At 46.5% G+C, this 70763-nt stretch overlaps 3 protein-coding genes across 4 annotated transcripts in view; 2 read left to right on the top strand and 1 right to left on the bottom strand.

The window, feature by feature from the left end:
• Positions 1 to 1268, top strand: part of Hdhd5 (haloacid dehalogenase like hydrolase domain containing 5) — a 19652-nt gene extending 18384 nt beyond the window's left edge. Inside the window, exons 7-8 of the mRNA XM_026413878.2 lie at positions 1 to 184; positions 367 to 1268. The exon at positions 1 to 184 is cut by the window's left edge and continues 5 nt beyond it. Coding sequence (XP_026269663.1) covers positions 1 to 184; positions 367 to 700 — 518 coding nt within the window. The 3' untranslated portion in view covers positions 701 to 1268. The remainder of the gene's footprint in view (positions 185 to 366) is intronic.
• An 18558-nt stretch (positions 1269 to 19826) lies between these two features.
• On the top strand, positions 19827 to 21584 carry Tmem121b (transmembrane protein 121B). Its single transcript, XM_026413854.1, has one exon. The coding sequence runs from the start codon at positions 19827 to 19829 to the stop codon at positions 21582 to 21584; it is 1758 nt and encodes a 585-aa protein (XP_026269639.1).
• A 10250-nt stretch (positions 21585 to 31834) lies between these two features.
• Positions 31835 to 55766, bottom strand: Il17ra (interleukin 17 receptor A). 2 transcript variants are annotated; one of them, XM_077798746.1, is made up of 13 exons: positions 55563 to 55766; positions 45545 to 45569; positions 44697 to 44843; positions 43812 to 43924; positions 41965 to 42091; positions 39463 to 39510; positions 39190 to 39353; positions 38279 to 38362; positions 37700 to 37784; positions 36952 to 36963; positions 36658 to 36759; positions 34480 to 34521; positions 31835 to 33693 (listed from the first exon to the last, which is right to left on the bottom strand). In XM_077798746.1, exons 1-13 carry the CDS (start codon positions 55698 to 55700, stop codon positions 32198 to 32200), a joined length of 2583 nt encoding a protein of 860 aa, XP_077654872.1. In that variant the 5' UTR covers positions 55701 to 55766; the 3' UTR covers positions 31835 to 32197. The 2 variants fall into 2 exon arrangements, with proteins under 2 accessions (XP_077654872.1, XP_077654873.1); XM_077798747.1 differs by lacking the exon at positions 36658 to 36759.
• Between the last annotated feature and the right edge of the window lie 14997 nt (positions 55767 to 70763).

The following is a 70763-nucleotide window of genomic DNA, read 5'->3' as shown; positions in this document are numbered from 1 at the left end:
GCCATGGTACCTTTCTACTTTGCCTGGAAACCATCTACCAGAAAGTGACAGGCAAGGAACTGAGGTACGAGGGTCTGATGGGCAAGCCCAGCATCCTCACTTACCAGTATGCGGAAGACCTGATCAGGCAGCAGGCGGAGAGGCGGGGCTGGGCTGCCCCCATCCAGAAGCTCTATGCTGTAGGGTAAGCTCCACATCGCCGCCTCATCCCTTTCACAATTTTCCCTCTTCTTTTTCTCTGCTCTCGTCGCCCTTGTTTCCCTGTATCTGAGTCACACTTGGACCCGCAAAGTTGTTGTCCACCTTGAGACGCTGAACTTGCGTTTTCTTCTCTTTTCCTTTTCTGGTTTGGCTGCCCCCTGCCAGAGATAACCCTATGTCTGATGTCTACGGTGCCAACTTGTTCCACCAGTACCTACAGATGGAGAAGCGGGGCAGGGCAGAGGAACTAGTGGCTGGTGGCCTGTGGAAGCAGCGACCCTCAGCAACCCAGAGCTGCGCCTCCATCCTGGTGTGCACTGGAGTGTACAGTCCCCAGAACCCAGGGTCCATGGGGCCCGCCCACGGAGGAGCGGAGCCTCCGTTCCACGGGCACCGGGACTTCAGCTTCAGCCCGGGGCTCATGGAGGCATCTCATGTGGTGAACGATGTGAACGAGGCTGTGCAGCTGGTTTTCCACCAGGAAGGCTGGACTTTGTAGTGATGGGTGTTCATCAGAGGCAAGGGGGAGGGAGGGAGGGAGGGAGCTTGGGCCACAGGTGAATCCTGTTCGCTGGGTTCTGGTCAGGTCACTGGGTGTCAAGTCATGGCCTGGTCCTCTTGCCACTTTGCCTGCTGCTGGGATGTAACTGGTCATGGGGGTGCAGTCAGTGTGCATGAGCCCTGGGTTCCTTCTCAAGCACTACAAAAACAAAACAATAACAATGAGAAGACGACAGTGACTTATTTTTCCTGCTGGGCAGTAGCCACAGAAATGTACCAGGGGAGCATTTCATGTAGAACCATGGAGGTTTCTGAGCCCAATTCCCACGTGCCTCTCCTGGCAATCTGACCTCTGAATGCTCCTTTTACCTCTGTGCCTCACTTTCCTCCTCTTTTTAGCAGGAACTTCTGAAAAATGGGAGGCAGTGTGGAATAATGTGGAAGTTTCTGCAGAGCCTTCGCTCTCACTGAAGGAACCACTGTGTTTCAGCGAGGTGTGTGACTAACACATTCTAGTTTTTACTGTACTTTAGTTTATTGCCCAGAGACTTGGGGGCTTTTTTTTTTTTTTTAATTAAAGTCATCCTAATAAATATTCATTATACCAACTCTTGTGACGCTCTGTCTGGAATGGGCTGAAGTCCTGTGGGGAATGGGGAGTGGGTGAGTGGCATACACTAGTCCCTCTGAAGGCAGCGAGATCTGTGGCATTTCACTTCATAACACGCTCTGGTCTCCTTTCCTACCTCTGTTCTTCTTCCCACCCGCAAACCCACACCCAGCCTGGGCTGTGAAGCCTGAGTCTGTCTAGGAATGAGCTCTGCCTGGCTTTGGCATATGGTTAGCACGTTCCTTGGCATGGAAAAGAAGAGGGATCTTGTTTATGGTCTGTTCTAAAGAAGGGAATTTTCCTGTGGAGATTCCCCAGAGCATGTGTTTCTTCTTATAGTTCTTTATTTAGGAGTTCGTGTCTCCCGTGGACCTCAGGCCTCAAACTTGTGCTCTTCCTGCCTCAGCCTCCTGAACTGCTGGAATTACAGACATGCACCACCATGCCTGGACTAGAATTTAATGGACTATTAGAAAATGGCGGAAACTATAATAGGAGTTGGGACCTATTTGGAGGAAATAACTGGGTGCCCCCTGAGGGTATATCCTGTCCCTGGCTCCTGCATCTCGCTGTCTCTTACTTTGTTTCCCAGATGCCATGCAACTCTGTTCCAGCATGTGTTGCCTGCCATGTTGTTCTGTCTCCCCAAAGGCCCATACTAGTCAGGGACTGAAACATCAGAAACTATAAGCAAAAATAAATCTGACCTCTCAATTGATTTTCTTAGGTATTTTCTCCCAGTGATGGAAACTGACTAACATACCCCTGATCAGGGTAGTGGAACCCCAGCTCCTTCCTCTTCTCCCATTTCCAAGCAATGAGATGAACAGATTTTGCTCTGCCAAGTGCTTCTGCCATGTTGTACTATCCAAAAGAGTGGGGCCATGCTACCATGGACCAAATCCACAACCGTGATCCAAAATAAGCCTTTTTCTTGACAAGTTTATATATATCAGCTATTTGCCACTACCCAGCCTGGCCTTTCCTTCTTCCTTAAGACACTCTTGGCTATCTCTGACTGACTTCTTGACACCTTTGATGACCTCATAATTGTTTGGAGGTGAGGGAGCAAAGATTGAGAGAGGATAGTCGTGGAATAGAATCGAAAGTGGGCATCCTGAGAGCTGAACCAAGAGCACATTTCATGCTCACTCCATGTCGTACCATCACTTACCACCGTCCCCACCCGTAGTCCTAGCGCCTTGCCCCTGGATTGTTGTGACCTTCTTGTTTCATCTCCTTCCTCTGTCTCTCTCCCTCCCCTCTATTCACTGGTATCCATACCTCAGTCACATTATAAACTAGTTCTGTTCTCTGGTCAAATCCCTCCCGTGACTCCCTGTGTCACTGAGTAAAAGCCCCAAATTTCTTACCATGGCACAAATGCCTCTCCTGTTGCTCCATCTTGGATCTCACTAACTATTTCCCCCTCCATCACTTTATGCCTGAACAATGGCCCCCTTGCTGTTCCATGCAATCTGTTCTCTCAGGGCCTCTGTACCTGCAGTTCCCATCCACACCTGGTTCACTGCATCTCTTCCTTGTTTTCTTTTTTTTTTTTTAAATTTTTTTTTTTAAAATATTTATTTTCCATTTCTCGGCAGACACAACATCGTTGTTTGTATGTGGTGCTGAGGATCGAACCCGGGCCGCACGCATGCCAGGCGAGCGCGCTACCACTTGAGCCACATCCCCAGCCCCTTCCTTGTTTTCTTGGTAGCCCTGAGGATTGAACCCAGAGGCACTCTATCTGAGTTACATCCCTAGCTCTTTTAATTTTATTTTTGAGACAGGGCTAAATTGCTGAATCTGGCCTCAAACTTGTGGTCCTCCTGCCTCAGCCTCCTGAGTTACTAAGGAATTACGGATGTGTGCTACTGTGCTTGGCCCTTTTTTTCCTTCTTTTTTTTTTTAATTTTAATATTTATTTTTTAGTTGTAGTTGAACACAATACCTTTATTTTATTTATTTTTATGTGGTGCTAAGAATTGAATCAGGGCCTTTTAGGTGCTAGGCAAGTGCTCTACCACTGAGCCACAACCTCAGCCCTCCCCATCACTTCTTAAAGATCTGGTGGATAGATCACCTCATCTATCTCTGAGAGTTCTTCTAAAGAATAGTATCCTGGGCTGGTGCTCAGCAGTGGAGTGCTCACCTCGCATGTGTGCGGCCCTGGGTTTGATCCTCAGCACCACATAAAAATAAATAAATAAATAATGTATTTCATCCAACTACAACAACAACAAAATATTAAAAAACGAAACAAAAACGAGGGTGGGGCTGGGGTGTGGCTCAGAAGAAGAGTGCTCACCTAGCATGCATGAGGTACTGGGTTCGATCCTCAGTACCACATAAATATAAAGATATTGTGTCCACCTATAACTAAAAAAAAATATTAAAAAAAAATAGTATCCTGTATCCCCCACCTTATCCTGCTCAATTTTCTTCATGGTAATTATCACCCCATGGCCTATATGTACTTGCTTATTCTATGTCTTCTACTAAAATAGAGATACCAGGGACTTGGTCTGTACTGACTCACTGTGATATCCCTCATACCTAATACCTGGCATTTGGCAGGATTCAGTAAATTGTGTTGAATAGATGGCCCCTTATACAGTCCTTACAAATATACCTTTCTTTTTTCCTTCTCCCTTGGTGAATATGGCAAAAGGGAAAAGACTGCTGGGCGTGGTGGCGCACACCTGTAATCCCAGCGGCTTGGGAGGCTGAGACAGGAGGATCATGAGTTCAAAACCAGCTTCAGCAACTGAGCAAGGCACTAAGCAACTCAGTGAGACCCTGTCTCTAAATAAAATACAAAGTAATGCTGGGGATATGGCTCAGTGGTTGGGTGCCCCTGAGTTCAATATCTAGTACCAAAAACAACAACAACAACAACAACAAAAAACGGAAAAGACTTAGACCTGGAATGGAATCTCTGTTCTGCTCTTTCTGCTCTGCTCTTTAGCTGTATGATCTTGCACAATCTCCTCCTTTTTTTTTTTTTTTTTTTTTTTTTTGTACCAGGCATTAAACCGAGGGCCACTGAATCAGTGAACCTCATCCCCAGCCCTTTTTATGTTTTGTTTTGAGACAGGGTCTCACTAAGTTGCTTAGGTTCTCCCTAAGTTGCTGAGGCTGGCTTTGAACTCGCAATCCTCCTGCCTCAGCCTCCAGAGTCCTCCTTCTCTTCTTTAAGCTTTCATTTGTAGAGTTGGCATTGGCAGTGTCTGTCATAGGACTGTATGAGAAGTTAACCAGCTATTTTAAGTACAGTTTTCATCAATCAGGCTATTTTTTTTTTAGGCAATAGGAAATTTAGGGGGTAGGTATTTCAGGGCTGGGAGAATAGCTCAAGGGTGTTCCCAGGGACTCAGGGTCTTGTCCTACCATCTTGTGTCTGTTTCCTGAGGTCAAGATGGCACATGTTATAGTTTGGATCTGAAATGTCCCCCAGAGTCTTAGGTGTTGAGGGCCTGGTCTCCAGCCTGCAGTGCCATGGGGAGGCGGTGGAGCCTCCTGGGAGGGGGGTGTGCCCTTGAAGGGGGATATTGGGACCCACTTTGAGGTAAGCAGTTCCATTGCCTTGTATCGTATTGTATTGCCATAATGTATTGCCCCACCACGGTCCCAAAGCAACGGGAACAAGGGAACTTGGACTGAAACCTCTGAAGCCCTGAGCTCAAATAAACTGCTTACCTCAGGTATTTCATCACAGCAACAGGAAGCTGACACAGTAGGATTCTGCTTTTTGGTTTTTTGGTTTGTTTGTTTTGTTTTGGAGGAGGGGGGTCCTGGGGATAGGACCCAGGGCCTTGCACATGCTAGGCAAGTGCCCTACCACTGAACTACATCCCCAGCCCCCAGGACGATTCTACTTTGAAGCCTTGTCTGTGTCCCAGAAAGGAAGGAGGAAAGAGCAAAGAGAGCACGTGGAACTTGACTCCTTTTTAAGAACTTTGTCAGAAGTTGCCCCCTGTCCCCCAGAAATTCCAGTTCTGCCTGGGTGGCTACAGTGTAGTCACACAGGCACCATGAGCTGCAAGGAGGCAGGGATAGAGCACAATGCTGCTCAAACAGAATTAGGGTCTTTATTTTTTTGGAGGGGAGAGGTACCAGGGATGCTCTACCACTGAGCTCTATCACCTTTAAGTTTTATATATTTTTATTTTGAGACAAGTTCTTGCTAAGTTGATGAGGCTGGCCTTAATACTTGAGAACCTTCTGTCTCAGTCTCCCGAGTCCTTAGGATTATAGGCATGTGCCACCATGCTCAGCTTGTTTTTATTCTTTCTTTAATGTCTGTTGTATTCCAGGCAATCACTGGACCACTGAGCTACATTCCCAACCCTAGGATTCTGTTTGTAAGGAAGGATGGCAAGATGGATACTGAGTAGGTACCTAGCAGCACCAGCTACAGCACCTGGTTCTCCAGGTAGCACTTACCTGTGATTATTTAAAGTGCTCTGAGGACATGGGTCAAGTTCTGGCCTTCCAAAGCACCTTGTTTAACTGAGCTGCTGGGTTAGGTAATAGTGTTGCTAGCTGACATTTCCATAGCAGTTAACATTTTTCAAAGAAGTTTAAGACTGGTATCATTCATCCATACTGTGCTGGAGCTTCACCAACCCTTGGTGGAGAGAAATAATTCTTATCTATTCCAATTATATAAATGAAGCACAAAGGCAGGGACCACTCATTCTTTCATTTCAAAAACAGTGAAGGTCTAGGGCTGGGGATATAGCTCAGTGGCAGAGTGCTTGCCTAGCATGTGTGAGGCCCTGGGTCGCTCTATTCCAAGCACTGCAAAAAATAAAGCAAAACAAAACAAAACATTGAAGGTTTATAAGGTTGGGGCTGGGGATGTGGCTCAAGTGGTAGCGTGCTCGCCTGGCATGTGTGCGGCCTGGGTTCGATCCTCAGCACCACATACAAAGATGTTGTGTCCGCTGAAAAACTAATAAACAAATAAAATTCTCTTTAAAAAAAATAAACAAAGTGCCAGGCACTCTAAGTGCCATAGCTACGACCAATCACTGGCAGCAGCACCCACCCTTGAGTGGTGACAGCCAAAGTCATAGTATATGTAGGAAACCAGTCTAAAGGTGAGTCTCCTAATCCTGAGATTAGCGTTCTGTCCGAGACACTGCTCCAGATATTCCTTCCACTGCCTAGCCACCCCCTACCCTTCTCCAAGCGTTGCTTCATGTTCTAGAGAAACTGCTAATGTGGATACAGACCCGTGAAGCTCTCTTTGAGTCTCACAGGTCACGTTTACCAAATGGAATGGCCGCTGAGTGTGGGAGAGCTGGAAAATGAAGTCTGGCCCTGTGCAGAGAGACAAGAGCCCTTAGTTCAGATGGAGTGACAGAATGACAGCATCTCTGTGTCTGTCTACCTCTGGCTCAGGCCCTTTGGCTGGGTGTCAATTTGGTTCTTTGGTCGTTTCTCCCCCTTTCTTTGGGTTTCCTAAAGATGTCCCAGGCTATTCCGGCTTGAGCACAGAACAGCTTGTGCACTGCAACCTGATTGGTGGAACTCTATGGGAGAGGGCAGGGCCACAACCCAGCTCTAGTTCCAATCCTGTCCCTTAGGGACTTTGTCTAAACTGGAACCTAAACTCAGGACCAGCTGTCTTTTTGTTCAGTCTCAATCTAATGAAATGTCACTTTTTGTGTTTTGATGGAGCCAAGTGAATAAAAAATAAAGTCTATCTCAATTTGAATAGGACATAGTCCATATTTTAATTAATCCCCCCCCCCTTTTAAAAAATAATATGAAGATTTGGGCTAGGCATGGTGGTACATGCCTGTAATCCCAGTGGCTTGGGAGGCTGAGGGAGGAGGATTGTGAGTTCAAAGCCAGCCTCAGTAACTTAGTGAGGCCCTAAGCAACTCAGTGAGATCCTGTGTCTAAATAAAATATAAAAAAGGGCTGGGGATGTGGTTAAGCACCCCTAGGTTCAACCCCCAGATACCCCCTCCCCCAAAAAAATAAAGTATGGAAGATTGAACTCAGGATGCTCTACTACTGAACCCCCCAGCCCAATTTTTAATTTTCTAAAAATTTTGAGAAAGGGTCTCAGTTGTTCAGGTTGGCCTCAAACTTGCAGTCCTCCTGCATCAGCCTCTTGAGTAGCTGGGGCTACAGACATGTACCACCAGACCCAGCTCCATATTTTTATTTTTAATCTAATTAATTTATTTTCAAACCCAGCATGCTAGGCAAGTGCTCTACCACTGAGTTATATCCCCATTCTGAGCCCGTATTTTTAATAAAATTATTAACCTGGGACAGTTATAGTGAACTGATAGGATTCCCTTAGGTCTCTTCAGTCATTACCTTGAATTCTGACCACTGCGCCTGTTCCTGGGCCCTTCCTCTGCTGGCAGCCCTCCTGAACTCCCGAGGACGCCTCCTCTAGGCTGCCTGAGGCAGGTGCAGGGAGCACGTTGGTAATCAGGACACCCTGCAGAGCTAGGGTTGCTGTAGCAACGGGATGCTGCCTTGAGGGCGGAATTTTAAAATATCTCCGCGATCATGTTTTTTTAACATCATTCTGTCACTTCCCCAGTGTTTTGTGGTGCCACTGAGGTAGGCCATGCTGGGACGCCTGTTTTTCTGCCTGGGCTCTTGGCAGCTTCTGGGGGCTGGAGGTGGGAAGATGTGGAAACTCACAGAGCCTCAGCTTTTGTTTCCTGGATCCTCCAGCTCGTGATTCTAAAGCCTTGTGTCATTTTCTCTTTGGGGGGAGGGAAAGAATAAGGGCCTTCACTTGAAACTCTACCTCCTCCCGCTCTGAGCGTAGCCTGCCGCCTGCCTGGCATTCCTGGGACCCGGCTCCTTCTTCCCTTCTTGTCTCCTGCTTCCTTTGTGTATTCTGACTTCCTCTTTTTAACAAATGATGGTTAACAGCTGCCAAGGCTTCATATAAGACTCTGGCCTTGCCCTCTCAGAGTGCAAACATTTTTATGAAGTTACAGCAATTAAGACCATGTCCCATTGACGGAGGGAGAAACAAACCAATAGAGCAAAACAGAGCACTTAGAAACAGATCATGTATGAAAAATGGGACTTCACAGAATAATTCTGTGTGTGCTTGTGTGGCGCTGGGGATCAAACCCAGCCAAGTGCTCTGCCACTAAATTAATCTTCAATTCCTGCTCATTTTGTAGTGTGACTTGGGCCAGGTGACTACTCTTGGCCTTTCCTCTGCTAGTGGTGACTTGGATCCAAGCCCTTTCCATTTTGTCATGTTGTCATCTTCCACACATGGCTTTCAAGGTCCCTGAGGAAGAGAGAGTGGATGACCACGAAGGGTTTTTTGGCCAGAACAGGTGGTAGTGTACATCACTTGTGTCCATATTCACTGACTGGGTACATGATTCTAATGCAACTACAAAGAGGATGGAAAATATGTTCCTCCTCTGTGTGTAGGGAGAGGACATGGGATTAGACCGTCTCATCCACTCTCTGGCCTTATTTCTATTTGGTAGGATAAAGAAATTCCACCTTGCTAAGTTTTTATTTAAAATTCCTGAATAGCTAACTAGTGTTAGTCGTTCCTCTGTATTTCTTGAATTGTTCATAAATGTTTTTCTTTTCTTTTGCTACCCTGGGTTGAACAAAGGGGTGCTTAACCACTGGGCCACATCCCCAGCCCTTTTTTGTATTTTATTTAGAGACAGGAACTCACTGAGTTGCTTAGGGCCTTGCTAAATTGCTGAGGGTGGCTTTGAACTTGTGATCCTCCTGCCTAAGGCTCCTGAGTCTCTGGGATCACATGCATGTGCCAAAGAACCCAGCTGTTTTTATTTTTCAATCTGTTAATATAGTAAATTACATTAACAGATTCCGCCCCCCCCTTAACTCTTATTCTAATCCTTGGAATAAATGCAAATTGCTATTGGGTATGGGTGGCGAATTCCTGTAATCCCAGAAATTTGGGAGGCTGAGGCAGAGGGATTACAAATTTAAGGCTAGCCTGGGCAATTTAGTGAGAACTTTATCTCAAAATTCAAAATGGCTGTAACTCAGTATGGTAGAACACCCCTGGCTTTAATCCCCAGTGCTACCCCCCCCAATTGGTCATTACATGTTTTTGGCTGCTACTGGTTAGTATTTTATTTAGGATCTCTTTGTGTTCATAAGGGAGATCTATGTCTTAATCCATTAAGGCAATTATAACAATACTACCTTAGGTAGCTTTTATAAAGAAACAAACCTTTTTAATTTTTTTTTTAGTTGTTGATGTACTTTTATTTTATTGTATTGTATTTTTATTTATATGGTGCTGAAGATGGAACCCAGTACCTCACACATGCTAGGCAAAAACATTCTGCCACTGAGCCACAACCCCAGCCCCTGGACTTTTTTTTTTTTTTTAAACCATGTTTCTGGAGATTGGGAAATCCAAGACCAAGGCACTGGCAAACTTGATGTCTGGAGAGGAGCTGCTTCCTGGTTCCTGGCCTGCTTGATATGGAAAGGTCTGCTCTGTTCTCTGGATCCTTGCACTCTGGACCTGTAATGGGAGTGGGAGCTCTGAGGATCTCAGAATGGCCTTCAGGATCATTTGTCCATTGCTTTGGAGATTAGGTCCTGGATTCTGTGGAGATGTGCAGTTGTGACTGTGCACTGGGGATTAAAGCCAGGGGCTCACTATTTTAGAGGTCTTAATCCATGGAAGGAAGGCTAGCTCCATTCATTGGGGTTCCAGGTGAGGCATGGTGGTTGAAGAGTATGGCAGTATGGCAGAGAGAAGCAGCTCACATGATGATCAGAAAGCAGAGAGAGAGAGAGAGAGAGAGAGAGAGAGAGAGAGAGAGAGACACTTCCTCTTTGGATACAAAATATATACCCCATAGCCACTCCCCCCCAATGAACTACTTCCTCTAGCCACACCCCACCTGCCTCTAGTTACTCAGTTAATCCCATAGGGGATTATCACTGATTAGGTTAAGGCTATAACCCAAACATTTCTCCTTCAAACCTTGTGTTTCTCACATGTGAGCTTGTGGGGGACACCACATCTAAACCATAACAATCACTGTGACAGAATACCTGAGAAAACCAATTTACAAAGGAAAAGCTTTCGGAGGCTTCAATCTGTGGTCACTTGGCCCTTTTGCTTTGTTTTTGTTTTATGTATTTTTGGTTTTTGGTATCAGGGATTGAACCCAGGGGTGCTTAACCACTGAGCCACATCCCCAGCCCTTTTATTTTTTTTATTTTGTGATAGGTTCTTGCTAAATTGCTTAGGGCCTCACCAAATTGCTGAGGCTGGCTTTGAACTTTTGATCCTCCTGCCTCAGCCTCCTGAACAGCTGGGATTACAGACGTGTACCACTGTTGTTTTGGGCCTGTGATGGGCCAATACATGGTGGAAATGCATGTCAGAGGAAAACTATTCATTTCATGGTAGCCAGGAAGCAAAGAGGAAACAAGAAGGGGTCAGAGCCCCAATTCCCCTTCAGGGGCACACTTCTTCCACTAGGCCTACCTTCCTAAAGGTACTACCACCTCCCAAGAGTGCCACAGGCTGGTGAACACGCCTTCAACACATGGGGGATACATCAGATCCAAGTGACATCCTTGATCTCTGTATCAAGGAAACTTGTTTACACCCTTAGTGTTCTCTCCCAGTCTTTCGCATTCTTTTAAATATAGATTGGCTAATAATTTTCCAAATCTTTCTTTGAGTTCCTTTTTGTTTAACAGTTCCATCATTTTTTTTTTTTTTTTTTTTTTTTTTTTAATGTGTGTGTGTGTGTGGTGCTGGGGAATTGAAGCTATGTAGGCTGTGCATGCAAGGCAGGCACTCTACCAAGTGAGTTATATCCCCAGCCCCCAGTTCCATCTTTTTTTTTTTTTTTTTTTTTTAAGAGAGAGTGAGAGAGGAGAGAGAGAGAGAGAGAGAGAGAGAGAGAGAGAGAGAGAGAGAATTTTTAAATATTTATTATTTTTTAGTTCTCGGCGGACACAACAACTTTGTTGGTATGTGGTGCTGAGGATTGAACCCGGGCCGCACGCATGCCAGGCGAGCGCGCTACACTTGAGCCACATCCCCAGCCCAAGCCACATCCCCAGCCCCCAGTTCCATCTTTTTAAAAAGATATTTTTGTTATACTGTACTGAGGATTGAACCCAAGGCCTCACAAATGATAGGCAAGTGCTTTTCCATTCAGCTGTATCTCCAGCCCAACAATTCCATCTTTAAGTTAAATAGTCAAGGAGAGTTAGGCCACTCTTTCAACACTTTGCTTAAAGATTTCCTCACCCAAATAATCTATTTTAATTGTTTAAAATTTCACTGTCAAGCTGGGTATAGTGGTGCATACCTGTAATCCTAGCTACTTAGAAGGGTGAGGCTAGCCTGGGCAACTTTTTAAAAAATTTTTTAATTTTTTTAGTTGTAGTTGGACACAATACCTTTATTTTTATGTGGGGCTGAGGATTGAACCCAGGGCCTCGCACATGCTAGGTGAGCGCTTAACCACTGAGCCACAACCACAGCCTCTAGCCTGGGCAACTTAATGAGACCCTGTCTCAAAATAAGAAGGGATGAAGATGTTGCTCAGTGATAGAACATTTGTCTAGCATTTGTAAGACCCTGGCTTCAATCCCTAGCAACATACATATAAACTAACTCTCTCTTTTTCTCTCTCCCTTCTGCAAAAGACTAGGAAATGAACACAATACAGTTGTGTTTTTTGTCACTTTATAACAAGGATGACCTTCCCTTCCCTCATTTATTTTTCTTTCTTTCTTTTTTTTTTTTTTTTTGTATTGAGGATTGAACCCAGAGGCCCTCAACCACTGAGTCACATCTCCAGATCTTTTGTGTGTATGTGTGTGGTGCTGGGGATTGAACCCAGGGCCTTGTGCATGTAAGGCAAGCACTCTACCAACTGAGCTATATCCCCAGGCCTCCAGACCTTTTTATGTTTTATTTAGACACAGGATCTCACTAAGTTGCTTAGGGCCTCTGAGGCTGGCTTTGAACTTGAGATCCTCCTGCCTCAGCCTCTGGAGCTGCTGGTATTACAGGCATGTGCCACTGTGCCTGGCCCTTCCCTCATTTTCAGTACATGTTCCTTATTTCCATGTGCAACCTCTTCGGAATGGCCTTTACTTACACATTCTTTTTAGGATTACTTGGATATTCCCTAAGACAAGTGCAGTTTCTCTAACACTTCCTTTCTTTCTGAGCCCAAACCAGAATTCTTAGCACCATACGTTTTACATCCACCTCAAAACTCTTCCAGCTTCTACTCAAGACTCAATTCTAGAGCTGCTTCTACATGTTTTTCCCTTTAGTATTTGTTATAGTAGCAACTCAACTTCTTGGTATTGATTTTTCTTTCTTTCTCTCTCTCTCTCTCTCTCTGTCTCTCTCTCTCTCTCTCTCTCTCTCTCTCTCTCTCTCTCTCTCTCTGTGTTGCTAGGAATTGAACCTAGGGTCTCTTGCATGTTAGGAAAGTACACCAAGCTATACTGCCAATCCCTTCTGGTACCAGCTTCTGTCTTGGTCTGTTGAGGCTGCTGTACAGGACACCATAGGCTGGCTGTCTTAAAACAACAGAATCTTACTTTCACAGTCTGGAGGCTGGGAAGTCCCTTATCAAGGTACTTGCAGACTTAGAGTCTGGTGAGGGCCTGCTTCCTCACTCAGAGATGGTTTCATACAGTTAAAGGGGCAAGCACTCTTCCTGGAGTCTTTTAGAAGGCCCCAAATCTCATTCGAGAGATCTCTTACCTCAAGACCCAATATCACCTCCAAATGCCCCACCTTCAAATACCATCTCACTGGGAATTCAGTGTCAACATGAATTTTAGGGAGATGTAAACATATACGAGTAGCAGCCTATGTAGTTTAGTTTTTTTTTAAATTGTCTGATTTTATTGATTATATTATCCTCATAGACTAAATGACAAGGGTTGGGAGGGTAGCTTAGTTGTAGCGTGGTTACCCAGCATGATAAAGGTCTTGGGTTCCAATCCAGCATTGCAGAAATAGAGATAACTCACAGCCTTGTCTATTTCTGAACAATTTAGGGGTGGGATCATCAGTTCTTTCAGTATTGGTAGAATAAACAAAAGCATCTAGACCTGGAAAATTTTTAGCAAAGACTTTAAATTACCAATTCAGTTTCTTAAATAATTTAATGTATTAAGATTTTTTACTTTTCTTCAGACAGTTTAGATATTTAGTCATATTTTCTGAGGAAATTTTTCATATTCTGTAAGTTTTCAAATACATCAGTGTAACATTTTTTATTTTGTAATTTGAAAAAAAACCTCACGGGGGCAGTGGTCCTGTAATCCCAGTGACCCTGGAGGTTGAGGCAGGAAGATGGCAAGTTCAAGACAAACCCCAACAACTTAGTGAGGCCCTAAGCAACTATCTCAAAATAAAATATAAAATATAAAAAGGGATGGGGATGTGGTTCACTGATTCAGTGCCCCTAAGTTCAATAACTAGTACAAAAAAAATCAGTATTATCATATCTGTCATTTAATAGGACATATATTGTGAATGCTGATTATTTAACTTTTGTGTGTGTGTGCATGTGTGAGTGCATGTATACATATGTGGTGTGTGTGTGTGTGTGTGTGTGTGTGTGTTGGGGAATGAACTCAGGGTCTTGCATTGCTAAGATACACTATCACTAAGCTATATTCCCAACTCAGTTTTAGCTTTCTACCACACATTGTGTTCTGACTTCTGTTATTTCTGCTGAGAAATCTGCTGTCCACATAATTGTTTTTTTACTTTGTAGTTACTCTTATGATCTTTTTCTTGTCTAAGTGTTCTATGGTTTTACATCAAAGTATCTAGGAGCATATTTATTTTGATTTATGCTATTTAGGATTTATTGTGATTTCCTAAAATTGTGGATTGAAGAAGTTCTTTTCCAATTTTGGAAAATTCTCAGCCAAATTTTCTTTACTTTCTTCTCATTATTTTTATTTTCTTCCTCTGGAACTTCTATTACACATATTTTGAGTGACTTTTGGACAAGAATCTCCCATGTTTTTTGCCTCTCTTTTGTGATATTTTTAATTTCTAGCTCTCTGTACTTTATTCCAGAGAATATCTTCAGATATTTTATTACAGTTATTAACTATTCAGTTGTGTCTAATATACTGTTTAACCGACACATTAAACTTTTTTCAGTTACTGTATACTTGACATATACTTCAAATTTGAAGGTGTGTGTGTGTGTGTGTGTGTGTGTGTGTGTGTGTTTGTTTGACACCCCAGGTAGATTAAAAATTTTTTTTTTATCTTCTTTTCTTAATATATCAGTAGTGGGGTTAAACCCAGGGCCTGGCTTATCCTAAGCAAGCACTCTACTACTGATACACCCCCAGCCCTTTTTATTTTTATTTTGAGACAGGGTCTCACTGGCCTTTAACTTGGGCTCCTCCTGCTTCAGTCTCCTGAGTAGCTGGGATTACAGGTGTGTGCTGCTATACCCAGTTTGCTATGTTGTTTTTGACAATTTCATAGGACATAAATTGCTGCACAGTCTGATCCACTCATATTGGGCCACTTTGATGAGGCTGACCCAGGAAGGTTCTTTTAGCTGTTTCATGATTCTCTTGGTTAAACTTCTAGCTGGTCTTCCTTTTCCTTTTCACTTGCGTTGCCATCAGGGAGTATCAATCCTCTAAAGTACTCAAAGACAAGATCTCAATTGTTTTTAACAGTGCCCATAGGCTTGTATCCCCCCACCCCCATACTCTTTTCCAGATGAAGTCAGTTCCCTTAGGTGGAGCTGCAGAACTTTTTTTTTTTTTTTTTGGCATTGGGATTGAACTCAGGGGCACTTAACCACCGAGGCACATACCCAGCTTTTTTTTTTTTTTTTTTGTATTTTATTTAGAGACAGGGTCTCCAGAGTTGCTTAGAGCCTTGGTAAATTGCTGAGGCTGGCTTTGAACTTGTGAGCTTCCTGTCTCAGCCTCCCGTGCTGCTGGGATTACAAGTGTGTGCCACCGTGTCTGGATAGAACTCTCTTTTTTTATACTTGCCTCTACTCCTGGATAGGAACTTGGCACCATTGCTCTGAAGTCAGGAACAGTGGCTATTTTTCTTGGGGTGATACATCTTCTCTGTGAGTGGAAGTTGCTGGGAAAAAGGCATGGTAGCCCTTGATCTTCTCAAATAGCCTCTGGCTGCATGGAATCTCTGCCCATCAGTAAGCTAGTCTGAATGATTTAGCCTAGTACTGAGGAACTACTGTGCCGGACTCTATAAATAGGGATTGGGTAGGGAGGAAACCTAGTTTGGTGCAGTGTCGCACTCCTGTAATCCCAGCGGCTCAAGAGCCTGAGGCAGGAGGATCCCAAGTTCAAAGCCAGCCTCAACAAAAGTGAGGTGCTAAGCAACTCAGGAGACCCTGTCTCTAAATAAGATATAAAATAGGGCTGGGGTGTAGCACAGTGGTCAAGTGCCTGGTCAATCCCTGGTCCCACCCCAGACTCCCCCAAAAGAGAGGGAACCTAATGGCCTTTTCTGCTGTTCTTTCTAGAATAGTTTCTGCAACAGGCAGCAGAGGGTGGAGCATGAGAAATGCTGGTAGTCAGCACCTCAGTGGAGGAAACTGGTGTTTTAGACTAGGAGCCCAAGGAGAGGGAGCCCTTCTTGACCACACCTTTCAGAATAGAGCTTCTGTCACAGTAAGCTGAAGGAAGGGGGGAGCAAGTTGAACCTCATGTGGCCAGACATGCTCTTATTTACTGAAATTTACTGAAGTTTTACTGACCTTGCACTTCTAGGAGGACAAGAATATTATGTGACTAAAGAAGCCCTATTTAGTGCCCAACACTTAACAGATACTTAGGGAAATGGTTTTGGATTGATACCTGCTTAGTTTGTTCCTGTCCCCTGGATGCCTATGAGCTGCTGCCATTTGGGTTTGTGAGAAGGAGAGTTATAGCTGGTGAAAGCACTGAGTTGAGTCACAAGTCTGCATCTAAGCCTAATTCTGCCCTTAACTAGCTGTGTGATTTGGAGTGAGTTGCTTTACCTCTCTGACTCTAGGCTTCCAGGTATTGAATGTAAGCCATCTAGCATCAGCCCTACGTGTTTACAAGGTGTTCAGGGACTGTGTCTTTCCTTTTCTAGATCATTATGGGATGTTTATATTTACTTTAGGTATGAGAATGACTTTTTGTCTTCTGGCCTCTTATCTCTGTCACATCTTTTTTTTTTTGTGTGTGTGTGTGTGTGTACGTGTGTATGTATGTGTGTAGCACTGGACATTGAATACAGGGTTATTCTATCACTGAGATACATATCTTTTTTTTTTTTTTTTTTTTTTTTGAGACAGGGTCTTGCAAAGTTGCCTTCAATTTATAATCCTCCTGCCTTAGCCTTCCAAGTTGCTGGGATTACAAGGACCTGTCACTGCACCCAGCTACTTTTTTATTTCCCTGCCAGTATTGAGGATTGAACACAGGGGATTTCTACTATTGAACTACATCCTCAGCTGTTTTTATTTTGGAATGGTATTGCTAAAGTGCCCAGGCTGGTCTTGAACTTCAAATCCTCCCACTTCAGCTGCCCAAGTAGTTGGGATTATAGGTGTGTGCCACCACGCCAAGCTATCTCTGTCATATCCTTATTATACCTTTGCTAATCCCTTTCCAGGCTGAAGCAAAGGCTGTGTGTGTGTGGGGTGGGGGTGGGGGTGGAGGAGGGATACAGAAGAGGCTGGAAACAGCCCGGTGTAAAGAGGTGCTCCCGCCAGTATTCCAGCCACCAACTTATTCCATAGAGTGATAGAGTACACTCTGCCTCTCATGGTGATTATTGTTCTTGTTTTTAGGGCCTATAGGCTAAATGAAATTGGGCTAGAGAATCTCTTACAGAAAATTAATCTTCCTGATTGACAGATCACTTCCTAGAAATCCATAGAATAACTTCACAGGACAGTTGAAATTCAAGTAACCAGGGAGGAAATCTGTCCTCACAAAGGTACCTGTGAGGGGAGGGCCAGGAGTGTGTGTGAGTGGGCTGGGGTGGGGGCAGGATCTCCTGTGTTCTCTCAGGAGTCCAAGTTCTTTGCTTCATCAGCTGCTTTTGCTTCTTCAATTGCTTCATTGACTTGGGCCAGTCTTGGGCCAGCTTCCATGTTAGCTGTTGGCCTGTATTTTCCCTAGGGGAGACTCAAAGACTGGCTATAATCACTCCCATTAGCAGTTGGCAGCTCCCCAATCCACTTCTTTACCTGGACTGGCTTAACCCTGACGTCTGCCAGACCTGTAGTGTTGCACACACCAGTGGAGCCTGCATCTGTTAAGCTCTTGTTCCCCACCTTGCCCCATGTCTAACCCTCCCACATATTAGCACTGGCTAGAATAGCTGAATCTCACACCCTAGCAGCTTTGCTTCTTGGCACTGATGGAAGTGTAGAGATGTGTGGGAGCAGAACTCTGAATGTGGCTTTGGGAAGGAATCCAATGCAGATAGTAGCCACTGGTGGCCCTGCTATGGGTAAACGCTCCTTAGGTGGCTGATGTGAACTGACCAGAATTATGGTACCACAAGCTGCCTTTAACTGAGTGCATGCTCTGAACCATACCCAGGGCCAAGCCACTACACACATGATCTCTCAATACTTACAACAACCGATTTAAGGTAAGTTTTACCAATAAACTGAGGCTTAGGTGAAATGATCAGGCTAACTTCACTCAGACTGTTAAGTGGCAGAGTTGGAGCACCAGCTCCAATCCACCTCCTCTCATCCTTACACCTGCTCTGCCTTGTGTGATTGAACACGGAACTTTTCAAACGTTGCCTGTGCCAAGGAGAAAGAGAAACGGTGCAGGTCATGAGGTCTAAATCCCAACTCTGCTATGGATTAGTTGTGCAGGCTGGAGAAAGCAGGGTTGGTTGAAACTGACCCTTATCCAAGAGGCAGATTTAGGGATGCAGGCTGGGCAAGTAACCACTGTAGTCCCACGGCATCACTTCCCTGGTGCTATGTGGGGTTACCAAGATGAGCCCAGCCACCACAGCTTTAAAATAATGAAATCAGGGTGGGGAGCTTGCAGCCTGAAGGATGTGGAGGAGGAGGAAGATTCAGGCAAGCTTCCTGCCTAGCTTCAATGAGGGCTGGGAATGGGATTATATAGGAGTCCCAAATCTTTCTTGAGCCCCAAATGTTCTAGTCATAGAAATTTCTAGTCATAGAAAGCTCCTATTCCCCTAAAGGGCCCTACCTTCTTTCTTGCCAAGTGTCTGCCTGGATATCCAGTCCTTGCCATGGACTGAGGCCCATGTGGGTGAGTCAGTATGAACTCTGAGCTTGTTGGTGCAGGGTGGCTGACATAGTCCATTCACTGTTCCTTCTGTGCTTTGGCAGGTTGTATCATTCCCTGGCTTCTCCTTTGAGCCTTGGTTTTTATCAGGTGACCATGTGTCTTAATGGCCCTTTGTTTTCCTCTGTGCTAGATACATTTTGTTACTTCCAACTCTTACTTAAAAACCTTTGAGAATAAATACCAAAGCCTTGCTTGACTGGGGCCTCTCCATCAATCCCTTCATTCATTCTCTCTCCCCAAATACTTATATTCAGGGAACTTCCTGATCCACTGGAAAATGGAGCTTCCTTGAGGATGACCCAGAATTCAGTGCTGGGTGCATGAATATGCAGAACTATATTTTTAGGGCTGCCTTTTAAAAATCCCTATTGCCTGACTCCTCCCTCAGTTTTTAATGCCTTAAGGAGAGGCAGGATGGCCCAGTGGAAAGGGCACCGGGTGGAGTGTGGGGGGAAGCTGTCCTGCTGCTGACTGCCATAGGAGCTAGCTGACCAGGTGCAGAAGCCTGAACGTGTGGCCTGAGTCTTGTGCTTGGCGTCTATAACAAGGCCAAAGTCATCCAGCCATTGATGGATGCTCCAAGGATTCAGCTAGTGGAACTCCCAAAGGACTTCCTTAGGAATCCTGTGCTTGCTAAGGTTCTCCTACCGTCGCCCCCGCCAGTCGGCCTCGTTCCTGCTCATTCTGGAGGATGATACCTGCGCCTTTCTTTGCATCCTCCAGGTCCACACGACTCCCCACCCCGACTCTAAAGCCTCAGCGTTCTCCTCCTCCTTTTCTTCCCTCTGATCCAGCAAGCCAGGCTTTCTCCTCCTCTGGTCTCTCCTCTCCCCCTTGAATCCAGTCCTGGTTTCCCCGCCGCCAGCTCCTTTTTTGTCGGCTGGGCTGGCTCCCCGCCTCCGCCCCCGCCTCGCCCGCCGTCACCAGCTCCGCGGTCCGCTCAGCTCCTCTCCTACCCCCCCCCCCCCCCCCCCGCTCCCAGCCACCCAGGGCTCGGCTCGCCCAGTCCGGTGGCTCCAGTCCGGATCTCGGTGCTGCCCAACCCGGGTACGAGTCCCGGCAGCTGGGGAGGAGGCGGCGGCGGCTGCTGGCCCCGGCTCCCCTCTGCCGCCTCGCCAGCCCGAGGTTGGCGGGAGGGAGCAGCTGGGCAGACCCTGGAGCCCCTCGGAGGACAATGCACCCGGCGCTCAGCAACCCTTGCGCGGTCTCATCCTCGTCTGGCTCCTTTCCGCCGCCCCCTGCCGCCGCCCGGCTACAGCCCCTCTTCCTCCGGGGGGGTTCCTCCCGCGGCCGGAGAGGCTCGGGCGACAGCAGCACCAGCACCAGTACCAGCCGGGGGGGAGGAGGCGGCAGACGCGGCGGGGGCGGCTGCTCCCCCAGCAGCAGCACGGGCGCAGAGAGAGAGGACGACGACGAGAGCATCAGCATCAGCAAGCCACTGGTGCCGGCCACCGCCGCCGCGCTCCCGGGACCCCTGGCTCAGGGGGGCGCCGCGGCCGCCGACTCCGCGCCGGCCGCCTTCTCCTCCTCCACTGCCACCACCTCCTCCACTTCCACGCCCACCTCCTCTTGCAGCATGACGGCTGCCGACTTCGGCGGGGGCGCAGCGCCTGGGGCCGTCGGGGGCTCAGGGGGCCGCTCCGCCGGGGGCGCGGGCGGTACCGGGACTGGCAGCGGCGCTTCCTGCTGCTCGTGTTGCTGCTGCTGCGGCCGCCCGGCCCGGTCTGGCCGTAGGGGTCGGCGTCGCTGCTGCACCCCAAGCCCGGGGTGCCGCTGGGGCTACCAGGCGCTGTCCGTGGTGCTACTGCTGGCGCAAGGCGGTCTGCTAGACCTGTACCTCATCGCCGTCACTGACCTGTACTGGTGCTCCTGGATCGCCACCGACTTGGTGGTAGTGGTGGGTTGGGCCATCTTCTTCGCCAAGAACAGCCGGGGCCGTCGGGGCGGCGCGGCGAATGTCGCGCACAACCACCATCAGCACCACCACCACGTTGCGCCTCCTTTGCACCTGCCCGCTGCCTCATCAGCCTCTGTTGGGGCCCCGGCCGGGGCCAAGGCGCGCGGCGGACGCGCGAGCGCTGGAGGCCCAGGGAGCTGCCCGGGGGCGACCGGGACGGCGGGGGAGTTCGCCTTCGCCTACCTGGCCTGGCTCATCTACTCCATCGCCTTCACGCCCAAGGTGGTGCTTATCCTCGGCACGTCCATCCTGGACCTCATCGAGCTGCGCGCGCCCTTTGGCACCACGGGCTTCCGCCTCACCATGGCGCTGTCGGTGCCCCTGCTCTACAGCCTGGTGCGGGCCATCAGCGAGGCGGGCGCGCCTCCTGGTTCTGCGGGACCCCTGCTCCTGCAGCCCCAGCAACACCGGGCTGCTGGCTGCTTCCTGGGCACGTGTCTAGATCTGCTCGACAGCTTTACCCTGGTGGAGCTGATGTTGGAAGGGCGGGTGCCGCTGCCCCCGCACCTGCGATACCTGCTTATCTCTGTCTACTTCCTCACCCTTGCCTCGCCGGTGCTCTGGCTCTACGAGCTCAACTCCACAGCTGTGGCAGCGTCGTCCTGGGGCCAGGCCTCAGGCCCTGGCAGCTGCAGCCGCCTTCTGCGCCTACTGAGTGGCTGCCTGGTGGATGTGCCCTTGCTAGCGCTGCGGTGCCTCCTGGTGGTGAGCTTCCAGCAGCCCCTCTCCATCTTTATGCTCAAGAACCTCTTCTTCCTTGGCTGCCGAGGCCTGGAGGCCCTAGAGGGCTGTTGGGATCGGGGGAGTCGGACCTCCCCTACTCGGGCTAGGGGCAGTTATGGTGCTCCACCTTCTGCCCCACCGCCCCCGTCGCCACCACCTCAGGGAGGTTCCCAGCTGGGCCACTGCATCTCTGAGAACGAGGGGGGTCCCCATGGTTATGTCAACACGCTGGCTGTCGCTTCCCAGAATTGAGGGAGTGAATGAGAGGGAGCCTTGCTTTGAGGTTGAGGCCCCAGGCCCTGTGGCCTCAGACCTGTTCCCGGGATTTGGTTAGATTTTGTTGGGAAGAGGTGACTTTTACTAGGGCTGAGGGCCAGCACATCCTTTTGCACACTTTAGGTGAAGACAACTCAGAGGGAGCAGTAACCATGGGGGAGGTGGGTTCACTTACCCTTTGCTCCTTTTTCCATATCTTACCCCAATACTGACCTCCATGGGACTGGATGACTATGCTTCCTGCTTTCCCTGCCTCACCCAAATTCCCATCCATTGTGAGAGAGAATGGAGGAAAGGGGATTATCCAGGCAAGGGGGCTGCACCTTGGGCCTTCACCAGCATCTTTTAGGCTGTGGTTTGAGGCCACTGACCCCAAATCCACTCTTCTCCTTGTGTATCTATTCCAGAAAGTAGATGAAGAGAGAGGTGGGGGGGGGAGGGGGGGAGGCATTGTTTCCTTGTGTCTACCCTGTGGTCCTTGCAACCACAAGGGGGGTTGGGGAAAATTTTGCTGCCCACCCTCCACTACCACCAATCTCCTCTTTCCTGCCTGAATTTTTGACCACGAATCCCCAGGAGAGTGGGCCTTGGAGTTACACAGTTGCTTTCCTCAAGGGAGAAGCTCTCCCAGGTCTTCCTCAATCCCACTCCTCCCTTCTCAGCTTGGGAGGAGGGATCCATATTCTAAGGACCAAACGACACCCATTCTTGGGTGAGTGAGCATTTCTACCTCTGTGCTTTCCACTTTGTTGCATCATGCACTGATGCTGCTTGCAAAAAATAAAGGAAATATAGAAGTTGTGTTCAGTGTGGCCCCAGGTCCCATTGGGGTCTGGTGCCAGTGATTACAGGGTCTGTGGAGTATCAGCCATTGGCTCGCCCATCTTTTTTTTCCCTCATCTGCATCCAGAATGCTTATCCTTCCTGTGCTGGTTCTGGCTGGGTTAGAACTGGGCTCAGAGAAGCAGCTTTGGTGGGGTTCCTGGATGGATGTGAAGTTGGACTTTCCATGGATCCAGGGGAGCAGGACTCCCAGTCCCCATCTGTCTCTCCTCCAGGGAACTAGTCTAGATCAGGAAAGGCGGCAGTGACCTTTCTGTCTCTGCTCTGCTTATAGAACTCACTAGGAACAAGGCAGGCTGCAGAACCCTCCCTGCCTGGCCAGCTTCCCCTCATGCTGTTCCTCTTACCCAGGTGATGACAAGAGATGAGCAGGGTTGCCCACTTACAAACTTGGGGTGGGACATCGCTCTTGGAATCCTTGAGGCAGGATAAGTATTTTTAGGGGCGGTAAGGGTGCAGGAAGACGGTAGGGACCAAGGCCAGGAAATACTCACTTTCCCCCACCCACAATAGAATGGGATGGGGGCAAAATTTTAGGCATTTTGGGTTCCCCTTCTTTCTTCTGCTTTGGAAGTTCTGTGTAGTGTAACAAACCCTGGGCCAGGATCCGGAAGACATGGATTCTCGTTCACTCACTATCTTTGAATAATATATTATTTTTACTTTCTTGGCCTCAGTTACCTTCCTAGTGTAGCATTCTTTGTATTTAGGTCCCTTGAAAGCCCTGATTATAGTGCTCTCTGTAAGGGTAGGTAGGAGAGGAGCCAGCCAGGATATACTTGTGGAACATTCCCTGCTTCTCCTCTGGATGTGTTTGCAGCCTCAGGCTGGAAGAGCAGGTGCTGTTGGCACCAGGGCTGGGGTGGGCTTGCAGGGTCTTTTCCTACTGCATGGTCTCTAGCCTTCTCTAGAGTCCTCAGCACAGGGAGGGGCCCAGAGTGCCAAGTCATGACAGTGCACTAATCCCACAGCCAGGACACCCAGCCAAAACAACCTCTTGTTTTGGTTCAGCTGGGATCCTTTGGAAGCCAAGGGGATGCATGGGGTTTCTTCCCTCCCACCTGCCTGGGGGCTTGTGGGCAGAAGCCATCCATGTGGACAGATCCGTGAGGGGCTAAAGCTTGGCCAGAGTGCTCTGGAGCCTGCCCTTCTCTGCGCCGGCAAGGGTGGGGAAAGGTTTACAGTCAGCACTCTCTGGGCTCCCACCCTTCTTGCACTGCACTGGCTGGCTGGATTTGACAACAAATCTGTTCTGCCTTCTCCCTACCCCGAGACTGACTCCCCTTCTTTTCTTTTGATTGGACTCAAGGTTCTGGGGCCCAGGCCCAGGCCCAGGTGGGAATTGAGAGCTGTTCCTGCTACTCCCATATCTTCTCTCCAGCTTTGCTGTTTTTCTGCTACCTAATCTCAGTGACTGTGAAAGGACATTATGTCTGAGCCATGGCTGGCCCTGGCTGGCCCCTGACCCACCTTTGTTCTACTCTTTTGATGACCATCTCCCTGCTGAGTGACTGGGTATGAACTCTGAGTGCTGTTGGGTTTTGGTTGGGGGCGTGATAGGTTCCAGTGAGCTGCCGCTTCCCTGGGTCTGTGGAGATGATGGCAATGGGGCCAATTCTGGCAGAGGCCGGGCCTGCTCAAGTCCTGCCTAGGGTTCCTTCTCCCCCTCTCATTCCCAGCATCCTCTTTTATACATTGGGCACAATTAATTTGTGCTTAGGAGGTGAGGTCCCTTCTTTTGGTGTTTTTTTTTTGGCGGGGGGAGGTAGGGTGGGGTGGGGTGGAGGGTACTGGGGATTGAACTCAGGGGCACTTGACCATTGAGCCACTCCCTAGCCCATTTTTGTATTTTATTTAAGACAGGGTCTCACTGAGTTGCTTAGTACCTCACTGTTGCTGAGGCTGGCTTTGAACTCATGATCTTCCTGACTGAGCTTCCTGAGCCACTGGAATTATAGACATGCACCACCAAGCCCAGTTTGGTATGTTTTATTTGAGTCTTTCACTCATTCCCCCTTTTCCAGTGTCAATAAGAAATGTCACTTAAAGCTTCCCTTTAAAAAATTATTTAATTTATTTTTATTTGTTTTGCTAGGGCAAATGCTCTACTACTGAGCCACATTCCCAGCCCCTTTTTCCTTGCATTCCAGGCCATCTAAATTACAGGGATTAAACCTGAGATGTTCCCCAGGGGTCTGATGACCAGGATAATGTGCTGTCCCTGAAGCCTGTGCCAGCACTATGGTTTACAGAAAAGAACTCTGGGCTCAGAATCTAGACCTGCCTGCTCCTGATGTTTGAACATGTGTGTGGGTCCTCTACGGGAACCCCTCAAACCTTACCCATTTAGACTCTCTCTAAAGACTATCAATTTGATTGAAAAGGGGTCTCCCTTTGAAACCAGGCTAGCTTCAAACTCCTGGGCTCAAGCAATCATCCTGCCTCAGCCTCCTGAGCAGCTGAGATTATAATCATGCAGCACAATGCTTGCTAAGACCATTCCCTTTTAGTATGCCCTGATAATGAGTTGGTGGATTTTTGTAGAAGAAAACTAGCTGGGAGCTAGAGCCCAGAAGGAGGAGGGAAGTGGCACCTCACTAGCATTTATCACTTTTTTTTTCTTTCTCTTTTTAAAAATAAAACCAGACTCTGTTCTGAAAATAAAAAAAACTTGAGACTTGTGACAAGCTTCTTGTGTGGTTTGTTTTAAGATCTTTCCTGTCCTGGTTTCCTTACTGAATTCTTAAATGTCACTGTGACATTCGTTGTCATTTCGTATGTTGGTATAAACATTGTGGGTACACCTTGGCTAGGTAGTTGGAGTGATCTGGGGAGGCAGAGGGCTATGGCCTGGGGCTGGGGGTGTCTAGCCAGGTCTTGTGTAGGCGTGGCTAACTCTGTGGAGAGGGACTCCCCCAGCTGCCTGAGTTTCTCCCAGAATAGCTTTCCAAAGGGGAAAGGCTAGAGAAAACAGATTTTTATTTAATTATTTAAAAAAAAATATTTAACATTTTTTTTAGTTGTAGATGGGCACAATATCTCTATTTATTTTTATGTGCTGGGAATTGAACCCAGTGCCTCATGCATACTAGGCAAGCACTCTACCACTCAGCCACATTTGAGATGGGGTATTGCTATATCACCCAGGCTGGTCTTGAACTCTAGGGCTCAAGCAATCCTACCACCTCAGCCTCCTGATTGTCTGGGACTGTAGTCATGTGCCACTGTGCCTGGTAAGAAACAATTTTAAATATGCTTTCCTTCCTTATCACTCTTGCCCCAGCCAGAAGCATGCATTCTTATGTATGAATGAGAAGAAACAACCATGTCTTATTTAATTATTTATGAACAGGAAGGAGACTATTAAGTCTAAGGCAGAATCTTGGGTCTGCACCAAAATAAAACCACAGTAATTTTTTCTTAGCACAAAGGCAGCCAGTACTATTCACCCCACTCTCTGTTGTTACTCTACAGTTTATTGCTTTCTGCTATTCCAAAGGCTTTGTAGCAGTCTGGTCCAGCAGGGTACAGGAGGCCAAATCAGAGCATGGAAGAATCAGGGAATCTGTTTGTGTGGCTTGGGCAATCCCCAGACCTGGAACTGGTTCATCATTTATAAACAGGGGCAAAGAGTCTACCTCACAGAGCTGTGGTAAGAGTGGATGAGGTGACATTTGCTAAAACGGCGCTTTTCCTCAAGACACTGATAATCCCAACTGGGGACCAAATTGACATGCAGAACAATTATAGAACAACATAAGAACACGTTCTTAAATCTGGTGTAAAAATAAGATCAATTTGGCTAAACATGTTTTGCATTTGTCTACTAGAGTTAGCTCAGCTGGTGCTCACCAATTGGTCAGCTGGAACATGTCAGAACGCCCCTGGGAAAGGTAGAGAAGAGCTCTGGTGACCAGTTCAGCATGCCAACACGGGGGACAATCTGACCCTTCAGGGCTGGCTCCAAGGAGGAACACATAAACAGATCCCACCCTTGACTGTGGGATTAGCTCATTTTCTCCTTGTCACCTGTTTTCCTGAGGCCTGGGAAGATGAGAAGGCTTGTGAATGCCACACTGCAGTCACCAAGGGAAGCCAGGTCTGTCACCTCCAGAATCTGCAGCACCCTGGGAGCCTCCAGTCCACCTTTCCCTCCACTGAAGCTCAGTTCTGGCTAAAAAGCAGGGCTGTTTTTCAGTTTCTATGTGAGTCCCACGGAAGAGGTGAGCAAAGCCAACCAGTGGGACACCCTGTTAGGCGAGGGCTCAGGGCGGGGGCTGGCCAGTGGCAGCTTGCCTCCCCTCCTCCTCTTGTCACAATTACATCTGGAAGGATCCAGTAAGCTAGTTCCTACTGTAGTGTTCACAACCAGAGGGGCTGCTCCTCCTCCAGAAGGAATCTAGGTACCAGGGAGTGGGGGCATGTTGGACACGACTACTTGTCACCCTTCACATCATGACGGGGGGTCTCCCTGTTCCATGAATGGGCAAGGCTGGTTCCACTGGGAGACCACCTGTGTTTACCACCCTAAATAGACAAGAGTGAGGTCCAGTGCCAGGACCTGGGGAGGCCACCAGGCCTGGAGAGCTGGGGAGTGGCCTAAAGCCAGATGACCCTGGGGGCCATTGGCAGTGATGTGATGGGGGAAGTGGGGGCGCACATGTGGGGTGGAGGTAGGTGCTTTATATTCTTCTGTAATATAATCTATAGGCTCTGTGTTGTGGCCGTTTTCCCTCATGCACATATTCACTCAGTTCACACATTTATTGAGCACCTAACATATACTAAGAATTGGAGCATAGATTACTTTTATAATTTGGAAAAGCAAACACTAGAGGGAAGAAGCAATAAATAACAGCAGGAGAAGCAGCCAATCAGCACCCCAGGTCACAAGCTGCTCTGCTCCAGGCCTAATTGGTCACTCAGCCAAAGAGCAGCAGACCTGTGGTAACTGTCTCCTCTATGTAAGGAACCTTTCTGTCCACTCTACCTGGCTTATTAGACTCAGGGCCTGTGCTGCAGTTCTCTTGGACCCTTGATCTCCTCAATAGCTTGGAGCGCATGTGTCTGGTGGCCCTCAGCTGGCAGGCCAGCTCAGGAAGTGCTAGGGCAGGACAGGGCTTGACACTCTTCTGCTTTATTTAGGAAAGAAGGGCCTCAACTGCAGAGTCTAAACATTATAGAATTAAAACGGCCTTCAACCAGGTGTAGTGGCACATGCATGTAATCCTAGTGGCTCAGGAGGCTGAGGCAGGAGGATCCCAAATTCAAGGTCAGCCTCAGCAACTTAGATAGGTCCTGAGCAATCCAGCAAGATCTTGTCTGGAAATTTAGAGTTGGGGATGTAACTCAGTGACAGAGCACCCCAATCCATAGTACCACAAAATAAATATTTTAAAGAATTAAAATTGTTCATGGCATTGTAAATACATATTACCCTTGTGCCCTGTTAAATTTTCAAAGGGGAAAAAATGCACATTCAGGGATTCCCTGCTTGAACAAACTCTTGGAGACCTAAATACCTTTGAGGATCTACCTAAGAAGGAAAGAAAAACTGCTTTTGAACTGAAGCACTACTGTGTCAATGGTGTTCAGATGATCATCTAATTGTGCCTCCTTTTCTTTTTGTGGTGCTTGGGGTGGAACCCAGGGCCTCGTGCATACTAAGCACTCTAACACTGAGCCACACCTCCAGCCCTCATGGTGTTTTTCTTTTCTTTTCTTTTTTTTCTTTTTTTTTTTTTTTGACTAGGGTCAAGATAGTAGGCAGGAAAAAGCATAACATTTCTCTGCACGAGTCAGAAGTGGACATGAGGGAAGCGTGACTGTGTCCACTAGGCACCAGTCATGGGTAGATGATCCACTGAATTTTGGTCACTTTGGCTGGTGCTTTCTGCCCACCCGCAAGGTCTTCTGCTGCCTTCCATCTACAGGAGGGTGGGAAAAGCAGAGCTTAAAGGCGTCTGTTCTTGGAGAGGCTTTTGGGGGAGAGGGTTTTTGTTAGGCAAAAAATTAGGCACAGCTTTAATTATACATGCTCTCGATGACTTGGCATCCCGCCAATAACATATGCCACACTCAGGTTACATAATTTCCAGCACTTATGGTGAGCAAAAACTCAAAGGAGATTGAGGGCTCTGAGGAAGGGGGAGGGAATGTGAGGAGAAACAAGGGAATGACATTAAAGAAAGAAATGAAGCCAGCACACAGTGGTGCAGGCCTGTGAACTCAGGTGCCCAGTAGGCTGAGGCAAGGGCTGCCTGAGCCTTGGAATTCAAGGCCAGCCTGGGAAACAGTGAGAAAAGCAGAGGGAGGAGGAGGGGGAAGGAAGGAGATTTTTTATTCCATTTGTATGACATGACCAGAGAAAGCAAATCTACAGAGTGTACATTAGGGGTCACCTAGGGATGAAGAAGTTAGGTGGTGATGACTAGGGGTGCTGGGTTTCTTTTTGGGGTAAGAAAATGTTCTAAACTTGATTGTGATGATGGTTGCTGAATTCCGAATACACTAAACATCACTAAGTTGTACACTCACCTATGAATTGTATGGTATATAAAGTATATTTTGGGCTGGGGTTGTGGCTCAGCGGTAGAGCGCTTGCCTAACATGTGCGAGGCCCTGGGTTTGATCCTCAGCACCCCATAAAAATAAATAAATAAAATAAAGGTATTGTGTCCAATTACAACTAAATAATAAATAAAAAAATCAAGTATATCTTGACAAAGATATTCGGTGAAAAAAATCAGTAACCATGGAGATAAAGGGGACTTAATGGCAACTGAGGACATTGTTTTATTTTTTTCCCTTTTTTTAAAAAAAATTATTTTATTATTTTTTAAAAATGACATTCTTGTTATTTTTATTTTGGTACCTGGGATTGAACCCAGGGGTCCTTAACCATTAAGCCACATATCTAGCCTTTTTTTATATTTTAGGGACAGGGTGTCACTAAGTTGCTTAGGGCCTCACTAAGTTGCTGAGGCTGGGTTTGAACTCTTGATCCTCCTGCCTCAGCCTCCCAAACTGCTGGGATTTCAGAGTGTGCCACCATGCCCAGCTCTGAGGACATTTATTGATAAGGCCCCCCAAAGCAGCTAGAACTCAAGGTTTGTGATCAAGATGTAGAGTTTGCTTCAGGAAACCATGCAGTGGCTTGGGGTCACTTTGCTGTCAGGCAAGGCCCTGCTTTAGCAAAAGCAGAGTCTCCATGGTATTCTGCACTCTGGACCTCTAATACATATGTACTTCGAGCTGGGGAAATGTCACAGGAAGCTTGGTTGGCATCCTGATCCAAGATGCTCACTGTCAGGATTACTAGAGAAGAAAGAGGGCGCCTCAGAGGCTGGTGGCTGGGAGGGGTTGATTCCTTTTCTCCCTCTTCTGGTCCTTTGCTGCTGCTGCTGGACCGAGTATGGGGCACACGCTGGAACTTACTGCCTTGGTGGCCCTGCTGCTGCTGCTAGGCAAAATCTGTCTGCAAGAAAGAATAGATCTATGGTAACATATGACTCAAAATAACTAGTGGGAATTCTTGGCAGAGTTAACAACTTTTTATTGAATCTCTTTCATGCACGCGCAGGCCCAGGCACACACGCCTTGTGATGTTGGTTTCCTGTCCTATCAGAGTCCTCTCCGTGCTGAAGCTGGGAAGACATGACAGTCTGATGCCCAGAGTGGACAGCACTCGAGGCCAGGGTTGGAGGCATCCCTGTGTGTTCTTCAGCTCCCGTCTACCCCAAGGAGGCGCTTGAGGAAAACTGCCTTCAAACTGGGGCCTGAATCTCTCCAAATGTTGTCTTGAACCTCAGTCCTTCAGGTACACAGCAGCACACATTCCCTGTCCCCAAAGGGCCTGCCTAAATCTCCATTGCCCTCCTTCCCCGCCCCACACGGCACCTCACTCTGCCCCCCTGCCCAGTGCTTCCTGAGCTCAGGGCTTCAGCCCCAGGGTCCAGGCAGGCAGCCCTGAGGAATGCTGGGCCACAGCCCTCCCACTGACAGGTGGCCAGTCAGAGAGCTCAGGATTCCAGACTCTTCTCCCCGCTGAATGTTGTTAGGCTTCACATCACACGCTCTATCCTGTCTGCTTTTAAAACTGATCTAAGGTGACTTCCAGGCATGTCTGGCACACAGTCCCCACCCCTGCAGGGCACCGGCTCACCTTTCATGAAAGGCATCCCCAGCGCTGCTGTCCCAGCTCCCAGCCTGGCCTACAAGGTTCCCATCCCGAGCTCTGGCTTCCTCCCCATCCACATCTCTCCTGCCTCCCCCCACCAGCACTCACCCCCCAGGCTCTCCCTTCCCTGGGACTGTGACATTCCCCCAAACCAGCTTCTCCCTGGGCCAGGGCCCTGCCAGGCCTTTCTTCAGTCTTTATACCTTGTTCCTTCATCCTCATTCCACGCTTGCTAATTTTTGGTTCTCACTAGATATTAAGCTCTTTGGTGGCCAAGGCCACGGCATGTGCAATATACTTTTTTTATCCCAAATGCCTGGCACATAGTGGATGCCAAATAAATGCTGAATGAATCAATGAATGACTCATCCATGAATTCCTGGGAATGGGTTGTGACTTCTTGTGGGGATACAAGATGGTCACATAAAGAAAAGTTAAGGAGGGGTACTGGGATCAGAATCAGAATGTCTACATTTTATTCTCCTTAATTTATTTTTGAGACAGGATCTTGCTGTCACACAGATTGGTCTTGAATTTCTAGGCTCAACTGATCCTCCCATCTCAGCCTCTCAAGTAGTTAGGACCATAGGGACATGCCATCATGCTTGATAAGACACCTACATTTTATTTTATTTTTTTTTATTGTTGGTCATTCAAAACATTACATAGTTCTTTTTTTTTTTTTTTTTTTTTAAAGAGAGAGTGAGAGAGGAGAGAGAGAGAGAGAGAGAGAGAGAGAGAGAGAGAGAGAGAGAGAGAGAGAGAATTTTTAATATTTATTTTTTACTTTTCGGCGGACACAACATCTTTGTTTGTATGTGGTGCTGAGGATCGAACCCAGGCCGCACGCATGCCAGGCGAGCGCACTACCGCTTGAGCCACATCCCCCAGCCCTACATAGTTCTTAATACATCATATTTCACAGTTTGATTCAAGTGGGTTATGAACTCCCAATTTTACCCCGTATACAGATTGCTGTATCACATCAGTTACCCTTCCATTGATTGACATATTGCCTTTCTAGTGTCTGATGTATTCTGCTGTCTGTCCTATTCTCTACTATCCCCCCTCCCCTCCCCTCCCCTCCCCTCCCCTTTTCTCTCTCTACCCCTTCTACTGTAAATCATTTCTTCCATTTGTATTATCTTGTCTTACCCCTCCTTTCCTCTTATATGTCATTTTGTATAACCCTGAGGATCGCCTTCCATTACCATGCGATTTCCCTTCTCACTTCCTTTCCCTCCCACCTCTCAACCCTGTTAATGTAAATCTTCGTCTCAAGCTCTTCGTCCCTACCCTGTCCTTGTTTCCTCCCCTTATATCAAAGGAGTCATTTGGTATTTGTTTTTTAAAGATTGACTAGCTTCACTTAGCATAATCTGCTCTAATGCCATCCATTTCCCTCCAAATTCTATGATTTAGACACCTACATTTTAAAGGCAGATGCTACACACACACACACACACACACACACACACACACACACACACACACACATATGTACACCCACATGCACATGAATACCCTATGGAGGGTCTGGACCAGGGAGGCTCTAGGAAGCGGCCTGCTATTCTGTAGCTGGCCTCTCTGACTCCACACTGTCCCAGCCAGAGTTCTTTTGGAGATCTTGGAAGAAAAGCTGCTGCTGGAGGCTCCTCAGGTCCTGCAGAAGCTCAGGAGACAGCTGCTCAGCTGACTTCCCTAGGTCCTGTTCTTCCTCCTCCTCCTCCATTTCCCCAAGCCCATCAGGGGGCTGTGGGGAGCTCCTGGAGATGTAGCCCTGGTCCGACTGCACGGACTGCCGCTGCTCCTCCTCACAGGGTACGGAGGGGTCCTTGAGGACCAGGGCAGGGTCTTCCCATGCACCCTGGGCCTGGCTCTTCAGACTCTGCTGCAGAAGGGAGAGCATCAAGCCCCCCAGCTGCTCCCTCACACTATCGGGGAGGTGGCCAGGTGACGCCACTGGAGTGCTGCAGAGAGGCGAGTCCTCAGGGTCCCCGGGGAGGAAGAGGAGGTTCTTTCTCTGGAGGCCACGATCCTCCAGCAGGGGGCAGGCCTCGCCCTCCTCCACGCAGGTCAGCCGGCTGGCCACGCTGCTGTCAGCAAGAGGAACCAGCTCCAAGGCACAAGCAGCAGGGACCTGCTCTCTGGGGAGCACCACAGTTTGGATGGCCTCCCCCTGTGGCTGCAATTGGGGTGCCACCCTGCACATCCCCCTTCCTTCCTCACTCACACATAAATCTACCTTCAGGCAGCCCTCGGAGGCAGGTTCCCGCACCAGGGGCTTCTGCCTGACCATCCCGCTCCCCGGCGGCTGCAGTGGCTCCTCAAACACTTCTTCGTCCAGGGATGGGAGGTTCTGGTCATCCGCGGAGCAAAGGTTCTCACGTTCAAACCAGTCAGGGCACTGGGTCTGCCACTCCCGGAACTTCTCCACGGCCTCCTTGAGCTGCCGGCCACTGGGGCTCTGCAGGTAGTTGTCCCCTGTGAGCTCCTGGAGGCGGTGCATCCGGCCAGGTTCAAACATCTCCAGGTCCTGGATCCGGAAGTAGACCTCCTCTAGTTTGTCCATCAGGGGGTACCTGGAGGTGATGTGGAACAGGTCGGGGACGTCGCTCTCACTGCTGATGCCAGTGAAGTAGCAGATGATGTAGGTGCCAAAGCAGGCTGGCTTCTTGAAGTCTGGCAGGATCATGTTCATGGCCGCTGTGAAAAGGTCCCCAGAGGGCTTCCAACGGTCACACCGCAGCTGGACAGTGGCTTCCTCCCAGCCCAGCATGGCCTGCCACTTGGCCTGGGTACCTCGGGAGCACAGGATAATGATTTTGGAATTGTTCTCTACCATTTCCTGTTTCTGCCGGCCGACCCAGGTCATGACCCCCACCTCTGAGATGACTTGTTCTTCCAGGAGGTCAAGAGCCACTTCAGTGCCACAAGTGGTGATCAGGAACTCGGCAAACTTTAGGACCACATCCACGTAAAGAGGGTGGTCAGCTGAGTAGACAATCCAGACCTTCTTGGGCTTTAGCAGTGGGGGGGTCAGGTCAGTAGTGGGCAGGACACCTAAGGGAAACCAAGGAAAGCAAGACCACATGCTTCATCCCCATGCCCCAAGCCCAGGGTAGTGTCCCTCTTGGTCAGCCTGTAAAGGCCCTGGATGAAGCACAGAGTTTGACTCTCTAGCTTAAGAAACACAACCCAGGTCTTTTAGAAGAAGCAAAATGTTGTCTTGCCTTGTTTGGGCTGCCTGAAAAAAACCATTTTGGTGCCTTGTGTGAAAAAGAGTCTTTCTCTCACATTCCTTTCTGGCCTTTAGCCTATACTTTAATCATTTTAATTGGAAAAAAAAATGGTGCAAAGACTGGCTAGGTGCATGCTCAGGGAAAGACCTTTCTTCACAAGATATGGTATACTTCCTTTTCTTTCTTTGTTGGGTGATTAATAACATGGTGTCCCAGCCAGGCACAATGGTGCAAGCTTGTAACCCCATTGACTTGGGAGGCTGAGCAGAAGGATCACAAGTTTGAGGCTAGCCTCAGGCCTTAAGTAATTTAGTGAGACTGTGTGTCACAATAAAATATAAAAAAAAAATGGTTGGGGATGCAGTTCAATGGTAAAGTACTCCTGGTTCAATCCCCAGTACCAAAAACATGCTGCCCTAAGCCTTGGTGTTTGGGGCTCCCTGTGTGAGGTGCCAGAGGGTGGGTACTAAATGTGAGGTCTTCTGAAGGGAGGGGCTCAAGGGCCAGACCACCAGAGGTGACCCATTCATTCATCCTGAGAACCCACCATCAACCTTTAAAAACAATCACACACACAAACCAGCCCCTCAGAGACCAGAATACTGACCAGTGTATTTGGTGTCATCTCCATATTTTTCATGATGAGACCCTGAAATAAAAAGAAGTGCATTGGAGTGACTCTACCGGAGGGAAACAGGGACCAGCTCACAGGGTGTCTCACAGGAGCACTGCACCACCCTGACAAAGGAAAACTGATAAGATAGCAATCCTCCAGATAATGGTTATCAGAGGCTTCTGGGCTTTCGCAGGGACACCATGTTGGGGAGCTGCCCAGCCACAAGGCCTGGTTGGTTGCCAGTGTTACTCACACCTCTGAAACTCGGTTTCTTCCTGTGTAAAATGAGTCTGAAGGGGTGGTGGATGCGATCATGTGTGTGAGGGGCCCTGTGCATTGTACACACTTAGTCAGCTGGGGTCCCTGTGATATCTGTGGTATTGACTCAGCGGGGCCTGTCACAGAGGCTAAGCTGCAGGGAAACTGGGGATCTGAGCCATGGTGAGGGACCAGGGAGGAGCTTTTATGAACAAACTCTACTGGCAGGAAAGTTCTTCCCCAGAAGTGTCCTTGCAGGAGGCAGAGAGCTTATGACATTTCTTTCCAGAGCTTGCACCCAGCCACTTACAACATTTCCTCCTGGTATTTTTGAGGTGAGGAAGGGGAACCAACATACTTAGGCAATTGTAACCCTGGGACATGTGATGAAAAAACTGCAAGGAACAGACTCTTCTGTGACATTTGGGGTGAAAAGAGTTCATGGATGATCATGTAAGAGAGTTATTTTAATTAATTAATTCTTAATTCTTTCTTTCCTTTTTGTGCGAACCTAGGGTTTCACATACACTACACAAGTAGTGTTGGATCACCACCAAAGATTCGGAACCTTAATTTCAATCCTTACTCTTTGGTCCTCTTCTAATTTAAAAGGGCAGTCTATTGACAGTATGTAACTAGTGGGGTTTTCCTTTCCTTTACCTGGCAGCATGCAGAACTTCAGGAAATGGTCAGAAGTATTATGGCAGCTGGGTATGCTGCTCAGTGATACAGCACTTGCCTAACATGCACAAGGCCCTGGGTTCCATCCCTAGCAAACACACACACACACACACACACACACACACACACACACACACACACACACACACACACTCTACAATGGCAGAAATGAAACAAAACAAAAATATCTGCTAACATCATTATTTTACCTTTTCTTTTTTTTCCCTACAGTGCTAGGAATTAAATCCAGGGCCTCATATGAGATCGGCAAGTGCCCTGACACTGAGCAATACCCCCAGCACTTGATTGAACCCAGGGGCACTCAACCACTCAGGTCTATCCACAGACCTTTTTTTTTTTTAAAAATTAAATTATTTATTCATTCTAATTTGTTATACATGATGGCAGAATACAATTCATTTCCTATTACAAATATAGAGTGCAATTTTTCAAGTCACTGGTTGTACAAAAAGTATTTTCACACCATTCGTGTCTTCACACATGTACTTAGGGTAATGCTATCTAAGTCATTCCACCGTCTTTCCTACCCCCCTACTCCCCTCTCTTTCTCTCCCTCCCCTTTGCCCTAGCTAAAGTTCCTCCATTCCTTCCATGCTCCCCCCACATCACCATTATGAGTCAGCATCTTCATATCAAAGAAAACATTAGGCCTTTGGTTTTTTGGGATTGGCTTACTTCACTTAGCATTATATTCTCTATATCCATCCATTTACCTGCAAATACCATGATTTTATTCTCTTTTAAAGCTGAGTAATATTCCATTGTGTGCATATACAAAATTTCCCTACCCATTCATCTACTGAAGGGCATCTGGTGTGCTCCATCCCCAGACTTTTTTGAGATATCGTTTGTATTATTTCACTTAATCTTTATAACGGTCTTATGGTGTCAGTATTATCTTTGTCATTTTACAACAGACAAATCTCAGGCTCAGAGCATTAAGACATCTTCCCAGGCAGTCAGTGGTCTATGAGCCCACGTCAGCCTGATGCCATATTCTAGATTTCTGGGAACTGGGATCACTGTTCAATGTAAGAGAGGCAATGTCTCTACTCAGTTGAGATCACAGGGCTGAATTGAAGGGTGCCCTCTGAGCACAGCCTTATAGGGAAGATCTAGCAGTGAGACTGGTTAAGGAAGGAGGAGAAGGAAAGACAGAGAAAAATGAGGAACAGTGGGAAGCCCCCTGCCTGCCCCAGAGCTCCGTACCTGTTATCCTCCACGTCATACAGACAGCCAACAGGATGATGGAGCCCACTAGCAGGATAGAGATGCCCGTGATGAAGCCATACACCCACAGGGGTATATACTCTGTGGTGAGCAGAACAGCGTGAGTGACAGCAAGGGTCCCAGCGCCATTCCCCAGTCCCTGGCTCTGTCCTCTCTGGCCTGCACCAGGACACACTGAGCTTCAGGTTCAGCCTTGTCTGCCTGGCTGGGTACAAGGCTCAAGTCAGGAACCCCTCTGACCCCTGGGGAATGTGGGAAGGGGTCTGAGCTTACCTGCAATTGTGACTGCAATTAGAACAAAAGAAAAAAGAGAAAAGAGTGTTCTTAATTATTAGCAGTAATTACAAAACCCATCACTGATGTCCACGGAGGGCCTAACCCTAACCCTATACCCAATACTTTGGATATGGGTCAAAAGTAATGCAGCCACCTACACGAAGCACCCTCAGTTGTTGGTCTAAGAAGAGGGGCCTCACCTCCCTCCTGGGAGGCCGGGTCTCTTCCAGCCTGTGCCATGTCTGCTGTTGGCATGTGGCGATGGCCTTGTGGGAGTTGGGGACCCATGACTTCTGAAGGAGAAGTAGGCAACTGGCTCAGGTAGGAAGCTGGGGCTCTCCACCACCTTAGCATGTGATCTGGAACAAGCTATTTAACATCTCTGCCTCAGTTTCCTCATCTGTGAGCCTGGGGTGGGGAGTCTCAACTTCACCACACTGTGACTAGCAGTTTGTAAGAAGTAAAGCACTTCCATGTTACTGGTGCCTAACTGTAACTGTGTGCTGGTAACAACCCCATCTTCAGTCCAGGAAGTTAAGGGCAAGGAAGCCACAAACTCTGCCCAAGGCCACACGGCTTATGAAGGGCTGTGGGGAGTGCAGCTCAGGAGAGTGTCCTCAAATTAAGTCACCCTCCCCACCTCTCCGCCACACCTAGGACCAGGTCAGGACTCAGCTCCAGGGCATGACCTTCACCCAACCTCACCCCAGACAGACACAACCCAGGGCAGAGGTGTCCCTCCTACCTGAAGGCTCTGGAAGGTCTGGGCAGGGAATGGTCACGGTGTGTCTAAGGCAGTCATTAAGGCAGCTGTTGAAGAAGGGCTGGACCTGGGAGAGAAGAGGAAGAACTGTAAGAGGGCCTCTGAGAGGTGGCAACATACACCCATCCCCACACTTTCTCAACAGCAGGGGCCATTTGCAAGTAATGGACCCTGGGTGCCAGGCCAGATCTCCATATGGCTGTTGAGCTGGGTGTGTTGGCGCTTGTGTGTAGCCCCAGCTACTCAGGAGTCTGAGGCAGGAGGATCATCTGAGCCCAGGACTTTGAGTCCAGCCTTACGCAACGTTAAAACACTCGATCAAGAAGCCCAAGGATCTTTCCAGGGGCTGCTGAACCAGATCTCCTATCTGTGCAATGGGTCAAAGGTCCCCTGCCCAGGTGGGGTTGGGAGAACAGGGCAGCTGAAAGGCAGGCTGGTGACAGAGCGGTGCTGGGGCCCGATACAGCACAGGCCCACAGCTGCCCTTGCTTACCTCGCCCCCTGGCAGGAAGGCCCACCTGTGCACACTCTCCCACACCTGTGTGCATCACGCCCACCCACCTGTACTCGGTGTCGACAGCACCAGTTAGAGCTGTGTAGCGGGAGAGTGAGGTTGGCTCGCTGGTGGAATTCCTCTTGTTTGGGCTGCAGAGAGGAGGACAAAAAAGGCCAGTTGGATAAGAACTTGCTGCATCACACCCCCAAGAAGCTTGGGGACATTACCCTCATGGACCAAGTGCACTTCTCAGGAAGGCCAGAGGGGGAAACGCTTTTCAGATTTCTGTTCCAGAAAAATTGACCATTCTGCAGGGCGAGTGGTTTGCTGTCAACTGATAAAGACAGTAGTGACTGGTATTTCCCCCCTGCGTGGCTGCTGGGGACTCTAGGACAGATCTGTGTTCACACCCAGCAGGGAGACAGACCACACAGCACATCTTTTTTGCACTAACCTGGCTTCATCTTACTTCTTGTCTGTAGGACCCCTTTGTCTTAATCCCCTTATTTCTTCTTTTTTAAAAATCTTCAATCCTTTTTGGAGTTGGGCTCAGTGGCTCATACCCAGCCACTGAGGTAGTCCCAGTAACACAGGAAGCAGGAGGACTTCAAGTTCAGGGCCAGCCTCAACAACTTAGCAAGGACCTAAGCAACTTAGCAAGACCCTGTCTCAAAATTAAAAAGGGCTGGGGATGTGGCTCAGTGGTGAAACGCCTCTGGGTTTAATCCCCAGTGTGTATGTGTGTGTGTGTGTGTGTGTGTGTGTACACACATATAAATCCTTTTTGGAATCAAGTAGAATAAAAACAGCAAAATACAGAATAAGGGGAGAATGGGGGAAGGAAGAACAAAAAGGACAGGGGGTGGTGGGCAGGGCAGAATTGACTCTATTTCATCAGCCAAAAGATGGAAAGAAAGACCAACTCCTGACTCTGCAGTGTTGGGCTCTGGAGCTATGTCAGAGGGGTGACCATTACCGCAGGTATCCGCTGTATGTGCTCGAAGCAGCTGTGGTCCTCCATGTGTGGAAAACTGCTGAGCAGGATCTGGTAATGGGAGGATTCGTTCCACAGCGTGAAGCTCACTCGCAGCTGGTGGGCCTCCAGGGTTTCCACGGTGATGTTGGGGTCCCACAGGCTGCCTGTCAGGGGCACAGATGTGTGCTGGGAGTGAGAAGGGGTGTGCACGCCCACGTGTGTGCACGTGCATGTGTCTGCGTTGGGTACAGTTCTCCCAGGCCAGCCAGTTACCTGAGCTCACACATGGCGTGGCTATCTTCATCCTGGAGTCCTCACAATCTGCCGACCCAGAAAGAGAAACAATTAAGCCTCTGCCTTAGGAAGTCTGCTCTTCCAGACTCTGGGCAACAGCAGCCACAATCATGTTCCTTGGGAAGACTGTTCAAAGACGGTCCCTTTATAGCAAGCTCCAGGACCGGACTGCTGCCACTGGCCAAAGATCGGCAGTGACCTGTCCATCTCAGCCCTTCTCTCTCAGAGAACCTTCCTGATTATAGTATATGCCTCCTGAGCTCACTCTGGGTAGCCACAGTCTTGCTCCTTCCAGTTCCTTCTCTCCCCACCCGGAGCTTCCTGGCCCACAGATGCCTCTGCCTTTTTACAGACTGAGAAGTACTTTGGTCCCCACAGAAGATTCTCAAGCTTTTGTGGACATCGTCATCACTAGTTCCTCACCCAGCAGATCTGTGTTGGTGCTGAGAATCTGCATTTCTAACAAGTTCCCAGACGATCTGTTGATGCTGCTGGTCCATAGATCACACTGAGGACCACTGTTGTGTCTACCTACAACTAAAAAATAAATGTTTTTTTAAAAACATTTATTTTTTAGTTGTAGGTAGACACAATACCTTTGTTTTATTTTTATGTGGTGCTGAACCCAGTGCCTCACGCATGCTAGGCGAGTGCTCTACCTCTGAGCCACAACCCCAGTCCCCAAGAGTGATATTCTTGGTCCCTTATTATGGTTTAGATATGAGGTGTCCCCTAAAAGTCATGTGTGAGACAATGCAAGAAGATTTAGAGGTAAACTGTTGGGCTATGAAAGCCTTAACCCAATCAGTGAATCAATCCCCTCCTCCCCATAAGGATTAACGGGATGGGAACCAAAATCAGGGTGTGGCTAGAGGAGTGGGGCACTGGGGGTATACCTTTGTGGTTTATATTTTGTCATGAGGAGACCTCTCTCTGCTTCCTGGGTACCATGTGTCTAGCTACTTTCCTTTGTCGTACTCTTTGCCATGATGTCCTGCCTTACCTTGGGCCATGAGGAATGCAGTCATCCATCTATGGATGGAATCTCTTAAACTGTGAGCCCCCAAATAAACTTTTCTTCCTCTACATTGTTTTTGTCAGGTCTTTTAGTCAGAGTGGCAAAAAAGCTGACTAAAGCATCCGTATTCTCCAATCTCCTTGATTATCATCTTTTACTTTGGTTTAAAAAGACACGTGGCAAGTTTGAACTACCTTAGAGGGACAGGATGAGTCAGTCTACTTTAGGAACAGGAGAGGGGGTGGGGAGATTTACTCATTCAACAAAGACCTATTGAGACTTGTGCTGTCCTGGGCATTGGGCACTAGACACACCATAGTGAGTAAAACAAAGTCCTGCCCTCTGGAGATGACACTGCTGTAGAAGTGCCCACTAAAAGCAAACCTAGAAAATGTAATAACACGTCAGAGAACAATGAATCTTATTGATTCATTGGTGTGTGTGTGTATATGTGTGTGTGTGTGTGTGTGTATAAGAAGAAGGTCATCACCATCCTTAAGCATTTCCTGGGCTTGGGGTGGAGTGCTGTGGGCTGTGCTTGCCTAGCATGCAAGGCCCTGGCTGAGATCCTCAGCATCAAAAACCAGCAAGCAGGGGCTGGGGATGTGGCTGAAGCGGTAGCGCGCTCGCCTGGCATGTGTGCGGCCCGGGTTCGATCCTCAGCACCACATACCAACAAAGATGTTGTGTCCCCTGAGAACTAAAAAATAAATATTAAAAATTCTCTCTCTCTCTCTCCTCTCTCACTCTCTCTTTAAAAAAAAAAAAAAAAAACAGCAAGCATTTCCTAACCAGCTACATAAACAAGGAGATTTATGAGGTTCTGGACAGTACAGAAGTGTGGAAGACTCAGACCTTGTCCCCAGTGGGCTGAGGTTCTAGATGTACCTGGCTTTGAACAAGAAATGTAGGAAATGGCTGAGATTCAGGGGAGGACAGAGGTATAGAAGGTGACATAGATAGAAGGTGTCCAGGATGCTTTAGAAGATAGACTTGGCAGGATCCCAGGCAGGATGGGTTAGTGAGGGGAGAGAAGAAAGTGGGATAATGGAGATGGGTGTGGGACAGACAGGGTGTGTGGGGGGGCGGGAATGAAGAATGTGACTGGAACTAGGCTGAGAGCAGGAGCTACCGCTCTTCCCAGTGTGTCTTATCTTCCTGACATTTTCTAGGCCCGAGCTAGTTCTCTGGATAGAGGGAAGGACTCTTATTCCCATCACACTCCTGGGATCCTGGGCCCATATCCAGTGTTGGCCAATTAAGAAGGAGCTGCCTTCAAGGGGTGGAGGCTGAGCCTCACACTGAGGAGCTCCCAGACCCGGGCGCCTATTCTTTCTGTAGGTACCACATGCTGGCAATAAGCCGTGGTTGAGTGCAGCAGGGAGGCTGCTGTCTGCCCCTGCTGCCAGCTTCTCATCCCAGAGTTGAATGATGGAGGAAATGGCTTAGGAGGAGGCTCTTACCTGGCACAAGGAGCTTCTTGGACAGGTGGTTTGGGTCCCCGTCAGGGATGGGCTTGGGCAGGTGGTGAACAGTCACCTCGTACTCCTGGCCGGGTTCTACCACAAAGTGGCTGAAGGCAAAACGCCACTGAAGAGAAGGGAGGAGGGGAGGTTGGGGGGGTCACACACACCTGTCGTCCATCTGGGCCCACAGGATCCCACCCCTACCTTCCCCCCAAACCAGTCAGAAGTAAGAATAAAACAACTACCACAGCAGAATCTGAAACTGGAGGCACAGTATCTTCCTCTGTTTTTCTCTGGTCTTTCCTGCCTGTTTTAAAAAACCTTGGCTGGCCTCATCAGTAGAGAGCATTGTCAAATGCAGAGGAGGAGGGCAGAGGCTGGGGTGTGGCTTAGTGGTATAGCAAGAGCTCAGAGCTCAGCAAGCACAAGGCTCTGGGTTCCACCCCTGGCACCCAAACAAAACAAAACAAAAGCCCCTGCAGAACATCTGCTGGACAGTGGGAGCAGTCCTCCCCTCCCATGAGCTCTCTGGAATTCCCGAACAGTGGGCGTAAGTGACCTGAGCTGGAGGGCTTGAGGCTATTGGACCTGGAACACAAGAGGCAGCTACATACTGTTCACTGACTCTTCCTCTTACAAGGCATAGTGGGGGGTCTCTGTGGAGAATGTTATGAAGCACGTAAGAGCAGAGGGAGAGCTAGAGGTCCCTCTCACCCTGGGTCTGCAGTGAGATGTGTCTGTACTGAGCTACCTTCCAGATAGTACAGATATAGAATCCAACTCCTTTTTTTAAAAATTTTGAGAGATAGGGCCTTGCTGCATTGCCCAGGCTGCCCCCACACTCCCGGCCTAGGTGATGCTCCACCTCCGCCTCCAGAGTAGCAGGGACTACAGGAGTGTGTCACTGCAAGGGCTCCAACCCCATTCTAATGACCTGGTGGAGGGGGCTGGGGGGTCCTTTGCTTCTAAGTAGATCAAGGCACCAGGTCCTCGCCCTCCACATAGCAGCCAAGTTTGGGGTCCTCACTTAACATTGAGGGGGGCTCTGCCTTCGGTGCTTATGTCTTTGGCAGATCTAATTTGTTTTAAAGAAATCATCTGCAGATTTAAACCAGTGGTTTTTCAAACTAGCACCTATATCAGGTTATACAGAGGGTCCTTAAACACCAACTGCTGGGCCCCACCCTCAGAGATTTTTGTTCAGGAAGTCTGGGATGGGGCCAGAGAACACGCATTTCTAACAAGTTCCCAAGGGTTGCTGGTGGTCCAGGGAACAGCTTTGGGAGCCGCTGCTTTCTACTAACTACACAAGACCAACATTTTATCCTAGAGCTGTGAAAAGCAAAACCAGACCCAACTGTTAAGACTCACACCCACACCCCACCCATAGCAGGTCTTTGGCCTGGGGAGTTATTCCCTCTTGGAGGCAGGCCCTGGATCAATTCAAGTTATAGACCCAGGAGGTAGAGCTGTGGAAGTGGTCTTCCAATTCAATTTCCTTAAGAATGAATAGCAAAGGGCCTGGGGTAGTTCAGTGGCAGAGCATTTTGCAGGAGGCCTTGAGTTTAATTCCCAGCATATTGGGGTGAGGGATAGGGTGCAGAGGAGGAGAATGAATAGGTAGGTAAAATGTGAGGAAAAAGCAAGGGAGGGAATATTAGGCTGTGCCCCCCCACCCCCCAACCTATGGCTCACAGCAGACACTACGTTCTCTGGGAGCAGCCATCTTGAATTCCTTAGACCCTCCAGCACCTTCTTATTATTCTAAGTTAGGGTCCAATATGGGGACAAGTCACACTGGTGTCATCAGAAGAACACAATCCACTCAGGAGCTGTCTTCTTACCCGCTTGCGGTGATGGCTCAGTTGGGACAGAAACTCAAGCTCAACACACAGACGTTCATTGGTGTTCAGCTGCAGGACAGACAGCTCTACACCCTCAAGGAACAGGATGCTGGCTAGAGGTCAGAGGGAGGAGAGGAGACAAACAGATGCAGCTGCATAAACCACTGGGTGTGCCACTTCCCTATCTGCTAGGCTTGCTCACTCCTAAAGGAAAACCTGCCCATCTCGCCTAACCCCCCACTTCCTGTTCCTTGCAGCTCACTCTCTGCCTCAGCCTACCGCCTTTCAGACAGCTGCCACCCAGCTAGGTGAGGAAAAGTGGCACTTTACACCAGACCAGCAGCAGGGGCTGTGCAAACTTGCGTCTCACAGCAGCCATCCCTGCCATTCTTGCAGAGAAAGAGCAGAACCTGTGGGCTGGGGACTCAGAGGGAACCAACCCCAGACCTGTTCACCAGGGCTGGCTCTATTTAGCCCCCAGTCTTCCCAAATCTGTAATCAGACTCTAACTCTGAACAGGTTTAGGGGATGTTTTAATAAGTGTTGGCTCCTAAGTTAAGGGAAAAAGTGCTGGCAAATGTGCTACTATTTTTCCAGTAAATATCTGGAATTTTTCATAAGATTAACAACTTGCCCAGGGTAATAAAAATTTTAGGTCTTCCATGAAGGATAGTGTGATGACAGGATTTTGCTGTGGGCTCGCCTCTGAAACACTGAAAAGGTATTGGCAGAACGATTGATGGATCCTTCCAGCACTGAACTGCAGCCTTCATGTCTGAGCACAGGACCAGAGCCTAATTCTGAGTCTGAATAGGAAGCGATGTCTAGCTGTGGATTCACTTGGAGGTGGTGGAACCCCAGGGCCTGGATGACATGCCCACTCACCATCTGTCTGCAGTGTCCATTCAATGTGCACCACAGGGACCAGGTCTCCGTGCTGGGTTCTGGCAAGGTGCAGCTGGATCTCAATGTGTTTTGGGGAGGAGGGAGTCAGGTTCCGAGGGTGGATCCAGCTGTCATCCAGGCAGGTACCTGGTAGCCAGGGAGAAGCAACAATCAGAGATGGCACCCTTCCTATCCCCAGGAGGCCCAGAGAGCTAGTTCCTGAAAGGTTTGGGGCCTGTGACCTTCCAGCTTGTGACCCTCCTGGGGTCCTCAGCTCCACTGTCTGATTGCTCTTTTCTAAGGCTGGTCTGGGGTAACCACAAAGCTCTGAGTCTAAAGGGCAATTTAGGGAGATGAGTTTTGAATAGAAGCAGGGGTTGGAAATGGATCATGGGCTGTGGTAAGGGCTGATTTTTACATGTCGGGTCCCTAATCAGCACAGACACAAGAAGTATGTGCCTCACCCTTGAATGAAACCAAGCCAAGCAGCTGGGGATGTGGCTCAGTGGTAGAGGGCTTGTCCAGCTTATGTGAGGCCCAGCACCAAAAAACAAAACAACCAACACCACAGATGTCTCACTTTACAGTAAGAGCCGTGGCAGATCAAATTGTCTTAAAGGTACACTAGGGCAGCACATGAGAGAATACTTTCAAAATCTAAATGACACTGCCCGACTTCTGCATGTAAATGTTCTCCATCCGAAGCACAGGTGCCTACACCTGGGACACATTTGGGATTACTACAGCCTGAACTTGTAGAGGGGCTGCAGATATGCTATCAGAAATCAGCACAAGCCAATCACAGTATTAACAAAGCAACAAGAAGAATAAAAAAAAAGAGGACTTACTGTTCTTGACTCTGCAGTCTAGCTCCTGTGGAAAGAAAGAAGGTAGTAATTATAGCTGAGAAAGAACTTAACCCATGCACTGCTGGACTCCAGACACCTTCCCAAGCTCATTTGTGGGGATAAAACTTACACAGCTCTCCCTTTCCACATTTGGGGATCTCTCTGGGAGGTCTTTTCCCACCCTTCTTTCATCCTGACCAACCAAGGGGAAGGGGCATGATAGATGGCAAAATGGAAGTGGAGATTTTATAAGTAACTGTTAGAAGCTGGGAACTTTACAACTTTAAAAGACACTGAGAGGGGCTGGGGTTGTGGTTCAGTGGTAGAGCGCTCGCCTACCATGCACAAGGCATCAGTTCGATCCTCAGCACCACACAAATGTAAAATAAAGATATTGTATCCACCTAAAGCTTAAGAGTAAATATTAAAAAAAAAAAGACACTGAGAGGTTTGTCTTGGGGCACCCTAGTGAAAAGGTCCCCAGATCTCTTGAGGCTTCCAACCTTTGGTCTGGATAACCAAAGGTTAAGAGGTGGGAGGGATGAGAGCCAAATCATGAGTCCTGAAGCAGATCAGTTATGGGAAATCCACTCAAGTCCCTATACACTTTCTAGAAATGTTGGGGGCTTGGGATCCAACTTAGGGCCTGAAGGAGAGCTCAGTGAATAAAACCATTCTTCTGAGGGGTGACTTCTACGTGTTCAGTTTTAGCCGTGCAGAAGGGAAGACCCTGGAACCCAGGCTCAGGTACTTTGAGTTCTCCTAGCTGCTCACATGGACCAAACTCATGCTGTGCTGAAGCAGATCAAAAGCACACATTTAAAACCAACAGAGTAGTTTGGTATGTGGGCAAGATTTGCTATAATGGATCAAACTTTGTACTCCTAGAATAAATCATACCAGATTAGGGTGTATTATTCTTTATTATTCTTTGTTACTTGGGTTGTCACCTGCTTCTCTTAAGAAGGAGCAGAGAGCAGGGCTGAGGACTGGGAGGGAGCAGATGAGCCCCGGGGGCTCATAATGAAGTGGACAAGGGATCAGTCTGGACACATTCCCGACTGACTCTGTTGTGCTCTTCTTTAGGACACCAGTGCACATGCTCTTGGGGTCTAGACCCTGCACTCTGTGCAGCTTCTAGTATCAATTCCCAGCTGCTGGTCCTGGGCTTGCATCACAGCCTTTGAGGTGCTGCTCAAATTCAGCAGAGGCCAGCGTGCTGCCTCTGCTCTCCCTCTGACAAATGCCTGCTTCTTCCTGAATGGTAAGATTAACTCCCAGCACCCTGTCCTTTGTCCTCCCACTTGAAACTCCTAGGATGGAGGCTTGGAGGATAAGAAACTGGTTCATTCATCTTCATATGGGGAGCTCCTCTAGAAAAGGCAGATGGATACTCCATTTGGAATTAATTCCATTTTATCCACTGGCAGCTTCTTAAAAACCATGGCCAAATGATGCCCATGGTGACCAAGAGGAAGTGGGAAGGTCTGAAAACAGTTGACTGACAATGGTGCTGGTGGGTGTCCTCCTCTAGTCCTGAGAATGATGAAAATAGCTTGGTATGTCACCATACTGAGCTACTGTTTGGTCTTGCTTTTCGATAGTTATTGCTATGTATAAGTATTTCCCTTCTATTTTTAAATTTTGTTTATTTATTTTATGTGGTGCTGAGGATCGAACCCAAGGCCTCATATGTGCTAGATGAGCACTCTACCACTGAGCCACAATCTCAGCCCCAGTATTTCCCTTCTATTACTATTATGCCTGTAGCTTTTCTTAAGAGCATCCCTGAATCTTTTCCCTGCTTTGGTGTGGGGATTGAACCCAGGGCCTTGTGCATGCGAGGCAAGCATGCTACCAACTGAGCTTCATCCTCAGCTAGCATCCCAGAAGCTTACCAAATACTCTGTAGCATTTATGAACATAGCTTCATACAGTTTCTCCTTCAAATTACTGATATAATGGATTATACTGATGATTTGCTATGATGGATCAAGCTTTGTACTCCTAGCATAAATTATACCAGATTATGGTATATTATTCTTTGTTATTCTGCTATATTAAATTTGCTAATACATTATTTAGAATTTCCTCTAACTATATTCATAAGTGAAACTGGCCCATAGCTTTCTTCTTCTGTATAAGATTTTATCAAGTTTGAGAATTAAGTTTACACTAGTTTTTTAAAAAAGGGTGACTTTTCCTTTTTTTTTCCTGTGGTACAGAATGTTCATTAATGAAGAATGGCTGAATAAAGGAAGATCTAGTTTAAATCTAAATATCCATTGAAATGGAACTGTTTGAATAGATCTATCTCCTAGGGAATATTGTGCAAATATTAAGGAGAATTAGTTAAACAGATATCTATAACCGAGAGAGATAGCTGTGTTGTTGAGTGAGGAAAATATGTCACAAAGAACTTTTTGTACTTTAATCCCATTTTCTATAGAAATAAATGATGAAAAAGCCTCCTAATATATTTACATATGGTTGAGCATGATTATATGAACATAGAAAAACATGGAAAAATCGATATCAGCTGTTAACACACTGGTTATTGAGGGTAAAAGGGATAAAGAGAAAGAGAAGAAATTTGAGGTGGAAAAGATTTAATCAAAACAGAAAAACTTGCATATAGGCAAAATGCAGCTATAAAATTCCTTTAAAGGTCACAGTGCATGAACTATGTACATATTCTAACTTCTTCTCAAACCATATGAAAATTATAATGGGATTTTTTTTTTTTTTTGGTAGTACTGGGACTTGAATCCAGGAGCTTTCTTCTACCACTGAGCTAATATCCTCCTTAAAATATTCTCAGGGAGACAGTCAAGGAGTATCCAATAATTGAGATGGGTTTCCTATATAAAAATAGATCAAAACAAAATTTTAAATAATGCTCCTGGAGGAAAAAAGACAATGCTTCAAACAGAATAAAATTAAAACAAATAAAACCATTATAGCTCCAAAGAGAGAAGAGGCAACATTTCATTCATAAGACAAGGACAGGATATTGTGAGAAAGTAAGCAGAGACTAAAAACGAACTTCAACAATAAAAACCAGGGCTGGGATTGTGGCTCAGTGGTTGAGTGCTTGCCTAGCATGTGTGAGGCACTGGGTTTGATTCTCAGCACCCCAAATGAAAACAAATAAATGAAGTAAAAGTCCATCAACAACTAAAAAATAGAAAGAATAAAGACCAAAGGGTTGGGCTGTAAAAATCAAGGAAATTTCTCTGAAACAAGAACAAATACAAACAAAACTAGAAGAAACACGAACATTAGAGAATTAACTCAGGGAACATAAGATACAATTAGCTGGATTATGAAAAAGTGAATGAATAAAAGTGTGTGTGTGGGGGGGTTGGGGTTGTGGCTCAGTGGTAGGGTGCTTGCCTAATATGTGTGAGGCACTATGTTCGATTCTCAGCACTGCATATAAATACATTAATCAAATAAAGGTCTGTCAACAACTAAAAAATAAATAAATGGGAAGAAATCATTAAGAAAAAAGAAAGAAGACGACATTCTAGAGCTGAAGAACTCATGTTGCCAAATTAAAAAGCTCCATTCAATGACCTATATAGCAAATGGAGAAAAAAGATACAGACCAAGGCCCAAATACCACAAAACACTATAATACCATAATAAAAAGGAGTTTTAAAAGTTTCCAGAAAGAAAAAAAACAGGTGAAATATCTTAGAAAGAGCAGGAAACGCAATGGCATTGGCTTTGTTAGCATCTGTATTGTTTGCTTGAAGGCAATAAAGCTATGTCTTCAATATGCTGAAGGAAAATAATTCTTAACTTAGACTACTTATATCCAGCCAAACTATCAAAAAGAGGTGAGAGCAGAATAAAGATATTTTCAGGAAAGACTAAAAAAATATATATATATACATACATATGTACATAGTTTATTATATATTTATATCTGTCCCTCATAAACTTAGGAAATTGCAGGAGCATATGCTCCAGGAGATGTGTGAATAATCCCAAGCAGGAAGACACAGGATTCAGGAGTTGGCAGATTTGACCATGATGGATGTCTGCTATCAGAGCTATGTTATAGGTTCACAGAGGAATCAGTTCAGGTCGGGGCTGGTGGACAGAGGGCTCTGAGAGAGTTCTCTGGGGGAAGGGAAAATGGAATTGATGGAATATTTGATGGTTGGAAGGAAAATACAATGAGAAAAATCTGATGGAAAAAACCAAGACTAGTTACATGGAAAATTATACAAGTGAAAAATTAAAGCAATGATCATCTCAGAGGAATAGGTGGAAATAAACTGTATCAAAAAAGAAATATAATCAAAAGGACACAAACCTGCTATGCAGAGAAGATTGCTTACTTGTTTAATAAACACCAATTTAACTAAACTGTGATATAATATAAAATGGCAAAGAGAAGTGGAGGGAAGAGGGTAATGTAATTTTCATCTACGAAAATAGATAATATCTACAATTGACAAATTAAGAATGAATAACATAGTACATTTAGGAATATGGAGACGAACGTTAGAAGAAATAAGTAAGGAATTTTAAGCAATTGCCCTTGGGGAGCTGGTTAGATGTGAGGCAGGGATTTGCAGTTTTTGATTTAAACATCTTAGTACCGTTTTTAAAAGAAGTTTATCTATGATGTTGCTTTAAACAGATAAAAAGGTTGAAAAATGAATCCAACATGGTGGCACATGACTGTAATCACAGGCACTGGGAAGGGTGAGCAGGAGGATCACAAGTTCAAGGTCAGCCTGGACAATTAGCAACACCTCATCTGAAATTAATTCATTAAAAGAAAAGTTGTTGGGGCTGGGGTTGTGGCTCAGCAGTAGAGCACTTGCCTAGCATATGTGCGAGGCCCTGGGTTCGATCCTCAGCATCACATAAAAAAATAAAAATAAACAGAATAAAGGTATTTTGTCCAACTACAACTAAAAATAAATTTTAAACAATGTTGTTAAAAAAGAAAAAAGATTGAAAAATGAGGTAAACAACTGGGCCCAGTAGTACACACCTGTGACTTGGGAGGATGAGACAGGATTGAAGTTAGAGGCCAGTGTGAGCAACTTAGTGAGACCCTGTCTCAAAATAAAACAAAAAGAATAAGATAACAAAAAGGGTTGGGGATGCAGCTCAGTGGTAAAGTGCCCTGGTTTCAATCCCAGGGGGGGGGAAAAGATAAAAACATTAATTTAGGGAAAGAAATAGTAAATATTTTCCCTTAGAATTTCAACACAGAATTTATATTAATATAACATTTTTAATAACATAAAATTAGTACTAAGGATTATTTTTGGATACTAAGATCTTGTTCTAACAAATTCCTTACCCTTAATTTTTCTTTTTGTATCAGAGCTTGAGCCTAGGGGCACTTAACCACTGAGCTATATCCCCAGCCCATTTTATTTTTTATTTTGAGACATGGCCTTGCTAAATTGCTGAGACTGGATTTGAACTTGAGATCCTCCTGCCTCAGCCTCCTGAGTTGTTGGGATTACAGGCATGTGCCACTGTGCCTGGCCAAATTTCTTTACTTCAAACTTATCTTGGGGTTAGGGTTATAGCTCAGTGGTAGAGCACTTGCCTAGTGTGCTCTATAGGCCCTGAGTTCAATCCATAGCATATTAAAAAAAAAAAAAAAAAAAAAAAGGAAGAAGAAAAACGAGAAGACCTAGCCACAGTGGGAAGACTAAAAAGAAGAAATGAAAGATTGCACTAACTCTGGGCATTCAATGAACATTACTGGGTGCCTGATACAGAAAAGTGGGTTTTGAAATTGTACACAGGGTCCTGCTCAGCTCCACAAGCACTTGATGGTTGGCCTGGAAAAGAGTAACTGGCCTCTCTAAAGCAGGTTAGCACTGCCAGTCTCAAAGGTTGTCATGAGTACTGGAAGAAAGCATGTGTGCCAACACAGTTCCTGGTACCAAGCTCCAGGTGAACATTGGTGCAATGCCACAGTGTGCCCAGCCTGGTGCTTTCATCTGTGAGTGATGTGGCATGTGAAAGCTCTCCTATAACCTATGAGGCAAGGATCACTCTTTTTATGAGGACACTGGCTCCTAACACTGGGGTGACTGGCACCGGTGATAGGGGAAGCTTGATTGGATCCGGCCCAGGTCTTTTTACTCTAAGTTGCAGGCTACTGTTTGCTGGATGCTAACTGATGTCACTGTCTCCTGATGGGAGATTAGTCTGGCAAGAGCAGCAAGCAGCCAGGGTGAGAAGTCAGGCATGGTAATCAGGACTTGCTAATTGCTGGTTTTACCACATACAGTGTCCCCAGCCCTGCCTGCTCCAGTGTCTACACTATGTAAGCGTGTCCACAGAACACAACTTTTTACAGTCTGGAAGAGCAGTAGAACTGAAAGTGGCTTTTGGCAACCAGAGGATAAAAGGGTTAAACCAAACAGTCATTCTATCACCACAAGTGAAAACCACAAGTGTTCAGGAAAAAAGACCTTGTTAACGAAATGTATATCCTGTCTATGAAACTGAGTTTAACGTTCATACTGACCAACTCCAAGTTGTCACTGTCTTTGCTTATGGGCTTTCCTCAGTCTGACAGTCTTGGGAAACCTGCAAGAAAGCCCAGGCAGGGGGATGGCCAGCCAAAGAGAGAAATGCAATTACTTATGGTGTCTCTAGGACTGGTTTCTGTGGGGGAAATCAGTCATCAGGGTTTTGAGGTGCTAAATCCAGGCAGACAGAACCAGTACTGGGGCTGGTCTCAGTTTATGGCTGCTTTTCAAGCAAAGCTAATAACTCCTTCCTTGGGTTCATTCTTTTGTTCTTTCACTCAACGCATATTTGTCAAGTCCCCACATCCTGTGCTTGCAGTTGAGCTAGGAGAAGAAAAGGCATGCAGAAGTCTCCTTCCCATTTTAGGATGGAGTCATCTAGGACAAAGTCCAACCGGGGTTTTGTTGGGCATTCATATTCTGGAAAATGATGTGGCTCACTTTGAGGTGGTCACCCACTCCTTACATTGTGGAAATGAGGGAACCCAGATCCAGCCTAAATTGCTCAAGGTTACAGAAACTATAAGTGATGTTGGGATGTAAATTCAGGTTTGTGGCTTTCTCTCCCATCACTATATCATGCTATATCTACTAAAACTTCAGGGGAGGGGCAGAAATTTTAAGGGTGTGTTTTTTTGTTTTTCCTTTTGTGTAGTAGTGGGAATGAAACCCAAGGCTTTAAGCACTCTACAGCCGAGTTACTCTCCCAGCCCTTTTTTAAAATTCTAAGACTTTTTCAGAACTTTGCCCAGGTTGGCCTCAACCCTCCTGCCTCTGCCTCTAGAGCAGCTGGATGTGTGCCACTGTGACCACCTGAGGCTTCTTCTAAAATGACTAGTCAGCAGACAGGGAAGCTGTCTAGGGAGATGAGTTGTCTGTGAGCCAGGAGCAGGTAGAGGGGAAGAGGAAGGAAGAAAATGGACAAATTTGGCCATGAGCATTTCTCTCCAGTCTTCTCTGGAATCAGGCAAGGCCTTGGGTTTGATCACTAATGCAAAACAAAACAACAACTAAAACCCTTTTAGTGCCAGGCAGGTGGGCATGTCTGTAATGCCCAGGGGCTTAGGAGGCTGAGGCAGGAGGATTGTGAGTTCAAAGCTAGTCTCAGCAATTTAGTGAGGCCCTAAGCAACTCAGTGAGAGCTTATCTTTAAAAAGGCTGGGGGGGGGGCGCTAGGGTTGTGTCTCAGCAGTAGAGTGCTTGCTTTGCATGTGTGAGGCCCTGAGTTCAATCTTCAGCACCACATAAAATAAATAAATAAAAAAACCTTTTAGCCCAGCCCATATCACATCCCTATCTCCGTTCGAACTTCCTTTCGCACTTTCCTGCTCCACAGACCCTCCACTCCAGCCACACTCTTTACCTAAGGACCTTGGCTCTGGCCCTTTTATCACCTGGAATGCTCCAATCATCCTCTTAGAGGTTCCCACCAGCCCTCAGGGATGCCAAAATGTCTTTTCAAAAGGACTAGCCCTGGGGCTGGGGATGTGGCTCAAGCGGTAGCGTGCTCGCCTGCCATGCGTGTGGCCCGGGTTCCTCAGCACCACATACCAACAAAGATGTTGTGTCTGCCGCCGAGAACTAAAAAATAAATATTAAAAAAAAAAAAAAAGGACTAGCCCATCTGGAAGTGATTTTTTTCCTTTCTCTGGTCTTTGGTATGCTTACAGTTGTGCAAAATGTGCTTGCTATAGGCTGCCTTCTAAGACAGTAACATTCCTCCTAGATGATTTTAAGCCCTGGACACAGGTGTGTTTCTTTCTTTGGGAGTGGGTGCTGGGGATCGGACTCAGGGGCACTCCACCACTGAGCCACATCCCCAACCCTATTTTTGTATTTTATTTAGAACAGCATCTCTCTGAGTTGCTCAGTGCCTTGCCATTGCTGAGGCTGGCTTTAAACTCCTGCCTCAGCCTTCCACATGGCTAGGATTACAGGCGTGTGCCACTGCGTCAGGCCCAGGAGTGTTTCTTTACAGGTTCAGTTCCTAGCACAGTACTTTGTATTTGGCAGGTACCTGACAAATGGCCATCTACAAAGGAACACCAAATCCTCCATGTTGGGACACAATCTGCAGGAAGGACCCGATGAACTTTGAGTCTACTGTTTTGGCCAACAGTAGAAATCAAAAGGACATTTCCCAACATTGGTTACATTTAAAACTTTTTTTTTTTTTTTTTGTAAAACAGGCATTCTCCACCCTCTTTTGGTAAATCTTCTACAATATTAAAGAGAAATATCCCTTTGTTTCACATCCTCTGACTCAGACACTGACTATTATTCCCTGGGGTGAATGGTGGTGCAGTAAAGGGCACGAGGGGGACGGTTGGGGGGGGTGTCAGTATCTGAGAAACCAGAACAGGGAGGAAAGAGCATGGAGGGGAAAAAGGAAGTGTATTTTGAGGAGGGGGGGCATCTGTTTTGCTGTTTCCTTTTTTTCTTAAAGGTCAAAGTTGCATTGCAAGGCAACTACCTGATGGGTGGGTATGTCAATTCCTGCAGATGTGTGTGTGGGAATCCTTCTTGACAATCACATATCTGTCTATATCCCACAGTGTGCCCACCCTGTTCCCAGATCTGAGTGTTGGTGGCAGAGGTAGTAGTGGGAAGAACAGTGTCTTAAGAATCATCTGCATAGTGCGCCCCTGAGGTTCCAGTCACGTAGGAGGCTGAGGCAAGAGGATTGCTGGAGTCCAGGAGTTCAAAGCCAGCCTGGGCAACACAGCGAGGCCTCATCTCAAAAACAAAACAAAACAAACAAAAAACAAAAACAAAAACAACCCCCCCCCCCAAAAAAAAACAACTCAAGGCTCTGCTCCTCCGCAGATGGTCATGCCGCGTTTCTCTGCTGGTGCTCCTGTAGTCCTGTAAGCCATCCCTGCTCACCAGGGATGCTCTACTTGCCAAGTCCCCTAGAAGCGGAGTTGAGGTCAGTCCTCGTCCTCTACTCCCGGCTCCTAGGAGGCTTTAGTGCACCAGCTAAAGAGGAAGCTTTCAAGCGCCACCTCCAGCCCCCGGGGTCACGCTGTGCCACCGGTAGAGAAGGAGGATATGTGTAGAGCGCACCGCATAGAGTCCAGTCCATGCTCATGTTGGCCCCTGACAAGTCCCCTTTACCGCAGCCGGTTTCCAACCAGTCCTGCCAGCCTCCCGGACCCGGCCGCGCGCCTCGGTCTCCTTCCCCAAACTTTGGCCCGGGCGGAGTCTTCGCTGCTCCCTCCTCCAGCTCAAGACGGCGGGTTGGATTGTGCAACACGCGCTGGGCAATCTTTTTCCATCCAACTCCCACTTCCCCCGCGTCTATACAGCAACTCCCACCACTCCGAGAGCACCGCGATCTTTTTGTCCACGCCCAGTATCCCAGTGAGACCCCCCAACGCAGATTTCATGTCTTCCTACCCCTGGCGGTAGTTTCGGGCCGCTAGCCCCTGCCTGTCCTCGCCCCCGCAGTATTCTCGCCGTGTCCGCGTCTCTAGCGCGCTTCGGGGTCTCACCTGTTGCGAACAGACCGGTGCCGGGTGGTCCAACAGCCGCAAGGAGGCGCGAACCGGGGCCAGAGCGCTCACACACAGGAGAAGCAGCCCCACGGGGAGTCCCAGAACCGCGGGCGGCCAGCGGGGCAGAGCCCCCATGGCCGAGTCACGGTGGCGAGGTCTCGCGGCCCAGGTCTGGGGGAGCACACGGAAACGCCCCGAATCTTTTAGTACTGTGAAGCAGAGTACGCGGTCCTTAGCCAGCTTCCGGCTTTCAACCCGCGCTGGGGAGGGGCGGGCCTCGCTGAAGGGGCGGGGCTTGGGCGGGGGCGGTCCCTCTTTTGGCCCAACTTTCCACAGAGTCCCAGTCGCTTGGCCTCCGAACTCTCCTGCTCCGGCTCCCCTCCGCTGCCTCATCTGCAGCCTCAATTCCGCAGGGCGAGCGGTCACTTGTTCTCCTGCCTTCATTCACTCCCAAACTCAGTCTCTGTCCTCATCATCAAGCCGTCAAATTAGATTTTAATCCTCCTCCTTGCTTTCTGCTCTCGCCCTTATCCACACTTCTTTCTCTACTTAGTTCCTTGGCGTCCAGCCCCCAACTCCGGATTCAAGGAACTCGATTTTCTTTTCTTTTCCTTTTTCCTCTTTTTTTTTTGGTACTGGAGATTGAACCCAGGGACGTTTAACCACTGAGCCACATCCTCATCCCTTTTTATCTTTTGAGACAGGGGGAAGTTGGTTTTAATAGCCCCTATTCCTTTTCATTCTCCCCTCCACCTCTCAGTATTACTTTCTCACTCGTTCTGCAGTCTCTCAGATTTCCTTCCCCAAGCCCCTCTTCAGGGGAGCGAGAGACAGCTCCAGGCTGGGGAAGGAGTTTAGAGCAGTCATTTCCCAGCCTGCTGGTGGGAACTCTGGGAGATTGCGTTCCTTGAGGTAGGCATCCTGTCTCCAATCAGTGTTTCCATAGCACCCAATTGTGCGTATTGCCTAAGAGGTTTATTCCATCTCTGCTGAAGGACTGTCCGCAGCTAAATTACATGTGCAGATGTTCCTTGAGCGACGATGAAATTGATCCCAGTAAATCCACTGTAAGTTGAAAATATCCTAAGCAAAATGCATTTAATACCCCTAGCCTATTATTGTAGCTGTTCGCCTTCGAGGGCAGGTGGTTGATTGAGAGGTGCTCTGCTGGCTGCCCAGCATACCCCAGTTTCCGACTGCCTATGACTAGCCTGGGAATGATCAAAATTCCAAATTCAAAGTACGGTTTCTAGTGAATGCAGATAATTTTTTGCACCACCGTAAGGTTGAAAAATCATAAACCATAAGTCGAACCATCCTAAATCACGGCCCATCTGGAATTAGTGTCCCTTTTTCAATATCGACTCTATACAAAGTGTGCCCTTTGGATCTTCTCTCGGTCCCTCTAGGATATCTCAGATGAGTCAGGGGTTCCTTCGCTAGATTCCTGCCACTCCCTCCTGGCCTGGATCCTTACTTTCTGCCTGGTCACTTAATTTTTCTCTGTATTTTCCATTTGTTTGGATAGGAGCTTCCAGATCTGGGATGGTGGCTTTTCTCCCTATCCAAAGCACTCCTCACCCTTTCCTCACTTCTGGCAGGCCCTTAGCCGCCCTCTGCCTAACAGGACCTAGCAGAATGAGTGGCTCAGATTCTCAGTGGCCTCCAAATATTTTCGCTTGTTTATTTCTAAAAGAGTTTTGGAGCACTGCATCCTCTCATGCATTTTTTAAGACGACAGAAAAAAAAATTCACCCTAAGTTTAAACAGATATAGAGAAGTGTTATGTAAAAGTTGACATTTGTGGTAGGTGGCTTCTAAGATGGCTCCTGTTGGTCCCACTTCCCCTTATTCACCCCTTTTTATATACCAGTCCCCTTGAGGGTAGGCAGGACCTAATGCTTTGGTTTGAACAATAGAATATAATAGAATAAGGCGAAAACATGAACTATCACTTACAAAATAAGGTTACAGAAAGACCATGACTTCTGTGTTGCTCAGCCTCTTTCTCCCAGGGAAGCCAGGCTATGAACTACCCAGGAGGGGCCCAAGTAGTAGGAATCAAGAGGGTCTCTGGCCAGCAGCTGATAGACCCAACCTGATCTTTTCTTAAAATTGGGAGCCATCTCGCCACAAAGCCATGAAAAGATAATTTTGGCTTTACTATAAATTACTGCAAATTCTGAACCTGCTTGGAATGCCTGCCCGTGCCTTGAACTCACCCATGCCTGGCTCTCTGACCAGATAGCAGCCCTCTCTGAAACTTTAGTGACACCTCACAAATCTTGGCCTTCCCTGGCCAGATAATGACCCTCTCTGAGGCTCTAATGGTCCTCATAAATTCTGATGTTGGGGCCAGCAAAAATGTAAACTACCATTTGTGTTATGCTAGTCAGAGTTCTGTTATCTGTAACCCCACTTTGTGTAACTTTCTGGGCTATAAAGCTGGGCTGCAGGAAAGCTGTGGCTGCTGTCTTGTTCCTGCGGTTTTGGGAGGGAGAGGCAGCCCGGCCGGTCGAAATAATAAGCTTGCTTTAATTTGATTTTAATTGGAGTCAGTGGTCTTTTTTTGTGTCTTGGTCTAACACAGCCAGTGAGGTGTTAAGACCCTCATTTCATAATTATAATTATTAGTACATAATTAAGCCAAATAATATAGATACAATATACACATTGATATATTGTTATTATTTTGAGATGGGGGTCTCTCTATGTTGCTCAGGCTGGATTTGAACTCCTGGCTCAAGTGATAGTCCTGTCTCAGTCTTCCAAGTAAATAGAACTACAGGCACCTATGTTTCACTGTGCCTGACTTGATAAGTAATTATTAAACATAAAAATAAACTGTTATTTAAAATTTGCCTCTTTTTAAGAATTTGTTTTTAGTTATAGATGGACCTTTATTTATTTAATAAATAAATAAATTTAGATGTGAACCTTAAAAAACTTGCTTACATCAATAATATGACATTAGTTTTGCCACAACCATGTTACTCAATTATTTTAACCCCTCCTGAGTTGCATGCTAAAAAGTAGGAACCCATCAGTCACCAATTTTTTTTGTTTGTTTTGTGGTGCTTGGGATTGAACCCAGGGCCTCCTGCATATTAGGTGAGTGCTGTGCCTCTGAACTATATATATCTACAGCCCTCACTAAATATTACAATAATTTTGCAGTGACAATTTGAGGCTGTTTTGGAAAGGCAATATTTGAAACACACCTGACTTGCCAAAAAAAAAAATTCCATTTATCCAACTACATACCTAGTGATTAGAGTTCTGTTGGATACCACTATTTGGGATTGTTCCTTTGTGTCATGTCTAGGGTACTTTCCACACCCCAGGCTGGTGAGGGGCCTACTTTTCTTCTGAAACTGGGAGAAGGATGAGTATGAAATCAAGGGTGGGAAAGGAAGGAGTCTTCATATACATCTGCCAACTTGATGGCTGATAACTTCCCATGCAGGTAAATTCTTGAGAGGACACAGGGATGCTGAAACTCTGGAACCCCATTCCCTCCAAGATAGGATCAGCACAGTTTTTCTGTAAGGGATCAGATAGCAAATATTCTAGGCTTTGCTAGACTAAAATGTCTCAATTACTTCTTAACCTCGCTCTTATAGCATCCCAAAACAAAGGAGAGTGGCCATGTCCTAATAAATTTATCTGGACACTTAAATTTGAATTTATATACAATTTTCACCTGTCCCCAAATTTTATTCCCCTTTTCATTGCTTCCCCTAATTATTTAAAAGTGTAAAAACCATCTTAGCTTGCTAGGTGGTGAGGGAGTAGACCAGAGGCCCTAGGTTGCTGACCCCTGCCCTAAAGCATCCAGATAGGCATGCCCCCAGGAGAGCCTCCTGGGGCTCTGGGGAAGGTGGACTCTAGTGTGAAATTGCCACTGGGGCTCTTGAGCCTGGCTGCATGTTAGAGTCACCTGGAGTGATTTACAAAATACAACTGTCCATCCCCACCCTTGACTCAGATGATCTAAGTATATATATATATATATATATATATATATATATATATATTTATTTATTTATTTTTTAATGTGGTGCTGAGGATCGAACTCAGTGCCTCACACATGCAAGACAAGTGCTCAACCACTGAACCACAACCGCAACCCCAGTCTAAGTATTTTTAAGAATTTACCATGTGATTCTAATGCACAGCCTGACTTTGAGCCGCTGTCCTGATTACTGTAGGCTCTGCACTGTTTATAGGTTATTACTGTGCTGCTTTGTGATGTGGTTACTGTAGTTTATCCAGTAGAAGGCATCATCATTGTAAGATGAAGTCCATTAAAACCTCTAAAATGGGTTTCTAGTTGGATAAATTAGGTCTTGCCTTGCCTACAAGATGGATCCTCTCTGATAGTGATGGTTCCGGCTTCCTCAGCTCTGTGCGCCTCTCAATCTTCAGTACATGCCTAGCTGAGGATGTGTAAGCTGCTCCATGAACACTTGCCAAGTGTATAACAATAGCAGGCTGCTTTGTTTATTGCATGTTCTCTGGACTTTTTTATTTTCCCTAACAGAGCCTCATCCTGAGAAGATGTAGAGACTAAAATAAAATAAAAAAAAAAAACAAAACTGTACTTACTGACTATGAAAGAAGCTATAGAGTGATACCAAGAGTGAGAATCAGGTAGGAATTGGAGAACTATGTGGTGTCTTTGGCTATGGAAAGAGGGAAATGGTCACTGATCCTAGGCAGTGAGGAAGATGGGATTAGGAAATAGTCTGTGATTGATGTTCATCTTTTCATTATTTGAAATCATGTCATTTATTTGACTTCTTCCGGGTGTACTCTGTGTGTATAATCTCAATGAAGGAAGGACTGGGAGTCACTTTGCACCATATTCTCAGTATCTAGAATAGCACCTATCTCAGCAAATGATCAGTAAATATGCTTTGAGTAAACTATTGAATAAATGTGTCACCTGAGATTTACTAAAGCCCGAGAGGATTTATTTCTGTTTGGAAATTTTTCTTACAATAACTGGTGTTGAGTTGCAAAATTTAAATCCTACTTTTTCTTTAGCCTTTAAATTTGACTTACAAAGTTCTCCGTTCATTTATTAATCTAATAAATAATAAAATAAGAACAATCACTTTTACTAGTTCTTTGACTCGTGTGCTCTGAACTCACAGATGTAACAGATTAGATCCTCTTTAAACATTTAACACCACTTAAAGCTTGATTGATTAAACTTCCTTAGACATTTCAAACCACAGCACAAATTTTATGTGTCTGCTTCTCTGCATTTCAAATGCCAACTGTTAGACTTAAAAATTTAACAGGCAAGATAATTCTAAGCCTATAAATAACACTTGAAAATATAATCAATCAAACTGTTTACACACTGTAATTGGTTATTGAAATAATGTTCACCAATTTGATCATGCTTGAGTAATTCTTTTTCACACCGACTCTGGGCTTGATTGTCGGTATCATTTTGACCAGTGGAACAATAGCAAACTGGGGCTGTTCGGTCTTGCCAAGTTTTGGAATTCTTAGGCTTCCATGCAAGGAAGGCTGGGCTAACCAAAGGAGGATGAGAGATCATGTGGAGCAGAGACAGGCCATCCCAGGTTAGGTTCTCTAGACCACCAACCTTCCAACAACCAGACAGTGGCCATTCAGCACGAGCTGAATCAGACCAGAGTAGAAGAGCTGCTCCAGTGACACATGGAATGGGGAGAAATAATAAGAGAAAACTTAAGCCACTAAGTTTTGAGTGGATTTTATTATGCAGCTGAAACAAAATGATATACAACCTGTAATTCTTCTAATATAATGGATCTTCACAGGCCAAGACTTTTTTCCCTGAAACCTGGAACATTTATTCATCTTATAACAGAGATTGCTTTTATGTTTGTGCTTCAAATTTGAATCAATAAGGTAAGGAGCCCTGTATCTATCTATCTATTTTTAAAATATTTATTTATTTATGTATCTTTAGTTTCAGGGGAACACATTATTATGTTTTTATGTGGTGCTGAGGATTGAACCCAGTGCCTCATGCATGCTAGGTGAGCACTCTACTACTGAGCCACAACCCCAGCCCCCCTATATCTATATTTTAATTAACTATTTTGCTGCTTGATTGGATTCTACACCCTTCTAATATTTTACTTCCTCTCTTTTTTCAATTCTCATTCATATGGGATATTTAAGACCATATGTGGATATCTCCCCCATGGCCAATGGGACAATCACCCATATAACTATTTATAACTATACATTTTGATATTTTAAAGCAAATTATTTTTTTCAAATAATTTTTTAGTTGTAAATGGACACAATACCTTTATTTTATTTGTTTATTTTTATGTGGTGCTGAGGATCGAACCCAGTGTCTCACATGTGCACTGAGCCACAACTACAGCCCAAATAAATGTTAAAAAAATTTTTTTTCTTTCTGTGTATGTGTTTGTGTGTATGTGCATGATTCTGGGGATGGAACCCATATGCTAGGTAAGCACTTTACCACTGAGCTACATCCCCAGCCTGTGATTTCTTGATATAATAAACAACATCAATGCAATATAATTCATACTAAGGTAAAAATAAAGAGAATATCATGATCATATTAATGTAGACTAACCAATCACCCTTTTTATAAGTTGAAATTTTCTTCTAGTACATTTCATATTGTATCTCTTCTGGACCACCACTATATGGTTATTTTTCTTAGACTTGTTCCAATACAATTTAATGATTATTTCCTTTTTATTATACAAATTGTAACATCTCCAGTAGAAGATCCTTTAAGCTTGCTCATGTCATCTACCCTGGATGGTCTAAGAGCATCTTGCCTTCTGGGAATTTCTCTAATTGCTAGAGATGATGAACATTTTTTCATATGTTTGTTGATTGATTGTATTCCTTCTTCTGTGAAGTGTCACTTCAAGTCCTTATCCCATTTATTCATTGGGTTACTTGGGTTTTTTTCAGTATTACGTTTTTTGAGTTCTCTATATATCCTCGAGATTAGTGCTCTATCTGAGGGGCATGTGGTAAAGATTTTTTTTCCCATCCTGTAGACTGTCTCAATTACGTTATTGATATGGGATAAGCTGCTTTTCATCAAGCTACAGTTCTTTCAGTGGTGTGTTAGAGACCCCACCCAGGGTTCTCACAATGTATATCAAATTGAGTCTGAATTGGGTAAGTCTGCTGTGGACCTTTTTCCCACCCCTGGTACTGGAGATTAAACCTAGGGGTTTTCTACTTGAGCTACATCCCCAGCGTTTTTTGTTTGTTTGTTTTTTTTGTTTGTTTGTTTTACAGGATCTCACTAAGTCACCCAGGCTGGTCTTGAACTTGCAATCCTCCTGCCTCAGCCTCCTGAGTCATAGGGATTACAGGCATGTGCCACAGTGGCCTTGCAAAAGCACTATTTTAAAAAGTGGTGGTAGTGGCGCCCAGTTTGAGTATTGTTAAGCCAAAGCCCTTGGATAGATTCTAGGAGGTTTGTAAACACTTGAAAATAATTTTTGCAAAAGGCTAGTGTGGATGTGGTTTCCTCTGGAAGGAGAAGTCATAAATTTCATTAGGTTCTTGAAAGAGTTTTGGCACTAATGAAGCTGAGCAATATCACCATGTTACACAACCACAATGCTGACTTAATCTACTCTTTTTACTTAATGATAAATGAACTGAAGTTCTGATGAAGCAAATTACTTACTTGAAGTCACATAGTTTGTAAATGGTGGAGCCCAGGGGGGAGGGAGAGAGAGAAAGGGGGCGGGGCAGGTGCCAGGTGGTATGCTTGGTAAAGAAGCTCCTGGGGCTGGGGCTGGGGCTCCGTGACAGAGCACTTGCCTCGCTCATGCAAGGAACTGGGTTCAATCTTCAGCACCATATAAAAATAAACAAAATAAAGACATTGAAAAAAAAAAGATTAAATAAAAAAAGAAGAAGCTCCTAACTCTTAGTCTGGGGTACTTCCTGTTCCATGACCCCAGAACAGGGAATCCCTGCTGCAGCCAGGGTTATTGATTACATGTGTGTCTATCTTTTTTTTTTTTTTTTTTAAAGGAAGAAGATGGATGTAGAGGATGAAAAAGAAATAACGTTGGGTGAAATGGAGCAAGATGTGAGAAAGAACAATGTGGTAAGGGGAATCCAACTGTGACATGCTAGAGAATTCATGTGGGAATGAAGAAAAATATAAAAACATTTGCAAAATATCTCCCAATTAAAATCCCATGAGACATTTTTTTTTTTTGTACCAGGGATTGAACCACTGAGCTACATCTCTAGCCCTTTTCTTTCTTTCTTTTTAGACAGGGTCTCACTAAGTTGCTTAGGGCCTCACCAAATTGCTGAGGTGGGCTTTGAACTTGTGATCCTCCTGCCTCAGTCTCCTGTGTGCTGGAATTAGTGCACCACCACGCGCAGCCCCCACAAGGCTTTTTTAATTTAATTTTTTCTTGAATAGGAGGGATGGAACTCAGGGCTTCGGGCAGCTAGGCCAGTGCTCTCCCACTGAGCCTCACCCAACCCTTCACCAGCTTTTTCACAGGATTAGAAAAGTTGATTATAAAATTATATGGCAACTCAAAGGACCTTGAATATCCAAAGTGGACTTGGAAAAGAAGAATAAAGCTGGGGAAATTAATCTATTGGACATCAAGACTTATTCTAAAGCTACAAGAATCAGAACTATACTAGGAGCTAATGGCATAATGTTCAACGAATATTCTAAGTAGTGTTACCTAATCCAACTGGATCTCAACTTTTTTTTTTTTCTGAAACTAGGGATTGAATCCAAAGATGTTCTACTGCTGAACTACTCCTTTTGGCCCTTTTTTATTTTTCTTTTCTTTCTTTCTTTCTTTTTTTTTTTGGTTGTGTACCCAGGGCTTTGTGCATGACAAGGTCTCACTAAGTTGCCCAGGCTGGCCTCTAACTTGTAATCCTCCTGCCTCAGTTTCCCAAGTCACTGGAATTACGGGCATGTGCCACTGTGCCCAGCTTGTTTCTGACCTTTGAAGTGACAGATCAGCTATTGTCTCTAAGATCTCTAGATTGCTCCCTGCCACTTGCACTGGGCTGGGGATTGAAACCCAAGCCTAGTGCATGGTAGGCAAGCAACTTCACCACTGAGCTGCATCTCCAACTCAGCAAAATGCTGTTATGCTCAAGGAAAAAAAGACATGTTAGGCAAAGAAAAGGTATGGAGTTTTTCAAGGAATGTGAGTAGTCAAATGTGACTGGATCTATGGAGTCACAGCAAGGAAGTCAGGCTGTTGGAATCTTCTGGTTGTGAGAAGCCATTGGTGTATGACTGGCAGAGAGGGGACACTCTCAGACCTGCCTCAGAAGGCTTATCTGGTAGTGCAGAGTAAGGTGGACTGGAGCAGAGGATGCCCAAATGCAGGATCTGTTTAGTCCTTCACCTGCTTTTTAAAAAATGCATCCATTCATTCACTTACACAATTTTTCATTTATTTGAGACTTAAGCTTTGCCAGACTCTACACTCTGAAGACCTCAGATGAAGGATATGGCGCTTGTCCTCTTGGAATTCACCAATTTGTAGAAATAACAGACATTAAATAGACTACAAGCAGGGTGGTTCCTGTATTACATATGTGAGTATCTGATACAGAGAAGAGGGCAAGTGTAATAGAGATACAGGGGATCCTGGTTATATGATCCACAAACTTTTTAGGAGGTGGTAATGAACATGGAATGGGAGAAACAAAGGAGCTCATTCTTCTCATTGCTCTATTATAAAATTTCAAACATGAAGAAAAGTTGATAGTATAATTAATACCCCTATGTAGCCATAGCCTAAATTCAATGATTATTTTAACATTTTGTCATAGTTGCTTTATCTGTGTCTGTGCATGTGGCCATACATGTATTTCTGAAATACTTGAAAGTATGGACATCATGACCCTTGACCCCAAACAGATAAGCGAGCATCTCCTGACAGAAAGGACATCTTACTATGTAAGTATGATGCCTTTATCATACCTAAGAAAATCGCAATAACTCTTCAGTAGTCAGCTGATATCAGATGAACTCAATTGTGCCCCTAAGTGTTTTTACAGTTATTTTTCTTAAACCAAGGTTAGTTCAAGGGTCACATAATTTATATGGTGTGTGTGTGTGTGTGTGTGTGTGTGTATGTGTGAGATGTGTCTTTCTTTTCTTTTTGGTCCCGGGGATGAACCCAGGGCCTCAGGAATGCTAGGCAAGCACTCTGCCACTGAGCGACATGCCTCTTGTTATGTCTCTTTTAATCTAGAACAGTTGCCTCATCCTTTTAAAAATGACATTGAATATTCCACATTTTATTTCGGTCCGACAGTTTCCTTGTAGTGCTTCTTAGCATTATGTTTGTTCAACCCCCATACTTTCTCCAACTGGGAAGAGAGGTCTAAAGCCTCGATTTGAAGTTAAACTTATTTGGCAAGAACACCTTGTAGTTGATATATATTTCAGATAATCCCCTCATGAGGGGATTGAACTCAGGGGCACTTGACCACTGAGCCATATCCCCAGCCCTATTTTGTATTTTATTTAGAGACAGGGTCTCACTGAGTTGCTTTAGTGCCTTGCTTTTGCTGAGGCTGGCTTTGAACTCATGATCCTCCTGTCTTAGCTTCCGGAGCCTTTGGGATTACAGGTGTGTGCCACTGTGCTTGGCTTTAGTTTGTTTTTAAACAGCTTTATTGAGAAATAGTTCACGCATTTTACAATACACCCATATATACAGTTTACAGTTCTATGTTTGCTTGTTTGTTTTTTCTTCATCCACAGGGTTGTGTAACTACCAGCATGGTCTATCCAACTGTTACTGAGGCTGAGTCTCATAAAGGTGGTGACCACCAGAGAAGAGAGACCTTCTAATTTCACAAAGATTTATTGAACCCTGTGAGCCAAGCCTGGCATGGAGCCCTAAACTCAGAGAGGCCACTAGATGGGTGGAGAGTTCCGTGGGATCTTTGAGAATGCAGCAGTGGGGTTGTGGTGATGGAAGTCAGTTTCCAAGGAGAAAGTGGGTGTGGGGCGGTGGAGCTGCCACACAGCAGACTGGCTTGTGTAGTCTTAAAGGTCACAGGAAAGCAAGGTCTGGGATAGGGCCTGCAGGGGGAGCAGAGTGAAATCCTGAGGGGAACCCTGGGCAGACTTGACTCCTTTCCTCTGCCTTCCATATACCATGTCTTGTTTTCTCTTCCCGACCTGCTCTTCTCCCCCAGCTCCTGAGGCTGCAGCTCTGTGTTTGTTTTGAACAGCCTTGCAGATAAGCACAGGAAATCTGGAGGCCAGATGAGAGGGGAGCGAGGAAGCCAGTAGTATTTGCTGAGTACCCACCAAAGCAGAACCTGGCAAAGGCTACTAGGTTATCTTGTTTAATCCTTGCAACCACCTGGTGAGGTGGGTATTTTATAGAAAAGTAAACAAGGCTGAGGAGATAAGGTAATTTACCCAAGGCCACACAGCAGGGATTTTGTGTGCATGAAAATTAAGTCCAAATATAAGTTTGGAGAAAGATAGCCAAGTTCTTCCTGCTCCCCCACACCTTCATGACCTTGTTCTTGGACCTCCTAAAAGTCTCTGGTCCCTTGAACCCTTCTTTTTTTCTTCTTCTAATCTTATAGCCCCTTTTGGTCTCTTTTCCAGTCCCACCAGTGTTGAATCAGTCAGACCATCTCTGCTGACCATCTCTGGGTTCTGGGCTGTGATAATGACCTCCTGGATGCACTTGAGGTCTGGACCTCTACGATGCATGATTCCAGGAAATGCCATCAATATGGCCCATCTGTGTGGATGGTGCCTTCTGTTGTTGTGCAGCACCTGGGACAAGCTCCTGCATGTGAGGTTGAGTTGAACTTCCTTCCTCCCTTCTTTCTTCCCTACCTTTCTTCCTTCTTCTTGTCTCTTCTCAAGTGTGTCACATTAGATTGGGTAGAGAGAAGTGATGGGAGGGGAGGGGAGGGGAAGGGGGGATAGGAAGGGCAGCAGAATAAAATAGACACTAGTATTGCTGTATGTATATACACGACTGTATAACCAATGTGATTCTGCAAGCTGTACACTCAGAAAAATAAGAAATTATACCCCATTTGATTCAAATGTATGATATGTCAAGATCATTGTACTGTCATGTGTAACTAAAAAAAATAAAAATAAATAAATTTTAAAAAAAAGAGAGAATCCACTTGTGAGAATCCACTCTTGAGATCAAGCTTGTAATCACTGTGATTTGACCTGGCTCTCTGGTACATCTGGTCCTTCTAGAAGCATACCTGAAGTTCATTATTCTTGGCCTGCCCAGAGTGAGAAATCTTTCACGCGAGGGTACCCAGCAGCAAATGTCTGCTGTTTTTGTACTTTGTTTAGGCTGATAAAGGCTAGGAACCCAGAACCTTCCATTTTGTGTAGAAAATATGTTGCTCAGTCAGCACTGATGTGGCCAAGCCATTCCCAGTCTGGTGTAAGCCACCCTTCCACTCTCCAGACCCCGGGGACGTGTGGGTGTTCACAGTAAAAGCCTCCGTGAACCAGGTGATGGCTTCCTAGCCCACCTTTGTGGTTGTCTGAGGGTTTCCTCCAAGTGCCCCTTGGCATCATTTCTTCCAGTCCCAGGCAGTTCATTGAGTGTTCCTAGCCAACCCCCACTGAGCGGGGGTCCCAGTTCATGCTCTTAGGGCTTCTGAGCTACCTGTGGAAGTCATTGCTCATCTCAGGACACTGTCACAGCAGGACTATCACCAGGAGTAGCATGGCACCGGGACGCCAGGATGTCTCTCCCTCCCTGACACTTGGTCCTCAGGGCGATGTTTGATGGCGGTGGCTGAGGGGTTGCATTCTGCTCCCCTTGCAGCAATTTCACCATTGGATTGAAATGTGCATTGTCCTTGGACTTTCTCTGCCACCCACTCTACATTCTCTGGATTCTCTGGAATTACCTGACTTTGGCTGCCCAGCCTTGGGTCACGTATTAGCTGGACATATATTTGGCTGGAGGCAAAAGAGACCAAATTAATGTGGGCTTAAAACAGGAGACTTGGTTTCTTTGTACAAGTTCAAGTCCGTATGAGGCTGTGCTCCACAAGGACATCAGCAGGCCAGGCTCCAGTCTTTTTATTCTACCATTCCTGGGCTAGTGTCACTGTCTGCATTTATAAACTAGGTATGTGTGTCTAGAAAATACATGCCTAGACATATATAATATGGCATATATAGACAGGGTCCGGCATCTGAGATTTCAGGCATTAACTGGGGTTCTTGGAACATAAACTCTCAGATAAGGGGGGAGTACTTTATGACCGTGACCTAGAAGGTACACATGTCACGTCTGCTCACATTCCATTGACCAGAATGCTGCAGCTTCTGTAGAGGCTATGGAAGTGGCCTTATTCAGAACAACCATGTGCCCAACCATGTGCCTGACCCTGGGCAGGACTCTAATGAACCCCTGCTCAGTCCCTCCCTCCCCCTGCTATAGGCCAGTTCCATGGTGTGGGGCCGAGCTCCCCTTCCACAGGGCTCATAGTCTCCCCTCGTTGCAAAACAACACTACGACCTCCCCCTGACAGTCTGGATGCTTCTCTTCCCACAAAGATTCTCCTTGACTGACCTCTAGCCAGGCCCCCTGAGCCCCTTCCCCACTAGGCCTCAGCCTTGGTCTATGAGGACTTGAATGAGCACTAACATAGACTCTAAGAGCTCAAGGCCACATCCCTAGGATGACCCCGGGCAGGACTCTAGTGAACCCCTGCTCAGTTCCTCCCTCTCCCTCATTCTCTCTTCACAGCCTCCAGACACCTCCGTGCAGGTCAAAGGTGGGTTCAGTTCGTGCTGGACTCTTCCCTGTTGCAATGGTGTCTTGCTGGTTAAAATCTGTCCTTATCAGTTTAGGGCCCAGCTTTGTTCCTTTTGACACCTCCCACCATCCTTTCCTGGGTGGGGCTGGATTTCAAGATTTCCCCAAACCCTTCCAGAGGGAAGGTGACTTTGAGATTATGGGATGCTGAAGACTGTCCAGAGTCCACCGTTGCCTCAGAAGGGACACAGAGCCCCGGCTTCACAGATTCCACAGTCGCTGCTGCGGAATGATGGAAAAAGAGCCGCATAGAGCAACAGCCACATCCGGCCCTTTGTGCATGGGCACTGAGGTGAGGCTGAACTGACGCTGCCCTTTTACCTCTTCATGGCTCTTGTCTTAGGTGGAATGTGTACCTTCTAGGTCACAGTCATTCCTCCTGCTTTAGGTGGAATGTGTGTCTTCTGGCTTAGGTGGGCTGGTGCTGCGGGTTTGCTCCTCTGGAAGTAGTCCACTCCTGCTGCCTCCTGCAGGTGGTATGGGGGAGGAAGTCCAGATTGTGTCCTGAGAGGGGCCAACCTGCACTTCAAGGAGGGGGGCTTGAGTTCCTTGATGGAAGCAGTAGCTGCAGTTTTCCACATGCCAAGACAGTGGTTGGCAAGGACCCACACTGTGACTTGAAAAGTTTCTCTCTGGGTTACCGTGTGCTGTTTGCATGCACACCAGCTGATTCAGGCATATTATTGCTCACACCTAATATACACCTGGGAGGCCCTCATGTTACCAGGGCTCAGATGAAAGTCACTGGGCCTCACTGGCTGGTGCATCCAGAATGTGTCCTGGCGCTGCTGCTGCCTCATTCTTTGGGGTTGGAGCCTGATTGCATCCCCAGGGCAGCATGGGGACATGCCTTCAGTGTCCTGATTCCTTATAACCCTCAAGTCCACCATGTGAGATGATGGGCCCAAGCATTTCTGTGTCTGGGTGGGCCTTCTTCTCAGGGGAGCAGTGATGTGGTCTTAAGTTTGGGGTACTGGTTAGCTCTTCACAGCTCCTGCCCCGCAGGGATTCTCCTTGGTGATCCAACCTGGGGACCTCCAGGCTTCAGAGCACTCATCCATCCCTGTTCTGATGGCTTTGTAGATATTTGGCTCATGATTTCCTCTTGGTCACTGTTTCAGAGACCACTTGGTTTATCATTTGGGCCCTCCATCTGTCAGAGATATATTCCTGTCATCATTTTGACAATCTGGTCCATTCCCGGGGCAACGTAGGGCATGATCTTATTTTATTAAAGGGAGAGCACTATGATCATTTTGAATACCTTTCTTGGCCAAAGTAGGTGACATTAGGCACTTATTTGTTTACTTAGTTGTTCAGCTCCCCTAGGCTCTGGGGATGC

Source organism: Urocitellus parryii, chromosome 5 (assembly GCF_045843805.1).
Source record: "Urocitellus parryii isolate mUroPar1 chromosome 5, mUroPar1.hap1, whole genome shotgun sequence".
Taxonomy (NCBI): Eukaryota; Metazoa; Chordata; class Mammalia; order Rodentia; family Sciuridae; genus Urocitellus; species Urocitellus parryii.
This window is presented reverse-complemented; position numbering and strand designations above follow the sequence as displayed.

Coding starts and splice junctions, on each gene's coding strand:
- Il17ra (XM_077798746.1), bottom strand. CDS start 55,700: ATGGGGGCTCTGCCCCGCTGGCCGCCCGCGGTTCTGGGACTCCCCGTG. Junction 44,844..45,544: donor AGACTGCAGAGTCAAGAACA/GTAAGTCCTCTT, acceptor CCTGGCTACCAG/GTACCTGCCTGGATGACAGC. Junction 37,785..38,278: donor GCTGTCGACACCGAGTACAG/GTGGGTGGGCGT, acceptor CTTCTCTCCCAG/GTCCAGCCCTTCTTCAACAG.
- Tmem121b (XM_026413854.1), top strand. CDS start 19,827: ATGCACCCGGCGCTCAGCAACCCTTGCGCGGTCTCATCCTCGTCTGGC.